Genomic DNA, 72,089 nt, shown 5'->3' on the forward strand with positions numbered 1-72,089 from the left:
ACAACGCCTGATGAAAACATGTCCATCTCAGACGGCTGTTTTCGTATTGTTTAGGAAATGAATTATACGAGGTTTTCGTGTACATTTTTTAGATAGTAATAGATTTCATTTTTTCTAAAAGATCTTATGTTGGCTTGTGGTCAAATTTTGAACAAATTTTAATTAAAATCGTTAAATTCAAATAATGTTTACAATGTTCAGTTCTGCGAATAGCGTTTACACGAAATTTCGTGTCCGTTAATTATATATCGTGTCAGGTGTTCCAGAAATTAATCATACGTTAATACATTATATTCTTATGCTTTACCGGGCCAAAAAAATAAAAAAAATAAAAAAAGATGCAGTTTTAAAACGTAGGTTGTTATGATTAATTTTTTTTTTTTTTTTATAAAGCACTGCCAAAAGGTTTCAAAGTTAAGAACAAACATACAACGACAGTACTTGACCTCACGAAGAAAATACTTAAATTTAAATCGAAACTCGTCGTACGTCTGTAGTTGTATACTTTTATTTCGGAACGCTTCGTAAGATTATACAATCAAACACACATCTTACATTTTAATACGCGTAATTAGTTAAATAAACGAGAACCGTTTTTGGCCAGCACGTGTGCTATAGCGTAAATACGCGTACTCGGGAGCAAGGAAATCTATCGAGTCGATGGTGGTGCATATGGCGTGACGACAACGGTATATTATTATTATTATTATTATTATTATAATTATTAGGTATTATACGCGCGACGGAGGAACACACAACGTCCCGTGAACGGCACAATGAAGCTATCAAGATCGTAGTCGATGCAAATGCGGTCGGGTGCGCGTTTAATTAGTTGACAGTGATGTATATTATGGTAGCTACCCGGTTGATAACGTGCGTTTATAGGTGTCTACGGCTGCGGTGGCGGCGCAGGCGTGTGTGGGCCGCCCGTATAGCCGCGACCGAACAACTGGTTACCAGTTTTCGAGAGAGAGAAAGAGAGAAGTTTGTTTGTTTTTTCTGTATACGCTTTTTTTTCTTGCGCATATTTAAATGTACGCACACACATGTATATATATTCACTTAATATCAATAAAACTCGCATGCGTTTACGGTCCAACAACCCTAAAGAGCGGTAACAACCACTTATATATACATATATATATTATATGATTATCGACGGCTAATTAGAGAGGAGAATAACTGGGTGCAGCTACTATATATGATAATACACTTCGTTGCTCCAGCTCCCGTCGCTTGTTTACTCCTTAACAACGACGCATGGTTAGGTTTTCGTTTCGTTTTCCTGATTTTTTTTTTTTCGACCCGTCCGTTTCCATGTAAATCCCGTCTACAGTACCTCATCGTCACGAATCACTGCCGCCGTTGATTCTCGAATCTCGTTTCTTCACGTCCGACGACCACTGCGTTCGTACGGTGCGCTCGAAGAGAGAGGGATAGATTATAATTTTTATACGCGTAATGGTGGTCACGTTGAACATTAACACGTGAATATTAACATAATCGAGTGACGAAATTAGAATGAACGATATAATTAGACCCCGTTTTTCAATACAACGAAACTATGTGATTAAAAATAAAAACAATTATAATAGTTTTACAAAACAGAGAAGCGGGAAGGACAGGATTCTTACGTTTTTCTTCCTAATTCCTCTCAATTATAAAAATTTATTATAAATTATAAAGTTTAAATAACAAACTTATTTTCTTTTTCAATGCCACGTTTTCGGAATTCATGGTATTTTTATGGGTTTTCAAAATATATAAGTTATTCGAATTGGTCACTCTAAGTTGAAAGAAAAAAAAAATTACATTACTTAAACGAAACAATAATGATATTCGCTCACCATAAGTAAAAAAGCATAAAGATATTGAATCTAATTATTATTTTCTCAATGAATTGCTTTTTAATTTGAGTTGTTTTTCTACGTCCAATAAATGTTTTATTTGCTCATTTAGAAATCGTTGCACGTACATGATTGCGTTCTAAAAAACTCGTGGTTATTTAGAATCGATTCTTCTCTTGTTGCACATAGAAACCATTTATTTTCCTTAATAACTAAAAATTCTAAAATGGACTTATTCCACAGTTGTACTAAAGCAAATTTCGTAAAATTAAATACTAAATAGTAGTTCAACATATGTTTGTCAAAGAATAATGAATAGCCAATTACCAGTCGGACTTCTGTGAAAAGTACACCACGTTCATAATATTATTATCAAATAACGATAACAGGTAGGTACTTATCGGTTAGTACATCTTAATTGTTTTTATATCCTCTTTGAGTTATTGAAGTTAATTGAGTTGAATGTATAAAAATTATAATTAATATCATATTTTTAAAAATGAAAAACACTTTTCAGGCGTTCGTAGCGATAATTCGCATGGACGTCATTTGCCTATCGTCGTTGAATACGTTGAAAATAGAACGATAAAAAAATTTTCATGCTCTCTTAGTCAAAGCATACTCGTGGTATGTATACATTGAACGTATATTAAACACTGTAAAAAATTATCGATTAACAATCTTATAAACAACTAAAATTTGAACCTAGCCGAAGTGTGATAGACCGTATAAATGTGGTTGGATAAAATATATTATTAATAAATACAACCAAGTAGGCGCAGTTAGTGGAGAATGATAACATGTAATTGTACAACAATTATGTTAGCTAATAAGCATTGTTATTGAAACCTTATTTCTAATAAATTAAAGAAAAAAATTGTACAATTGGTTAAGGTACAAATGAATATTATTGTACAATAACAATAAACACACAAACAATAAAATAATTAGTGCTCGTTATTTTTAGTTTAATGAATAATAACATTATGATTACATAACTATTTAAGTTAGTAAAGAATATTTGTTCATTTCGAATTGTTGTTTGTGATTAACAGTCGGTCACCAAGTTGATTCAATTATTTATTTTGAACCAACGTAAAAATGAACAATATAAAATTCATAAAGGATTGAATTCAACTATAGGCGTGTCCAACGGTAGGCCTGAAAAATCAATGTCTATCCTAATTTTATACCCAAAATATGTATTTTTAAATTAAAAATAAGAACTAGATTTATTTTTATTTTTAACACACTGAACATTGATTGTGAAATTTAAACATATCGGTGTAGCTACCAGTAAGGTCAATGTGTCGATTATATGTATGTTATTCTCTAAACAATTAATTAATTTAAAATTAATAGAATAAGTAATCCAGAAATGTTGTGAAAAAAATTTAACATGCATTTAAATTGAATTAAAGTTACAATTACAGACCTATAATGTTCGGATGAATGTTCTATTGATTTTTGTGTAAAATCTGAAATTATAACTCCAAATAACAATATTTATTTACTTATCAAACTATAAAAAAAATCCTATGAATGTTAATAATATATTAATTGAATATTTTATTACTTTAACAAATAGTTTCAAAACTAATGTTACTACGAATCAACAAAATGCAAGTCGTATATTTTACAGCGTTACACTGAGTGAAATGAATAGAAGATTAAAAAAAAAAATCAGAATTTGTTTCTGAATGTTTATCTTTTTGACAATACACTATAACCGAATTCCGTAGGCCTATATTGGTTTTAATAAAATTGTATCAATTAATTTTAGATTTTAAGTTGAGATTTTAACTTTTTCCCGTAGTGCGATGGAGAACTACAGAATCTGATTCAGGGATAATTTGATCACATAAATGTGTTCAGCACAGTTGTGTTTTTTTTTTTATCATAATAATGCTAAATATTTATTAGTATGTAATTATTCATCGAGACTGATGAAATTTGAGAATACATGTAGTATGGATCGATAATCTTTCATTTATTTTTACTTGTCATTGGGAGCACCAAAGTAGATCGAGGTGATTTTACAATGATATCGGAACGGTTAAAGGATCTATGCGTGTAGAATATATTACTTTATCGTCTGCGTATTTTGAAAATAATGTTTCAAAATGAGTGAATAGATCCGTGAAGTATAAATTGTACGATGCAGGAGATAAAACTGTACTTTAGGGTACGTCAGATATTATTGGTGAGTTATTAGATATTTCTGAGTTTGACCTGACGGCAAAATAACGTCTAATCAAACAAGAATTTAAAAGACGATAGTATGATATAGGTAAGAGGTTTTTAAATGTATATAAGGGTCCGGGATGTTACACTTTATCAAATTCTAGTGAAACATTTAAAAATACAGCCAAGGTGTATTGTTTTTTTTATTTTTGAGGGGAAAAAACATAATAGCACGTCGAAAGTGTATAGAAAAAAATATATAAATAAATAAATAAAGATAATAATAATCAAAATCGTTTAATGGTATTAGTAATAGAAGTAAAATAATTAACGTGGTCGTCTGCCGGGTTTCGATCGGAGACTAGAAAAAATCGGTCGTGTTGTATATTAATCGAAGCCAATTAGAAGAATCGTATGCAGGTTATAGTATTCAGTGGACACGGAACATTTTTGAATAGCGTCGAGCTCGTTTGTCCAGCCAATTAGGACTGTTTGAAACGAGTTTACACAAAATCCTCGGCACAAGTGCGCCCGGCGTCCGCACGTGAAAAAAAAACACGAGCCGAGCAGCTGCGAGAAGTGAGTCGCGGGTACATTACAAAACATACTTATTGCTAGACGCAGTCTGCGAAAGCGGAAAAACGAATATCGAACGGAACATTAAAAGCCGATATTTGAAATGTGCAAACGGACCCCGTGGTGACGTACAAGCTCGTTTCGTACTACGAGTACTAATCGGTACACATTGACTGTACTCGCGATTCATCGATTCGAATATTTCAGTCATTCTACGCAGTGGCGTGGATCCAGGATTCATTGAACGGGCTGTTTTAAAATTTAATCGACCAGTACTCATGTACGGCAAATTATATTGTAAGTTTGCAATTCAGTGAAACATCATCAAATAGAGTCTAATATCCATAACACCCCTAAATACGCCCCTGATTCTACGTGTTCCTCGAAGTTATAGCTGGTCGTTGCGCATATAGTAGGCCAATTTACGTGATCCGTGGATTTTAGTGGTTTTTGAATCGTTGAAATATACTCGCACGCACGTGCAACGTGCACTGCATGAGACGCGGATCCAAACAAATAACGCTTACACGACGCAATGATGTATGCCCGTTAAAACAATGAGTTTTTTTTCCGCATGGAGACGCTAAATAATACGGATACAGAAATGGTCCAACTAATTAAAATTCCGAGGTGGACATTTTTTTTCTCCTCTCCCTGGTCGCCTTCCAATCGATTGTATCTATTTTAATGTGGGTATTTTTTTAATTTGTTTTTTAAATATTTTTCGTTTTTATTTTATTGCGTACAAACAATTCGAACGGGTCAGGCTGTGAATTCACCGAGTGTCCCGGCTAAGAATCCGAAAGAATTCTTCTCTCCTAAATTATGAAAAAAAAAACGAAAACTAGTACATCAAAAACTGTGTCATCGTTTGATACCATCAATCGTTTTTATCGATACATTAATTTAACTGTTTGAGGTGTGTTTTCGAAGAGAGAAAAAATCTTTTTTTACCGTCATCATATGTCATGCTCGAACAAATCATAATACAATCGAATATTTGATCGACATCGTATGTTGAAAGTGTTTATACCACGCGTACACAATACGCGTTACGTCACCGCGCAGGTGGTATACATTACAATTGCGTTGAAAACTTTCTTTCTGAGTTCGAAATCGAGTTAATCGTTTAAATAAAGTTAAGCCGTCGGTCCGAGAAACTAATCGCACTCCACGCCATCATAATATATCCATGGTACGTAATTATCGGCTGTTTACGTTACGTGTATCGAACTTGATGAAATCATTTTAAATATTTTTCCACGTGGATCATTTATGAATAAGACTTAAGTGGTATATCGACAGTCTCTTGGACTCTGGGGTTACGAAAATACTCGGTCATGCGTTTTTCTCGTCATTGAAGCGTATTTAGAACGCTCCGGCTGCAGCAGAAGTCCAGTGAAAAATGTGTGAATTCATAAAAATGCATACGGTCGAATGTGAAAATTGGTTTGTTGCAATGATTTAATCTGTATTGCGTGTCGGGTGGCTTTAGTTTGCGAAGTGGATGTACATTTAAGATGCTCGGCATGAACGCGTAAGATCGGTCTAACAGTCGAGAAATGATTCGATGTCTTACGAAATCGTCGGTTAAAGGCCAGTAATGTTGTCTTATTACGATCTCACGAATAAAAAAGGTAAAAAAACCCAAGCGAAACCGGAGTCAAAAATAAATTACCGAACATTTTAGTGTCTCGGTTAAGATCGTGAACACAGGGTGTTCAACTATTTGACGTGCAGGACTCGCGTGTCACGCGTATACACGCGCACTCGCACGACCTGGATGCAAGGGTAAATTACGAAAAGGAATAAAAAAAAAAAAATAGATAAATAAATATTCGAAAACAGCGCGACAAACACGATATTCCAGTTTAGATCGCGCCGTGCAGATCGCGTCCGCGAACAGACCTCCGGAGCGCGGGACGTGTTACACTCACGACCTCCGCCGGCCGGTGCAGAGCTTGTGGTGGCATATTTATAGCGTCGCGCACAATCGTCTCCGTCGGCCATTGTTCCCGCCCGCCCGCTAAAAAAACGGAAAGAAAAAAAAGAATAATAAATAAATAAATAAACAAGAAGAAAAAACAGTCATAATAATAAAAAACGCGGCACGGACGGTTTATAATATCGTTGCGCGGTCGCAAGCCCGGTCGGGAGGGCATTCAAACGTCTGATCGCGGCGCCGTTGTGCGCACACCGTTCGCCGCCGTACCTAATATCCTCTTCGTGCGCATGCGAGTACGATACGTGTACCTCTACGCGATTGTTTTTCCATCGTAGGGCGAGTGAAAAAATAACTTGGTCTGCTCTGCGGCCGAGTGCTGCTAATCATTGCGTCTCATAACCGGATCGATAACAATAATAACAATAATCCACGTGCGGAAACGAAAGGTGGGCCCGATGGGGATAGGTGGATCGACCCCTCCCCCTTGGGATTCAGATTTTTTGAAATTTACTATACCGCTGGCCCAACAACACCTATCTGCAAATTTTTTCTAATTATCATAGGATAAATGTTACGCGTCAAATCATTTATTGTTAAAGTGTATTAACATCGTTAAAATATAAACATTATTATACATTTATAAATATAATTCAAGGGTAGGCTTTATTTTTGTCCCCTCCCCTCTATTGAACATTATATTTAACCACCACTGTGGTGAACGTTGCAATAACATTATTGCCGAGACACCGCGATTACTTGTAAAACCGATGTGTAACTGCGGATGACAGTGAAGATGGAACGGGGAGAGCTCAATGGTTATTGGTAGGTTCGAGTAGTTATGAAATTGAGTGTTGCACATTGCAAACGAACCATTTTTTTTTTTTTAATTACTTAATCCAAAATTATACGGTTTGTGACTTGTGATTTACGCAGTATTAGGCGAATTTATTCGTAGATCAAAACTGGGTCAGCAAACAATTTATCTTTATCAATTTAAAATATTTTCGATACGTTTTACGTTAGCTAGTAAGTAAGACGTTTGAATAAAAACATTAACATATTTTTTTGTTATGTAAAATTGTATTACAAAAGATAAAAAAATGACGAACCATAACGAGGTCTTTGGTCATATACGTGACAATACGTTTGTCATCGAATAACATGTTTAAAATCAAGTACTTATCACTTTAATTTCTTTATAGGTATTTTGCGGTGGTCGTTCGAGACGGATTATTGCAGAAGATATTTTGCATCATGTCGAAATTTATACTTGATTTCGTGCGTTACGTAAATTAATTCTTACTAATTTTATCCTTTTAAGTTTTGTTTTATGATATGAAATCGTACGAAGTCGTATAACACGTACGTGGAGGAAAACTGCTGCCGAATCGATCGTGACGATTGTCGTTCACGTAAGGATTCACAAACGATTCGGTTTTTTTCCGATCCAAAGCGGTTACGAACATGCATCACATATTATTTTATTATTGTTTTACACCGTTCCCGCCGTACGTATACAATAATAGCATACGCGTTACCACGGTCACCGAAATTTATGTGCACGTCTTCGGTTCGGGATGTCTCGCGTTCCCTTTTGGCTTCAACTTTCGTGAAATCGTCGAGGAAAAAACGGTCGCGCGACGATCATCCAATTAGCCCGTTTCGGCGACAGCTGGTCGTGTCGGCGACGGGTTGTAATCCAATTAATAGGGCGATATGATGTACGTGCAACAACAATACGCCGCCGGCAAAATGACCCGGTACTGCAGTACGTAATATCTCGTAAACACAGCGATGGCGTGACTTTATTAGTTTACGTTAAACGACAGCGGAGGATATAGTATATTATGTAATCGTATACATTGTATCGCGCACGCACGGGGTAGTAGGGACTGCTTTACGATGTTTACCGGTTTCAAATACGCACGGATAACGTAGAGAGAGAGAGAGAGAGAGAGAGAAAGAGAAAGGGACTGAGAGGGTGAGGATGACGGATAAATATGGGGTGTAACGACAATTCCAGGGGAAAAATATGACTAGATCCGCGAGTGTATTATTTATTAACAATAATGGCGTTCTCCTCCGCGAAGCACGAGATAATAGCAATAATATAATATACCAGACCGTAGAATAATTTTTAGATTTATAGAGTGTGTACGACTACGCGACACCGACGACGAGGACGAGAGTCGCGGCAGCTGCTCCTCGCGCGGTTCGGCTGCTCGTTTGTTCCTGCCCGTTTGTCTCCCCGCGGCCATTGTTTGCACCCGACCGAATCAATGAGCCTTGAACTTGCGCAATCAGTTAAACGGCGATGACCGTTTAGGAAGTTTTCTATACACTGTACGTACTTAGCGTTGTGCGTGTCTGTTTTTTTTTTTTATTTTAATTACCCGCGCTTTCGTTTCCGTACGTATACAGCAGCCGGTCCTCCATTTATAAACCATAATGTACGCGCACGCCTGTTGCTCTCCCCACGAATGCACAAAAAAAAAAAAAAACATTCAATTGAACTCGAGAAACGATCACGTGATGCAGGGTTAGTATTAAAGTACCCCCTTTGGCGGAAAAATAATTAAGGGTACTCCCGAATAAAATACAATCAAGACGTATACATTTAACATTGTGCTAAACTGTTTGTGTTACGTGGAATTTACAATTTTTTAATTCTCTTTTCATTACTTTTCTGTTTTATATTTGAAGTATGCAGTTTTTCAAATATAAAACAGAAAAGTGCAGGTACATCCACCGAACTGTAGCCCACTTAATTCCAAATCTTATCATGACGTTTCGTCATGGTCATGATTCGATAAGTGATAAAGTATTAAAATATATAATTGAACACTGGTTTTCATCGTAGTTTTTACATTTAAAACGTTCAACAAATATTCATTAAACCTGGTTAATTTAAATTTTGAATAGTTTGTCCACGTCTCACGAACAGTTTATTATAAAATTAATAGTCCCACAGGCATCTGATCCATGTAATTTCAATGTTTTATAAAAATAACATTACTTTATAGTTGTTATCCATACTCTTAAATATCAAAAAATTCTTAATTTTGCTGTTACCGCTGAAAACCGTTAATGTTATTGACTTCTATTCATGCCTACATACGTACGTCGACCTGATACGTTTTATATTCCAAATTACCAATTAAATGAGTAGTACAAATATTTATTACATATCTAGCGTTAGATATAATAATTTAATAAGATATACATCTTATTGCTTATATTTTTAATTCATTATGAAAACTTAAAAATATAAGCGATTAAGAGGTAATGTGTTGTGATCGATCACCTACAAGTCAAGAAACTGAAGCTTAAGAAATTCCGTTTAGAACCAGGAAGGTGATGTAGTAAGCGCATCAGAAAGTTAAATATTTATGAGTAGAGATAGCATTTTGATTTTGTTGATAAAAGCAAATATTTTAGAACATGTATAATTGTTATATCCCAAAAACTTTAAAAAGATTTAAATGTTTAGATTATTTTAAGTTTAGAGACACGAAAAATGTATTGATATTGATAACAGTTATGCTGTACCGTACCATTACTTTTAAAGTACTCTGAAATTCATATAAACGACAAAATACGTGTAAGTCTCCGCAGTATTAGATAGTTATAGATACAAATAGGTATATACTAATATATATATGTATTTATATAATCACGACAAAGTGTCAACTTATTGAAATACAAGATTCGTGAAATCATGAGAAATTGTAAAGTTGTAAAGCATCTTACACGTGATTGTGTCAGTCATTGTCAAAAATAAGTTTCAATTTTCAAAACATTACGACTGGTTTTTGCCAATTTTCACTAGAAACTAAACGATCACTTCACTTTCGTTATTCGCATTACATATTTTCCGACGTCACGATACTACATTACTGACTTCACACGGTCCTAAAGTCAACACCGATCACTATTAAACTTAAAAAGCTCGTTTTTTAACTTGTAAACTTAAAAACAACTCCGATTGACGATCCGGTGTATCGCTTGAGACGCTAAATACGAATTCTCGTTATTCAATCGCTATGAGTGCATCACGTCTCGTAGAATATTTTCATACGTCGTGCAAGAGCAACCTCAAACCGTAGTACGATTCGCAGCACTTAAATAATTAAAGATGTTATACAATATTTAATTATTAAATAAATATTATTTTAATTATAAAACACCTGTAAGTAGTGTGAATTTTAACGTTCCAATTTTACAGGTGGTTAGAAAACTGTCCGGAATCCGTGTTCGGCACCATCAAGTGCAGTTACACGGCGGTTAACCGTACATTGATTTCGCCTGCACCGCGTCTGTTCTGATCGCCAATAATTCATCGGATAGCGAAACATGCAGTGGCGTACGAAGACTCGCTATCGCCCCTGGCAAACCTAGAAAAAAACGCTTTTTATCAAGTAAAAAAAATTTGACGTGACAGAATATATTTTAACCTTTAATACTACTGTTTTTTTTTTTTTTTTTTTTTAAGAATACAATTTATATCTATAAGGTACTATTGCAGTGTAAGTTTTGAAAATTTACTATTTTCGCTTTAAAAGTGACGAATTCGTTGATATCTTTTCCCGTACGAATTCCCTCGTGGTATTCCCGCGATTTCATCGTTGAACGTACGATCAGAAGACAAAATCTACGCATTTCAAAAAAGTGTAATGGAAAATGTTCATTTCGAAGGTGAAACAAAAAAATATGAATCGTTCAATAATTTCACGCCGACCCCGGGGCACAGTTCGCCGTGCCCTAGCCCGGGAAAACGGTCGGGAAAACAAAACGGTCCAACGAGTGCTGCCATCTGGCAGCGCGTGACGACGGCAACGATGCGGTGACATCGATAGTGGTACACGACGAGGCTTTGCGCATGGGTACGGGATACCGCTCAAACATAATTTTTACAGACATCTGGTACTTTTGAAGTGATAATAATTTGTGTACGTTATTGCTGCAAACAGCCGCGAACAAAATGTACATCGTTTAACAGGCAAGGAGCATCTCTTTAATACGGACGTATTGAATATAATGTAAAGTCGAGTAAATTGTATCCACAGTCTTTGAGAAATAAAAAAAAAAAAAAAAAGACCGCGTGATTCCGATTCAATTTCATTGTGAATGCATTGAAAAAAAAATAAAAATATTTCGTACTATTATTTCTATTTATAGAATACGGATAGTACTATTTGAGTAATAAAAAATGTATGCCCTAAATTAAAATAAAACATCAGATATATTGAAAAATGTCTCATTAAAATAGCAATAACTTGAGTTATAAAAATATTTATAAATTTCCAGTTACGTATCCGAACTCGACAGGATGTAGACATAATATTTAGAAATAAAATATTCGATTTTTCATTTCGAAATCGGGCAATAAAGACTACATAATTGTAATTTGTGGACCACTGTGAGCCGGTCGGTAGGGGGAATGGACACACGTCGAGCGTTGGTCGAGTTGCGCGGCCGAACTATAACTGTACTTACCGGTGCATTATGTGAAATTCATGAGCTCACGGTTAGGCACGTCAATCGCTGCCACTCTCACACGTGTCCATTTTCCACGCGATCCTTTGCTCCGTACACCATATGACTTCATCTCTTACCTGTGGTAGGAGGGTAGACCGCTACCGGTATTCTCCGGTCACTTGGATTTTTTTACCGCTATGGATTTCGTCAAAAGTATCACACACACACACACACACAAACACACACATGTACACCAGGAGTGGTCAACTTTAATAGACTTGCAAATCTCTGAATTTTTCTAGGCTGTCGCGATCGACCGAAAAATAAATAAAAATATTATACGTACAATGTACCTGTGGGGCTGTATACGATAGTTAAACGATATCAATGTATAATTTTCGTTTTTCATAGTTATTGATTGATTATTATTAATTAATAGTTATTAATTGCCTTTTTCTAAATCTAATTTTTTGTATTCGTGGGATTTACAAAGATAAATATTTCATTTGTTTTCTGAAAAAAAAAATTCGAAAATTCAAGAAAACGCGAAAGGATGTTGCAATCGACCGGTTGGCTACTCCTGATGTATATGATCGTTTTTAAAAATTATTTCTTCCGGATAATAAAGGAAGCATTGTTATTGATCACGTTATTTTTGTTAGAAAATTATTGTTTTGAGTGTTCCGAGATCGGAGAATACGGTGTTTTGTTGCACGCGTTTACCCGATAGCAATTCCAACGCGCTGTAGACGTACAGGAGCATAACAGACGATTTCAAAAGGCTTCGTCCGATCACGAAACTTCGGTAATGGTCAGCCGCTGGTTAACGATCCATGCAAGACGACCTAGTTGGGACGGTGATGATTTTGTTTTTCAACAGATGCATCACGTATTGTAAGTTGTTTAGACGGCGTAGACGGATTGGGCGTAAAGGAAACAACAGTATGGCTATTCATCCCCGGCCACCATGGTCTCTTGAGCTCACAGTGTGTGACATATAGCTTAATACATAATCAAACTACGCCGTGAGTCGAACTTATGTATTTAAAGGTTCACTTCTGTTTATTATTGATACTTCAAGTTTCAAAATCAAATAAAAACGTTACAATCAATGATTATAGCGAAATATAACGATATAAGCGATAATAATTTTTCCTCATAACAATCCATTGGGAATATCATCACGGCTATATTTTATGACGGCAATAGTAATATTCGAAAAGCAACCCTTGTTATACAGTATGTTTGTAAATTCTTTTATCTTTTCGCAATCCAAGATCAATAATAGATAAAAAACAATTAAGAATAGTATATATTTCACTTGTTCAATTAGTTATTGTTTATGGCGTTGAGAGTTGAGAATGCGAATATGATATTCATCTAAGAAAACTAAAAATAACTGTAAATAAAATAATTAAATTTGTCTCAAACTTAGCTAGTTATACAAGCACTGATGATATTTATAAAGAACCAAGTATGTTCAGTTTTTATAAGTTATTTAAAAAATGTTTATTTTTATTTGTATATGAACATAAAAATGTTATACCTTTATGTGAACAAGATTTCAATGTTATAAATTTGTTGGTTTAAAAAGCTTATTAAATACCACTATAATTTTGTGTAATGATTTAAACAATAATATTAACTTCTTTAAAAATGATGATTATTTTAAATACTGCATATTAAAACTAATCTAATTTCTAAAGCTTTAAATATTTTAATTACTATTTTAATTTTACTTACAATCTGTTATTATTATTTTTATTATTTTCCTAAAAAAATGTCTTTCTACTTGTTCTTTTTGTTTTTAGTCTTCTACTGAGTATGTTAATATATATATATATATGTATATCAGTTAAATTTAAGATGATTTTTATTTAATGTACAACTATTTTGAGAACTCATCACCTTCAATACAAGCATTAGCTTAAAGATGATGTGCAGACAAAAATTATTAATGCATAAAATCTAATAGAATGTTTTAACCGTTAGCAAAATAAATAAATCAACTAAACTCCGAGCTGCAGCTGCTAAACAAGAATAAACGGACTGTAATACACATGAATTGAATTGCATATACAAATATGTGTAGTGTTTGAGGTGGTAGTTATAATTAATTCAATTTCCGTACTCATAAAATTGTGTATTGAACACAATAGAACGTGTGTATCTATATTATTTCAATATGAGGTATGCTAGTGTATAGATTTTGATATTTAGAATAATATAATTGACGATGCGTTTGTAAAATACATGGCGATAAATTAACTATACACAATATACAGGAGCTGTTAAAGAATAAAAAGTTTTAAAAAAAGTGATAGTTAAAATAATTAACTGTACGTGTAGAAGTCTAGGAAAAAATGTTGTATATTTTTTTTTTAACTGCAGTATATTTAACTCGTATATTTATATGTATATATTACAACAATATCGAATTAATTGGTCAGCTACGAGAAGTCTGTGTACGGTGACTGATAAAATATTAAAATTTGTTATTTATGTATGTGTGTGTGTGTGCGTGTGTGATGTCAGCCGCCACACATTAAAAAAATATAAAATAATGAACTACACCGCTATATCCTTCACGCAGATATATAAAATATATACACGTCACATTTATACTTGTACACACAAACGATATCCTTGCTGTACACTCCTTTTTAAGGATACTCGTTGTAGAAAACCAGTGTTGAGAGAGATTTCACATAGACGAGCCGCCGAGGACTATTATTGTTATCGTCGTCTCTCGGACCACGGTACATTATTTATATATATATATATATTTATTTATTATATTAAATTCTCGTAATTTAGTCGACGTACGTCTTATTTAATCGAGATCGACCGGACACTATACGTGGTCGTAATTTAATTCACTTGAGTGCGTGTGTGCGTATGTAGGTGTGTGTGTGTGTGTGTGTGTGTGTGTGTGTGTGTGTGTGTGTGTGTTTATATTATTCCGTTAACGTCGTTGCCACCGCACGGTCATTTAGAAAGTATCGATCGCTGAAGCCGCCGCATACGCATTTGTACAGAACACGACGATTAATGTATATAACAATGTGTAAGTACGCTTATGTGTGAGTGTATGTGTAATTGCACTCTATAAAACGCGTATAGTATCGGTCGTTCACGGGATATTTTTTTCTCTTTCATTCCTGCTCGAAGGATATACATGCGATTGATGGTAGGTATTGTATGCGTATTTTCTATTGTACACCAGAAAACCGTATCCCGCATTTACACTAGTGTTTTTTTTAAAATAAATGATAACAACAACGGATTTCGATCATGTTCGCAGATTTACACATCGATCAACACCGATCGTCGTTTCTGTTAGCTCTACGGGTCAATCGATGAACATCAATATTCATGTTACCACCATTATCATCATCATCATCATCAACATTACAAATGTAAAACGAGCCGAAACCTACGCGTCGTGCTCGTAAAAATCCGCGAAGTCCGTTTAATCACAACCGCGTTCCCATAGGGACAGTATTCCGTTGCTCCAGGTAAATATATTGTAATAACTGATGGACGTGATCCGCATCGGGCTGAAAGGATTTATTTATTAGATATTTATCGTCCATAAAATATTATCTGTGTATTATTATATCCGTAGTACGCTAACGAACCAGATGCGCGACGGTATACGACGATACCCGCCTGTTGATAACTTGACTTCACACGGCTCCGAACGCGCGGATAACCGAGATGACACACTCCGTACTGTTTATACGTTAATATTTTCCGTAATCGGTTCATCAATGGCGTTATCGAACGACGTCCACATGCGCGCCCACAGGGAAGGGCCAAAGGGACCATTACCCCTACTGGGAATTTTTGTTTCAAAACTAGTGTTAATACAATGTCACGTATATTAATTATAACATAATTTTATTGAGACCAATTTATAAAGTATAATAAAATTTATTACACTTTTAGATAATCTAAAATCTGTAATCTTGAAAGTATCTATTAGTTTACAACGTTTACGCATGGACTGCGTGTCGTTTAAGACTACAAAAACTTTCCCGAGTACTGATTTCTACGGTATTTGATTTTGTTCTCATCTATTTTTAGATACATGTTGTTTTGACCCTTATAATTTTAATCTTGCCCCGCGTGGGATTTTATCCTGCGAGCGCGCTTTTTTCTTCCGATTTCGCGTCTCGTCTTTGGCTGCAAATCTTTTAAACCAATATTTAACCGCATGCATCGTTCGCCGAGATTTTGACGCGACAGCCAGCGGTGTTATTAACATGCACTCGACTAAAACGCGATTAACAGTTTTGTGTCGACTAAAAACAAAATGTTACATAGTAATAATATTATTTCTGACCCCCTTTTTTTTATGTCATCCTCGCCACCCTGTTCCGTACAGCCACCCCAACGGTGAACGCGCGTGGTCGTTAAATGCATCATTAATGGTCGTAACCACTCCGGTGTCTCTTCCACTACGCACACGGGACGAAAAGAAGAAGAAAAAAAATAAGGTTTTTTTTTTTCTACGACAGTTTAACATGGTTTCTTGTCAGAGTTATTTATGAACGCTCTATTTTTAAACTTCCGTAACAATAAATTAACATACGTTTTGTTGAAATTTTATTTTGTTCAACGTTTGGAACGATCGCACGTCCGCGTATGTACCCTCATATCCTTCGGTATTCTGTTCACCATTTTTTTTCTCTCCTAATTAAACGAATATTCCCGCAGACACCACACACCGGGTACAATATAATAACAGTACGATATCATTTGACATCGCGTACACTAATAATACGAACGCGTTCGCGCGGCAACAATTAATACGCACGACGCCGTTTGTCGCGATTAAAAAAACGCACGAACGTACGACGGACTCGAGCCAACCGCAAACATATGGGGAAACGAATAAAAATCGTACACCGCATTCACAGTTGTTGTACAGGCAGAAGTCGTATGAAAATAAAAATAAAATGGTTCCGCTTATGCTATGTAATCGAATCAACACGCCACAGCCGTGTTCCTTTAACCTAGGATGACCATATGTAAAAAAACAAAAAACAATACATTTTTTTGCAATGGGTAACAAAAAATTATTGATTGGCATCAAAACAACAAACTTACGTAAAAATAAAACTTATAATTTCAAAATTAACGTTCTAGTGTTGTGAATGTTAATAATATTAATTACATCAAATATAATAAATGATATATTATTATTATCGACGATCGACATAATACTTACACTAAAAATAAATATCATAACATGACTGGATTTCATAGATAAAAATATCTAAAGCAGTGTATTATTGATGGCTATCAATTAATCGCTAAAATCACTTTTTAATGAAAAAATAGTGAAAAACAGAATTAAAACTGGACAGTATCGGGAAACAGTATTAAATGCGTCCTGTTTAATTCCGATCGAAAAAATATGACAACAATCTGAAAAACCGGACATATAGTCACCCTATCCTAACCTAACCTTGTATTCACCACCCAAAAGTTTAAATAATTTATTACAAGTTTGGTAAGAAAAAAAAATAAATAAAAAGAAAGAGTGAGCGACGGACGACATTGTTCGTGATCTGTCAGGTGAAAACGTTACGGATCAAACGTTAAAACGGCATAACGGTTCGTACAAAATTTTTTTCTTGAACGGTTCAACTACAAAGCAACTGTACAGCAGTACCTACCGATTATTCCGATCGATTATTTAAACAGTACTTTTGGCGGCTTCGTATCGATACTTATCGTGAATATTATTTAAGAAACCCTCGTGTTTACAAATATTTAAATTGAAACGCAAATAATACGGAAAGGTATTTGTTGCAAATGCTTTAGATTTATTTTTTGTTTATATATATAGTGTTTTATTTAACACGGCGTGGTTAATTTAACTGTAGTAAATTATGTGCGATTACTGGAATAATTATACATCGAAGAATTTAATTTTAAATGCTTAGATATTTACAGATATATTTTTTTTTAACCTTTACGAAAAAATGCACCGTTCTGTGATCAATATCGATACGAAAACAGATCGATCGTGTTTCTAATAGCTTTTATAATAGCATTAGTTGTCGGCATATTATACCATAATATTGAATAACGGGACGAGACAGGGAAATGTGTGGAATAAACATTTTGATGTTTGAAGCGAGCTGCGAACGTTGCGAATCTGGTAATTTTCGTAATTTTCGCCACTTGCAATGATTTATTTTGTTTTCGACGGTTAAATCGTCGACGATTAATACCGATAATTCGATTAACGAATACATTGCACGATTATAGTTCGGTTATTATGGTAAATCTACAGATCAAACGGTCGTTTGGGACCGGATGATAAAAAGTACCGAGCAGATGACGACGGCTACGTCTGATTCGACGTTGCGTAATGAAAATGATATTTTTTTTACAAATGTTTTTGAACATCAAACGTGAACGGAACAATTTATTGTCGCAAGGAATCGTCGCTGCTCGATATACAGCAGAGAAACAATAAGTGACGTTTTAATTATGGTCATTATGCACACGGATGAATAATAATATACACACCTATATCATACTCCGAGCGTTTTTATGTCACCGCAGAACATTCATTAATACTTAAATTGTACCTAATTGTCGCGGGATGACTAAATGCCTGCACTTGTGTAAAGTGTAAATATTATTTATGAGACAAAAGAAAGTGATAATAACATACAAATTATGTGTTTTGCGCTCATTTTCGTATTATGTTTTAAGACGCATTACATTCAATAATGTGTCGTTAACAGCGTATGCCTTATGACTATATTTATATCTATGTATAGAGTATAAAATGTTTTACAGTTCGAAATATTATAATTTGACTGTTATTAGGACAAACGAATGTATTATTTTAGTTATTACCGACGTTCAATATATAATATATATTACGAGTATGTATGTGTGGATAGAGAAATAATATGCCGTTGATTGGACTGTATCGGGTTTGGGTGAATAAACAGGACGAAAATTCTAGAATAATAATAACACGATAACTCATTATACCACAACCGGTAGAATAACAAACCGATTTTTTCGAGATTAAGTCGAGGGGGAAGAAACCTATAAACTGTTATCTGATCGAAAACATATATTCCGAGTGCGCTGTTCATAATAAAAACAATCATGTCGCGAGTAAACGTAATGGTACAACAAATAATAATGTGATACATATTTTATACCACATATGTATAAATTATACTCCATATATTTGTGCGCGATCGAGTACGACTACCCACGTATACATATCTCGATATTACACCACTCGTTTCCGGTTTTGAACTCGTCAAAAACTGACTATCGTCGAACACTACGCATGAAGTACTTCCAACACGATACTAATTTATTATTATCGTACGTACTTTGCATCACGATTAGTATTTTAAATCAAATCTTTCGTTTTTCAATTGAACGTCACGTTTATTATCTTTCTCTTTTCGCGCCCGGCTTTGGCATATATATTATTCGGTATTTGAATCGGAAAAATGAAAATGATGCATTTCTTTCGAGCTCAGGAAAATTCCACGGCATAATTTGACTCGTACCGCGGTATCAACTATTCGAACCTTTATCATTTCTTCCCATGTTTGAAATTTTACACGTTTAAAACAATAAACAACAAATGTAATATATATATATCGATGGAGTATACCTACCATCGATAGCGATATGTCCTTTGCTGAAGTTCATAAATAAAAAATAATACTCTTGACTAATTATAAATTAAAATTATGCTTGTTGTGAAAGATATTCAAAACATGTGTCAAAAAGGATGTCTTCTTTTTCGGTCCAAATGAAAATGCAGGGGTTCTATTAAAATTTAAAATCGTGGGAGAAGATATCTTTTGCGTCAACCCTCGATCCGGATACACTGATTGTCTTGTTTATGTATACATATGAAATATATGTAATGTATATATTATATATTGTAATATATATATTACGTTGCGGTGCGTTTTTTAGATCGAGTGCGGCCTGCGGGGGACGGTAAAAAAAACGGAAGAAAACTACACAAAACATTTTGGCAGTTTATTCTCGAGGGCGATTTATCGCATGGTCGTTTTCCCTTTAATTCACGACCGAGTCGTTAACACTACACACAGTGCCGTCAGCCATGAATTTTCGCCGCACTAACCGACGTGTCCCAGGGTCATATTTCTTTCACCCCAAGCTTTTCCCCGCGAGAGTGGCAACGAAAATAATAAAACAAATCGATGACATTCGTTGTTGAGAACGTTGTACGCGTCGGTCCGAGACGCGAGCACCTCTATCAAAAACTATTATTATGCACAGCTGCCTACCAGCAGTATCCGACCGGGGTGGACGACTGTTCCGCGCCCGTATCTCAGCTTTCTACCACCGAAATAGTATCTCCGCGCGTTCGTTCACTGTAAAAGTTCGTGCGCAATACGATCGTATACTTAACGTTTTTTTTATTTTCTGATACACCCACGTTTTTATAGAATCCCTTGCAACACACGATAGATTCAAATCGTAAGTGTGGCTTTACCATGACTTCCATGTGAAATATTAAAATTGCAAAATAAAAAAATAATGAACGACAAACCGTTACGAAAATATCAATTACATATTAAACGGGTGCGCTAATCAAAACGGTTCTGTTACAAGTCATCGCGTACAGTATTTACAATATCAGTATTGAAATATAAATATTACATTTGAACTGTTGTTCAGGCCTACTGATGTGCCATGGGTAAATGCCCAACAAGTAGGTAAATATTTTGGGTATTTACCGGGTATTTGTCCATTATAATATTTACCTACCAAAAATGTGGGTAAATATTTTTTTTTTAATCTGGTCAAACTGTATATTTCTATTTTTACTACTGATAGGTATCGATATCATATAACTGATACTACAACCATTGATTATAGAATAGATCTATTCTATAATCAATGTTACAATTTATACTACTACTAATTGATAAATACAAGTTCTTTTGTCAAATGTTATTTAGTTTAGTAATAGTTTTTTTTAGTCATGGGTCGGGTAAAAGATCCCGTGTGGAAGCATTACCATCTTGGTGAAGACAATAAAAGTGTATTATGTAATTACTATGATAAAATATTCAAATTTGCCAAAGTGATTAAATTAACAAAAACTTCATAAATATAATTTATGTACTCTAATCATCGGTCATAGAAAAACATGGAAAAGTCAGGAAACAATCATAAAAAAATATTGTGATATCCATGGATTGGTTTTAGCATTAAAAATAAATTTGTCCAATTTAATGGGTAAATACCGTATGAATGCCTGGTATTTACCTGAAATTATATTTACCGGGTATTTGCCCATCACTATTCTGGCCCACTGAAATTCCGTCGTCATAGACGTACACAAAATGGTATAGCTGCGCACGCCCGAAATCGCAATGCCGTACACGTACATTGTGGGTTTCTCGTGGTTTTTGAATCTCGCTGACAAATATACCGTTGCGCCAACAGCGTCTGATTTCGAGTGGGGTTAATTGGGGTCAGCCCTCCGGAATAACGTTTCGGTGTTCGTTTCCAAACGAAAAAACGTACGCGGTAGACATTGTTTCAATCGGTATTTATTTTTTTTTTTTTTCGACGCGTACACACCGCATGCCACAGTTAGCACCTCCGCTAGACGATTTCTACGTAAACGGAACGGCGCAAACGAACGCGGCGAAAATGTGTGTTGAACGAACCCTGGTGATTACGTATTTTGCGTTTGAAAAAACGCGTCGAAAAGGAACAAATAGAATACAAACGTAATGAACGCAATACGAAGAATGAACACATTGGCGAGTGTTCGATGGGTTACTGTTCACAACGCACTGCTGCCGTACATTTCTCGTAGACACCGATCGTTTTGTCGTCGTGTAAATCGAAAATCCCCAATCCCGTCGCGTATACGGAGACGTTGTTGCAAATGTCCACAACGGGACGGTTATTGTATCAAGAAACCATCATGAATCTGCATAAGACCCGTTCCGGGGGAAGCGTACGTACGTAAATGTAAACGATTTAAATATCGCTTAAACGCATGTACGGCCGGTGGCGCGCGTGCGCGCGCGCGCGCCGTACACGTATTGCGTGTGCGACGGAAATTTCTTTAATTTGTAATGGGCGGCGGTCCGGAATGCGCGTCAGCGATTCCAGCAGCCAATTAGGTATCGGTCCGAAACTCGAAATACGGCTACCGCAGCGGTCGCAGTTTTTCCCCTCTCCTCGCCGGCCGCGTACTGAAAAAACCTGCACCGACAACCGGTGGTCTCCGCTCGGGCACCGCAACAGTCGTCCGCCGTCGTCGTCGTCGGTACACGATTTTCAACTTATTGCGTTTAATTGGACTTGTGTTCGGCTTACCGCCCCTTCTTTTTCTCTCTCTCTATACTTGTATATCGTTTGCGCGAGTACATGATATACAATACACATCCATCTCACTCCATCACTCTCTCTCTCTCTCTTTCTCTCGTTTTTATTTCCGTCGGTCTTTACCTGTTTCTCCGGAGAGCAGTTTAAGTTATGCGTACAACAATAATAATAACAATAACGAGAAGAGAAAAAAAAAAACTAAACGTAAAAAATAAAAATATCGAATACATGTACGCACACACACACACACACACACACACATGTACATCGTTCATTTGTCCGACCAGCCTGTTAAATTAATTTTTATTCCTTTCGCAGCGATCACCGCGACCCGTATCGACGTTTTATTCTTCTAGCAGTTACCACAGTGCTTATACACGCAAGCGACCAATAAAACAGTGCAGCGCAATAGGAGTGTACGTTTTACTAATTGTACGTAATAATCGTTTGCTGCTCGGCTCTTCGGTCGCACACGGAATTCCGTCGTGCAAACGAATGAACAAACGCGCAGGAATAATAATTCCACCAACGATATCAACCTGGCGGTAATGATACCTGTGTACAAATATACCGGGTGCAAACCCGAATCCGTGTGAGCACGCGATCCGTGTCGGACGGGCCTGTAGTGGCGTTAATGTTTTTGTCTAATAATAATATAATTTTCAACGTTGCAGGGCATACGTTAAACGCTAATAATACGATAACGCTTATTACGTTAAATGTTCGGAATGAAAACACTGCGATACGCATTCGTGTTCGCAGGAGGCGAACGAAACGAATCTAAATAACGTTGTGAATTGTTATTGTGGACGGCTGTCAGCGAAAACGCCTCCATCGTTTCCATCGCATGTGATTTCGATTAAACGGGCGTATAGTAATACCGTCGACTCTAACCTGATATTATGTATGATTACAGAGGACGTTATTCGATTATATTACTATTACTATTATCGTGTTCGATCACGAACGACGGATGTGCGCCGACGGGGTGCGAACATCTGTAAATGTTTTAAGTACGGACCCGTTCGACCCGATAACATTATTAACGTAATTGTTACCGTTACCGTGTTTACGAGATTTTTTTTGCTGCGATTTCACCGAGGGCACTACGCCACGACGGCGAGGTCTCCGGAAAAGCCTAAACGAAAACATAACGCGAACCTATACAAGATTATCTTTACGCGGAATGACGTTCGTAATTCGCTTTCGATTGACGCGCCACAATAAAACGCGAACGTTTTATGTAAATTTATATACGTTTTCTTCGCTTTGTGCGTTATATTGTGATTTAATGGACGCGCCACTGTACGATTTATAGTTTTTACGTGTATAACGCGTAATAAGCTTCACTTTAAGATCACCATTGCGTTGACAAATAATTTAACACAATCATGTAATACAATCGTGTTGTCACGACGTAGTTTTACTTTCGGCCGTTCAAATAATTATTATTTTTGTTTTCGTAAACATTTTATAGTATTTAATTATCGTAGTCAAGTCCTTCGGACCGATCGATAAAGGTTAATTTTTCATTTAAGAATGCGCTTCTTTTGCACTTTTTATCCTATACGAAATCTGCATTGTGTTGTGCGCTGCGCTTCGGCAACGCGGAGTGAGTTATTTTGCCGAAAGCATTTCGGTCGATGGTTAAGTAAAAATACAATCGAAATACGAGTTTCATGTGATCGAATCGTTTTCCAGTCGAATATTTTATCAATACGCTTTGTGGCCGAATTGGTTTTTTGGTCGAAAAAAAAAAAATCATTAGATTTTCAATTTTACTTTACCTAAAAGTCTTATACATATAACCTGTATGTAGTAGGTACTTACAGTGTTTATCGAATGTTTAGTATAAGTTGGTATATTTATAAAGTTAATAATTTTTAGCTTTGATTTTTCATATTTTCATATGAATATTGAAATTGTTCCTAGCACCCGTGGAAGAACGTTATTAAATATAAATAATTTCATATATAAAAAAAAGAAGATATGGTACTTAAAACTGACGGCAATAATTATTTAAAAATATTCATTTTTTTTTACCAAAATATAATTTCTATTACATAACATTTGGATCACTTGAATTTTCGATGTTATATTTTTCGATCGAAAAATGTGTTCAAACGGATGACAATTCGATCATTAGACTTTCGCCCACTAAATTTTCGACGAGAACACTTCCACCATCAGCAATGCGCTCTTATATCTCAGTCTAGCCGGAAGATAACTACACTGAACGTTTTTAAAATAATTCAAATGTATAATTATCACTAAATACATTTTACTTCCTACCTACGATTCTAATATAATAGTAAAGGTCTCTATTGAACTGTTACAATCACTCCTCGTTATAATCATCTTTATATTCGTTACTACATATAAAGAAATTTTAAATTTTCGGTTTGCAAATATTTTCGAAACTAAAAATATTGCTTACCGCACAGCCGTGTTAGTAATGCATCCAAATCTTGTCCACGATGCCAAATGTAATCTTATGTTAGCTGTTAGCATGCGCGTGTAATAAAATATGTTATAGTGTTGTACACACGCCGCGCACTACGATTACAATAATGATGTATAATACGGTATTATACGAAGTTCACAATACTTGCGCACATATATATATATATATATATAGTATTAAACGTATAAATGTATATATATATATATTATATATGTATATTGTGTATCAGCAGTTATTTTTGTCCGAACGAGTTTGACGTTTTTACGACATTTCTCCGTTACGTATATATTTATTATACGAATGGATATTAAAAATGTGTGGATAAATAACGGATGGGTTCACGTTGAAAAATAAAGAGAATAATTGCTCAGATTCGCGTAAACGCACTCGTCTCACGAATCGTGTGAAAATCACGACGGTGACGCGACAACAAGAGACGGCGACGACGGTGTTGGCGCGGAGTAATCGAACAGAAACGTCGTTTAACAACTGCGCGCACAAGACGTTTTTTTTCATTTGTTATCCACCGAAAATGACTTTTTTATTTCCTCCACGCGAATGATTTACGCGCGGGCAATAATAATAATAATATAATATATAATTTTTACGATTTAATCGTATTGTACTCGGCAGTTATTAGGATTCTTTTTTAACGATTGTTCCGCGCGCAGTTAACGACGGCAGGAACAATAACAATATGGGCTTACAAATAAAACATAATACGTAAACGCATTCATATCTGTGTACAAAAATACGTATTGCATTATCGCCGCTGCCGAACGAGGTACATTATAATAATAATAATAATAATAATAATAATATATGTGTATCGTCTTGTGCACTAGCATATATATATATATATACACACACGGAAGGTAAGCGCACCCTTCGGTGTGTACAAAGGAGAAGAAAAAATATGATAAATAACCCGACGGTGTACCTACACAACGTACGGATTTTCATAAGGGTACATAAATGTATAGGTGACGCGCGCGCGAGCGCGAGGGGTACACTTAATATTTTGAGTGTAACTAAATATAAAACCGTGTTAAGAGTCTCTCACGGGGGATCGGCTTTCACGAATACAATTTCATTGTGACCGCCGTCATTGACGAGGCGAACTCGGCCTTTTTATCCGACGGCATTCCTCTTGGCGTCCATTCATGCGCGTGGAGAAGAGGACGTGTTCTTCTCGCGGACTGAATGAAATCATATATCATCGCGTAATAATACGGGATAAAAAAAAAAAAAAAAATTAATGACGCCGCCGCCGACGCGTTTGTCGTCACCTCGTGCTTGGAAACCGCACCAATATCAACATTGGCCAGCGCGCGCGCACACCTGTTGCCGAACGGTGCACGCGATTTGTACGCAATAAAATATATGAAAACGTCAAGTTGAGTGGAAATATTTTCATACGTTATTCGTAACACATTCTCACGGGTCGAACGCGTATTTTGCGCGCGTTGTGTTGCGTTATTGTATAATATAGCTGTGTGAATCGATCCGTCGAACGGACGCGAGAGAGACCGAGCGGGTAAGAGTTCTTTTTACCGGCGCACGCTATTGGGAATAGCTGTACCGACCAACTGCAGGCCGCAGCGGTAATTAGTCAAGTTATTTGTGACCGTAACGTTATCGAAACGATATCGAATGCCTAACCTGCCGTACGCAATAAAAATAATAACCGTAATGGTGTGTGCGACGACTAATAATAATAAGCTTCAATAAAAAATATGTGTACGTATGTACGGTACGCAGAAAATACTTGTACACGTACACGGTCGTAATAATAACAATAATAATAATACGAGTAATGATAATAGTTTATTACGTGTACGTATATTGTGTGTGCAGTCGACGACGAGTGCGGAATACCTGGTCGGATATTATACACGATAATACATGCATATTATGCACAGCGCGGGCCGATATCCAATTATGAGCGCGACGGGTTTGCAGATAAACATTGTCGCGTGTGCCTGTCCAAACGTTTCCTCGGAGCTTCCGTTGCGCGGAGAGACACTCGACGTGCGCGCGCGCGCATAACCTAACCGACCTATAAAACACGCGTGCCATATTACGATACATTGTTATTCGTCTCAGGTTGACGGTTTTCAATGTGCTCGTGTAATTATTAACCGTTAATTTTCGTCGACAACCATGTTAATAGCGCACACTGCCGATTCGGTGTCTGAACGATAATATCGTAATCCGTCGAAGGGTCGTTTTAGTAATGCTATAGATATGAACTAGTGAAATGTAAGCGCAAGAGGAACGATCGAGTTGGTTATACATCAGAATAACAGCAGCGCACTATCAAACGATCAGTTTCACCGTTTACGGTCCATGCGATTAAAAATCCATCCCCTTATGCGATGAATCGATTTAATATTTTTATTTGATTTCAAATAACACGGCGTCATAATCGTATAAATCGTGGGGGGAGGGGTTGATTTGGCAACTCAAGACTCCGATGAGTTCTACACACTGGAGATTTACTACAACTGAGGAAAATTTAATTTTGTTATTCCACAATTATCGGAAAATGTTTGTAAAACTAGGTACTGGTCATGTTTTGGTTTTGTTACATGCTACCGATATGTCTTAAAATCTTTAGTGAGGTCTTTGGTAAATTTCAGCCATACATAAGTCCACGTATAATACACATGTCTGATATTGCAGATGATAACTGTTTTTTCTGGTAAATACAGAAAATTTTGTTAGAATCTATACCCGGAGATCTAGTGCTTGAAAACAATCATTACTACGTTGAATGTGTTTATCTTTTTGAATTTTGATTTCACTAAGTTTAATACCTCATCGAATCGGTCGGAAATATGAATATGGTCTATGGTATAATAATATAACTATAGTAATAGAGCTATAGCAAGCACACCGGTATTGAGTTATCGTATGTGTATTTGCGACGATCAGTGTTCCGGGATGATCATTCTTAAATACAATATTTTAATTTTTATAACGATTAGGTATTGCGACATGTACGTTTCCAATTCCCTCCACCCCTTTCAACAGCCATATTAAAAATATCTAAACTTCTCATGCAATAATTTTCGCCATTATTAAAAGCATGCTTGGATTATGCATAATGTTAGAGATACCCGTTTGTAGGTGGGCTGGAACAACGTCTCTCCGGCTACCATTAACACACCAGTAACGAATGCGGTCTAGTCGAGATCTAATTTTTTTCCTTCCACAATCAATCCGTGAAAGCATATTAAACGTCATGACGACCGCCGCGCACAACGATTCATACTAACCATTCGATGTTATTTTTACTTCAATGTTACTCATAAACCGCTGCGCACATGCATTGCAATTCCTACAAAACATTCACTGATAATATTATAATACCGAATTACCTATCTCTCCTAGTGGCGGCAAGTCATCCGAAAACTGATAAGCGTCATATGAGCGTGACTTCAGTCGTAACATTTTACAGTCGTGTTGTACAATGTACATAATATGTAATATAAACACTTAAACATGCTTAACCGTTTAAACGTGTCTAAAGGCTTTTTACTGTCACAACACACGGTATATACGAGTCGTTTCGTCTAAACTACAACGGTTCCCAAACTCTTTACATTTAAATCTCCTTTAAAATAAAAAAATTATCTCTCCTCACCATTGATCACGTATACTTGTATACGAGGGTGGTCCAAACAAATTGATTAAAAAAATTCAAAATTAATACCTCCCTACCTAATTGTGTAAGTGATGAGAAAAAAAATATTTCTGCTGACATTTTTACTCGATTGCTCAACCCTTTCCGCGATAGAGTTAAATTATGGCCCGAAGGGATTTTATCTGTTATATTTTAATTGTTTTAAAAACTAAAAAATTTTAAATCGTAAGTTATAGAAAAACATACTTTTTACAAATTACAATTAATCCATTATTTCATATGAAACAAAAAACAGTTTAAAAAATATATGAAGACTGTGATTTATTAAAACATTAAAACTATTTTTACTCTACATTTGATAGATATTATCGACTAAATGATGGTTATATTTTTCTAAAGTGTTGGAAAACTTGAAAAATTAGTTTTATGTTATTTTATGTTTTTAAATTATTTAATATTGTAGTAAAAACTAAAATGTGTGGATAAAAACTTTCGAGAGTAATAAGTATTGCTATTGGACTTCATTTTTTGTCGTTTTTTTATTAAATTCTTTCGTGAATCTGATATTTTCTTCCGCTGTGTCGTTAAATAAATATTTTAATGAAATTGGTATAGTTTAATATATTATACATACATATACATAACCAATGTCCTCACACAAATATATTAAAAGATACAGGACACGAGTTAAAATAATTATTTGACCCATTATTAATTAAATATTCAAATACTATGTAATAATATAGCGTTTTATTTTACTCGTTTAAAAAAGTGGTGATCTAAAAATAAATGTATGCAATAATCAAGCCCGGATTAAGACATTTAGAGGCCCAGGGACCAAAATTTTGACGAGGCCCCAGTACGAAAAAAAAAATAATGTATATGTAATATAATATATAATGTATATCATATTTATGTACCTACCTATTATAATATATATATATATAGGTACATAGCAATAAATAATGAATAATGTATCATTTTATTTTATAAATTGTAATTTATAACAATTTTTTTTTCTTGCTTTTGTTTGACAAAATTCTTTAATAATTTTTTCATTATTAATTGTTTAAAGAATGTCATTTTCAGATGCCAATATCATAAGTGCAGTCAAATTGTCTTGGTTTAATGTTGATCTGTATTTGTTCTTGACTTTATTAAGTTTTGAAAAAGCTCTTTCGGCTGAATTGTTTGTACTTGGTATGGTTAAATACATTTTATGTGCAATATATAAATTGGGAAAAACATAAATTAATTAATTTTCATTAAGCCATTTCCAAAGATATATACTAAAATTTTCATAATCTTTAGTTGATGGTATGCATAAGAAAAAATACTCTTGAAATTGTTTTATTTCATTTTTTATGTAAACATTACATCTTTCTTGTAGGTCAATATAAAGTTATCAATACTTTGTTTAATATCATTATTTTCATAAATAGTGCCAAAAAATGGAATACACAACTTTGTAACAAATAAAAAATTGTCTGAAACAAATTTATAAATTTCAATTCGTTTGTCTAATTCAGAACAAAATGTATCAATGATTATGTTATGAGTTTCAATTCGAAACTTATTACTACGTTGCAACTCAGTATTATTTAAACCACAAAAATTTACGTTTTTTTTTTATGTTCTTCTTCCATCATCATGGTAAAGACTATTAATTTCTGGACCAAGTTCAATAACTTTATTTTCATAAATTTCACTACTGCTTCTTAAATTTAAAATGTAATTTTTCAATGATTTTAGTAAATTCAAAGCAATCAACGGGTCACAAAAACTGTCTTGTAGATTTATAGATGTCTCATTAGACCTATTCAATATATCATTCCACAAAAAAGATAAATATACAGTTTCTTTTTTTTTAATTTGTTTTAAAATCAATTTAGCATTCCTTTTTGAGTCTCTATTTTCATTAATATTTTCACTGATACATTTTAAAGCTTTTATTATTTTTATATAATTATGAGTAAGTGCTTGACAAGAATCAGAGTGACAGGACCATCTAGTTTGACTAAGGGATTTCAGTACAAGTAATCGTTCTTTCAAATTTTTATATAAATTATTGGTCAGAATGTCCCATCTATGAGTAGATCCACTAAAAAAATTGAATGTACATTGTAGAAATCCAAAAAAACTGACTACTTCTATACAACAATCAACACTATAAACACCAACAAGATTCAGGAAGTGATCAGTGCAAGGCATATAAACAGCCAAATTGCATTTATTTTTTACATAAGTTAGTAATCCTTCATATTTTCCACTCATGTTGGAGGCATTGTCATATGACACTATATTCACTATATTAAGTTTAACTTTTTCAAGAAATTCTTCTAAAACAACAAATATTGATTCACCTTTATGGCTTTTGATAGAACTTAAATTAACTAATCTTTCATGAAAACGTGTTAATGTACAGTACCGAATTACAATAGCTATTTGATCTATTTTAGATTGGTCTGAAGTGGATCGATGATAAAAGAAAAACATTTTGCTTCTTTTATTTGAGCTAATATCAAATTTATAACATTATTTTGTAATAAAATTATTATTACATTGCATATGGTCTTAGAAAGATACGAAGGATATCCTTTTCCTTTATTACCGTGCCCTTCTATGTGTGATTTTAAAAATGGATCGAATTTAGAAATAAATTCCAATATGCTAAGAAAATTTCCATTGTTAATAATACCAAATACTTCATTATCACCTCTTAATGATAAACCTCTAGATGTAAGAAATGTAATTACAGAAATTATACGAATTAAAACATCATTCCAGTATTTTGTCTCCATTGATAATTGTTCCAATATATATTTATTTATTGAATAATTAACATTTGAACGTAATAGCCATTTTGTAAATGCACTTCTATGATAAATACTGTTTTCATGTTGTATTAATTTCTCATATTTCTTCCAATTATCAAATCCTTTGCTAACAAAAGGACTATTTAAATGACTCGAAAAAAATGTACACATAAAACAATAAATTGATCCTTGTTTGATTGAGTACATTACCCACTTTCGATCACCAATTTCTCCATTGGGTAGAGTTCATTTAAACATGGAGGCCGAAAATAACCTTTTGTGATCTAAGTATACAAAAATAAAATAATTGTATTCATTATTGGTTAAATAAAACTCATTGAATATAAATAAAATACCATATAAACGCGCAGAATGTTTGAAATCATCATTCTTATTTTGAAAAAACTCGGGTCCTATCTGAATACAGTATTCTCTGAAATTGTCATTTATTTTTTCAGGCCAGTAGTATGGATCACTTATTTTATACTTGTTAAATACTATGACAGAAACCAGATCTGTAATATTTGTCGACTCAAGTTTTATACCTACAATAAAATAAGTTTATAAATCAACATATTTTATTAAAGTATTATCACTAATTTTACTTTGTTTTTTTAAAACTATTTCACTATGTACAGACACATCTTGAACTTGGTTATCAATACCTAAAATAAACACAAACACATAAATATAGTACAATTTAAAGCTAAATATGTTTTTTAAATGTATTACTTTGATAATTTTCAGTTAATAACAAAACATTTTGATTTGATTGATTAACATTACTTTGTTCATTTAAAACTGTTTTCCTATGTACAGACACACTTTAAACTTGGTTGTCAATACCTAAAATAAATGCAAAACAATATTAAATTTTGTGTTCCTACATTTAAAAATACATGAACATACATTATGCATTTACTACAGTAATGTCATTTTTAACTTTACATGCTATATAATTTCAGATATAAATGTAATAAATGCATTTACTACAGTAAATGCATATTTTATGTTCATGTATTTTTTATTTGTCATTTTTAACTTAAAATGTATGGCCAAGTTGGTAAAATTATTTTTTTAAAAGTGAATGTAAATTAATATTATGACACTGCAAATTATATAATAAGTTATAGTAACAGTACCATAGTAAGTTAATGTAAGACATCATCAATAATTCTCAAAACTAATATACAATTTAAATCTCTGTGTTTATGATAAGCAATATTTTTTTCTTTCTGACATAAACAAATGCAATTTATATTTTCGTAATATTATTGTATATTTGTTTAATACATTAAATTGTATTATGATTATTCAGACAAATATACAAAATAAAAATATTTACCTAGTTTTAAAACATAATTACTCATTAATCCTCTTTACTTATTCGATTTAATTTGCTATTTTTCTTTTCTTTTTCGTTTTGAAGAACCACTTTCAAAATATCTTTACATTTTTAAAATATGAAAAGAGAATAAAAAAATCAAAAAATTAAGCCATTAAACATTAAACAAAAGTTAAAACGAATAAACGATAACAGATAACAACAAATTTGGTATTTACGTGTTGTATAAAAATAGCTTTTGCTCGTTCAATTGATAGATGGGCCTCGGCAAGCGATTACTGATGTATGTAGGTATGCGGGTAGGTATTATACACATTATACATTTTAGTACCTTATGTATATTATTTATATTATTATAAATTATTATAAGAGTTTATTTGACATAATTGATATTTAATAATGTCGTCGGCAATAATAATTTATCATCAATTTATTTTTAGGTAAATTATGTTATGTTATACCTTAAAATGAATAAAGTAATAGGTAAATTTGAGGCCCCTAAATAAATTCCAACTATCGAGGCCCGGGGCCGAGGTCCCCCCCTGGACCCCTCTTAATCCGGGCTTGGCAATAATTGCAATAATTATTGTGCTCCACTGGTCAAAAACCACGTGACCTACGTTATGTTGGAATTTTGAAAACGAACCCGTTACGTAACATACAGTGCACGAATATTTTCATATATTATATATATTCTATTGTTTACTTAATTCTTATATACAATTATTTTAAAATTAACTGTGTGATTTTACTTTTCTCTCCTCCCTTTTTTTCTCTATTAGCATAAAAACATTTAAACTTCATTGTATTTCACTAACTAATAAGTACTCTTACTCTACGACACGACGTTTTTCCTCAGTGTAAATTAACTTCTAGTAATATTTCTTTTGTTTTCTTGTACTAGATTTAAATAAATAAAAAAAAAAAAAAAATTTAAAAAACAAACGTTTCTCAAGCGAAATTAACATTCATTCGACACGGAAAACGTCTTATAAATTTTTCCTCCTCGAGCGTTTCTATCCACGTGGAGAACGGTCACATTAAGGTGAAGCGCGTGAGTCTTGCGCAGATAATCACACTAATGTACGCAGTTTCACGAGAACACACTTTTTTACCCGTATCGGTTCGTGCCCCGTGTACAGGATAACGAGTAAATAGATCTTTTGCGCCGGAAACGGTCACGGGGATCCGTGTGCCAAGCCCAACGTGCGCACGAAAGGTGCAAAACTATCATGTCATCCGAACGCCTTGCAAAACACCTGTACCAGGTACGTACAGGCAGGGTTAGGAGAAATCAAGAGCCCTGGAGACGAATAAATCCACGCCTTTCTCACACGAGGTATTAAACTCGCCACTGACATCCAGTGTCTTCTTTTACAACGAGTATACCAAAAAGATAACATGATCGCAGTCACGGTTATTCCGCGGACTATATGAAAACAATTATTTACTGCCTATGGGTCTTTCTTGAAAATATTATTTGTCTACGTTTTGGATCGATATCGTAGTGTTCACTTTATTGTAGACTCCTTACGACTGAGTACGCTACAATTATTTGAGTAGGTTATTAGCACGATTCATGTTGGTGATCTATAAATAGCTCGACACCTTGACCAAGACGTAGTTAACTTAGGAAGGGTTTGGGCCTTTTTTGAAGCCCGCATCCTGCTTACAGCCCTAGCTGCCCCCTCCCCCTCTCGACGGACCTACGTACGAGTGTATTGTTGTGATTAACGAGGGTATACCAGCCGTACACGTTCTGATTGAAGTTTCGGTGATTGAGGCTACGAAAACCCGTGCGTGTAATGCGACTTGACTCGTTTGAGAAATCTTAAGAACGATTCAAGTTTTACTCGAAAACTGCACGAATTATACGAGCTCGAGTATACTTTCAAAATTTTACTGTGTACGGTGTACGGTTTTCTTTGTTCAAAATTTTCAAAAGTATCAAAAAAATCAAAGAAAATTTCAATAAAAGCTACGTGTTTTTCACGAAAAATCCCAAGTACTTAAGTTGATCGAACACCGTTAAAAATAACTTCTGTCGAATGCCAAAACGAACGCGTACTTGTAGCGTACCATTAATTTATTTTATTATATATTTGAATATAATATTTTCATCGTTCAAAAGGTAGTCGCCGGCCTTGTACAATTAACAGCAGATTTTGTTTTTTTTTCGAAGAAATGCTTACAAGCATCGCAGTGATGGTTTCATCTCTACTGGTCGAAGTGTCAATAATAAAGTACTGTAACGGTACATAAATTATTATGTGGTTCCATCGGTTTGTCATTGAGTTTTAAATCTCTCGTGGATAGAAATTTTTAAATTAATTAACCCTTGTAAATGTATACCGTGTCGCAACACGATAAATAATATCATTACGCGCGTTCAGGATTCATTTTTCTTATGACATTTAAACAACCGAATGTTTTTGTTTATTGTTGTTATTATTTTTTATTTGTTCGTTTTTAATAGGGTGCTCATCGTTTTTATGTTCCATCTATTATTTTAAGGGTCATCGTTTATATATTATTTTTATATAATATTTTTTTACCCATTATATTATTTGTAGATTGCTGGTTAAAACAAGTCATTCGAACAGTTACGGACGTGATGTACGGATCGAAATCGGTAATTTTTTCTATGCTTAATTTGGACGATAAAAAAAAATCAACATTTCATACAATCACCGTTTAGTTTAGTGTACATATCGAAGAACAATTCGGTTACACGCAGGATACAATATACCGTTTTCCAATCGTTGCTACTGTTTGTACAAGTGAGAATTATGTTTGTATACGTGTATCCGCGTTTATTAGCCATTAAACTGAAACGTAACAGAGTATTGTGACGAGCTTACCACCTGATTGCCGATAACGTTTATCGACAGGTCAGGTCGTAATATCTGTCCGCACTTAATTTACGATAGTGTACACTGGAGCAAGTGTAACACACCGTAGATCGTTAGTGAAAATGATTGTCGATTGATTTATTACCATAATTTCAACACACCGTCATCGTGCACGTGGTGTACGCGTACAATACTCGTATTTTACATCAATACATTATTTTTCACGCGCACCATATGGTTCATCATCTTTATACTCGTTGTTTAAACAACGGTCGACAGTTATCTTACTCCGAGCATTACACTTTTCAATCGGCTTTTAATTTTTCGTTCTACAGCCGTTGTGAAAAATCCAATAGAATCGAACACGTATAGTATTTTGTTACTAAATCTCGTTAGCAAAACGAAAATCTATACTATTATTTCAATTGTACAGTTCACGTTGTTTCCCATTCAAAATATTGTGTACTATATTGTATACAGCGTTTGCTGCGCGACAACATAACGATTCAAACGGAACAACGTTTTTAATTCGAAGTTTGAATAATCTGTGTGACTACCAATAAGGGTAGTATAAGGGTATTACACATACATATCGAATCGCATCGGTTGCACAGGTCTTTGTCGATTCCATGTTTACTTTTTATTCGTGGTCTCGTACCTATATATCGTTCGTGTTCGATGTTAAATATACACGGCCATGTCGTGTTCGTTCTTTTAGAGTACACAACTGACGTAAATTCACGTAGGCTTCGACTGTGTTGCACGTACACTCCGTGGAAATCATGGCGGAACATTGTGCTCATAGATTTGATATTGCTTGCAAGAAATCGTAGAACCAAAAATGTTACATAATGAAACGACAATATTGTATTTCTGTCGAATGAAAGAAATTAATAATATAATTACAATCTATACATATCAGTACAATAAGTAATTTTGTTTGGGTACATAATAACAGAAATAACAGATTCGGGAAAGTACTCAGTAGTGCCACCCGTCAGATTAAATTAGAAGGTGTCTGACCATTTTCGTTTAAGACGTCTCAAGGGGTTATCGGGGGTTGATGGAGATGATAAATACTTTAAAGAGAATTTTTGTGATGGATTAACTTAGAGATAATGAGAATTGGTTTTTTGCGAGAGCGTTGGTGTATTTAAGTCTTTGTGGAAATTAATGTTCGTGACGAACCAGGGAGCAGGTTAATGTATGTTTTTTTAGTGAACACTTTTATGATATTTACATGAAGCCATATTTGTGTACGTTATTTTGTTCCCTGTTTAAATATAAAAATAGTGCTGTCAACATTTCCACAATTATATTTCCGATTATTTTTATTAAAAATTGTATTCGTTAAGTAACAAGTTACTTTTAAAAAGCTGCTCAGTTCAAAGCAACTTCATTTTTTAACTCAAATCTAACTCGTTAGTGTCCTTGGTTATAAATTGAAACGGATGTATTGCGCAAAATTATTTTAAGTTTTCAAATAAATCCGATCGCGTATTGTACCACGAGGTACAACGTTTATGTAATATTTTCAGTCGTTAAATAAATAGATAAAATCGTTCCACTGCAGCGTAGTAATTATAATACATCAAATCGTGCTATAACTATGTATTATATTATAATGTTACACGTGCGTACGAATCTATTATGGACAAACGTGATCGTCGTGTACGAAGGGATTTATAGGCACAAATCAAATGTATAAAAGTTGTACAACATAATCAGTACGATAGTTTTAAGGATCTTCCATCAACTCTAGCTAAACAAGCGCGCGCGCCCTGTACAATTGTATATTGTTGATTAAAAAAGAAACACGTGGGTTGTCCCACATACCATTTAAAAGATCGGCACGAACCTTGCAGATCTACGTTATTGTATTATGTGAAAGTCCGAATCGGATTAAATTATAAAACGCAGAGTAAAGACGGAGAGCAAGTGCTTAAGTAACGATTTGTTCTCGGTTCGAAGGAAAAGCTTGTTTAAAAATATATAAACATACAGTGCGTACTTCAATTCTTGTATACGATTATATTATATTTTTTACATTAGTGCTTATTCCAAATTAGGCGTATACACGCCTGGAGAGCTGTCGGCTCTTAATAGGAATTCTGTTCGGCCTACGACAAGTTTTTATTATTATTAGTATTATTTTTTCTATCGGAAAATAGCGTTATATAAAACGAAAAGTCGTTTTGCACGCATTTACAGTTGACTGTGTGATATACGATTTATGTCGTATAATTGAATTAACGATTGTCTTTGTGTCGTAAATATACCTATACACAGACACTGTATACACAGACCTACATATTCAGTTGTATGGTTTATTATGGTACGTATTATGACGTCCATAAAACCGAATTATCAAAAATGGTCATAAATATTTTCGATTATAAATACTGGTACATACGTATTCGCACAGCTGATCAGGTCTATAAATTTATTACGACACGATATCATTCCTTAGACCTGGATCATCTCCGTGTGACGTTTGGCCGAGTTCTCGCCGTGTTCGTTTTGGATTAAAACACTTTAAAGATCCAATCACCAAAGATGGGATAATGATATTTATAAAATGTCATCTCCTACCCATTCGCTGACCGTTCAAACTCTATCTGCTAACTTTTTTAATACTTAAATAATTGTATATGAGTTAAGCCACGCATACATTGGACCCGAAACGGCCGAATCGAAGAGAAAAAAAATCAAAATGCCGATTTTATATGTAAGTGCATACACTTATACCGAACAGATAGCCTGAACTGAAATTCGAGTCGGTTAGAGTTTCAACCGTTCAAACATGTTTGAATTTTTCGGCAGAAAATTAGCGGTACTGTAGTTATTATCACGAGTCACGACATAATATGATTATTAAATAATTAAATTAAATTAAATATAAATTAAATTTTAATCATCTATTTAGCTATTAACTTATTTTAGCTTGGAACGAAAATTCGGGGATACTCCATTTAGTTATACCCGAAAAAATTCGGACCGAATATTTTTCGGTTCGATCGGTTAGGATTCAGGTCCAATGTATGCGCGGCTTTACATATGAAGCTTGTTCTTATTGTTTTAAATATAAATATTATATTAAAAATTATATTACAGTTAAGTCATTGTTAAAACTTTGAACGTTTATAAAACCATATAATATTCAACTCAATATTCTGATTTTCTAATAACCAAGTAAATTCGATTATGATAAACATTAATAAAGGTTAAGTTTTTAAGGCACGAACAAAATATTATTTAATCAAAATAAGTATATGTTTGACGGTTAGCTATTCAGTTTTTCCAGTTTTTCATTAATACTTGAAAATCTATTGAGGAAATTGAAAATATGACCTCATTAAAGTACCACCCGGGTCTAATTTCCGATCTTATAAGACGTTTGGTATAGATTTATTGTCCGAAAAATGTTCACTGAAAAGAGAAAAACAAATTACTGTAAAATCAATTTATTCCCAACGATATCATATAATTCGAGTATATAGGGATATATAATTAAATATTCTAACTGCAATATTATTATACATAATTTAAAATTTAAATAGAAAAAAACCAATTTCGTCTTTATTATTAATTTTGTATTATATATTTTCTTACATAATTGTATATATTTAAATATATATTAATTTATATATTAATATAAATATAATATAATTAACATAAGTATTATATTTAATCCTTATTATATTTATTTCGTAATAGAAAAAATGTAGAAAAATTTGAAATATAATCTTGTCGTTTTACTTTTACCATAAATATGCAATATTTTTGACAGAGAGATGTATATTGGTAAAATTATGTAGTTTAAACGAAAAATGTCAATAACACAGTAATGGTAAAACCAAAATGTTAATTTAATAATTATATTGTAATTCATAATTATTCATTTATAGCGCAATCCTGTTTCGCTAATATGTTTAAGATATTAAATATATATGACGAATAATGTCTTACATTTCCCATAAATTAAAAAAGTGATTTTAAAAACGAATTAGTATATTTTCAGGTTGAATAATTGTTTTGGTTAAATGTTCAAATATCAAAAGTGTAACGATATAGTTTAACATTTCCTATTATATGCGTCATATCGATGTTGTTGATTCTAATTCCTGCGTTTTAGTATCTGCATAAATAAAAACGTTTCAACAAATGGACAATAATATCAGCACATATGAATTATGTAAATATATGAATAGAAACGGACGAATCGACTCGAAGAAAAAATTAAACGTATCGATCCGTTTCTGCTACTTTCATATTGCCATGTTGCTTACGGTTCGACTTGGCAGTCGTGTGCGGTAGTATCGAACCATTTTACAACGACGTCAATTAGATTCTGATTATGATAACTTGATAATAAAATGCAACACATAACTGAACGCGCGGTCGTTTTTAAATTATAAAACACGTCTCGCCAATCACCCTTATAGCATCGAGAAAACCGAACGAACTTACACTGGACTAGAATCGACGACGGTACTGTAATGATGTGCGCTTAGGCCATCATATCTTTTTAAAATTTAAAATGTATAATGAAACAATTATAATAATCGATAGCCAATAAATATAAAAATAAATTGTAAGTATTAAAGAACAAAATATAACGATATGACACACACACATATACACGTTTACGCTTCACAGTCACAAACATTAAATATAAGAAGGCCGGTCATCGAAGGTCCAGGGCTTTTTTTTCTTTCTTCCTGTCACGGTCGTTCAGAAACACAATTGTAAAAATTAAATTAAATGTTCATCATAATAAATTCAAATATAAATATTGATGTGCGTATAAAAGTTTTAAAATAAAGTTAGTAGTGAATTAGAGAAGGAGTTTGTATTTTTTTTATTACAAAATAGTAGCCGACTACCTCACGTCCTACACTTATAATACAAGGTACAATCTCAACAGAAGATTGCTACAAGGATCGGAGAGGTAATATATTAATTTATAATCATAATTAGGTAACTAACACAGAGACGCATAATTATTCCCGGTAATCTTTTAATATTCTTCATTTAAAATTCATTACGGTACGATAATTTATCGAATTCGATATGACTGTTTTACAAAACCGTCTAAAAATCAATTCACATTCGCGTTCATCACGTGTTATTTCGTAATACGTACAGCGATTATGGTTTTACATAAAAAATATATTGTATATTAATCGATCGTAACGTGAAAACGCGAACGGACGGTAAACGTTGAACGGCTGGGGAAGGACGTGCGTCCCTACCGCGCGCGCGTAAAGCGCCGCCGGATCGATTCGGAAACAAATATCGCAAAACGACAAGGCGCGGTGACGACGGTGCCGGTGCGCTCTTGTTCCGTGCACGCGCGCGGAAATGAAAGAAGAAACGCGTGGATGGGGTAAAGGCGGTAACATTTCATTTGTTAACAACGTCGTTATACCTCGCGTCGTTCCAACGCGAATGGAAAAGGATCGTTTTTGTAGTCATGCACGTAAATGTTTTCCACCCACCCGCGCGCCCGCGATCCCTCCGTCGACGGAGGGATCCGCAGAACACGATATAATAATAATAATAATAATAATAACAACAACAATAACTCGGAACGCGTTGAAACATAATGATGTAATCACGGCCGCGCGTGCACAGAACGCGACGCGGACGACCGTTGGCCAGACGAGCGGGTGCGGAACAGGAAGCGTACGGGAGTGGTGGGCGAGAAGGGAAAGGACCGGGTGGGCGGCGGTCGCGTCGTACACGCCCGTTATCAGAAAATGAGCCTTTCCACCGCCGCCGCCCAATTGTAGTGGCACGCAGACAGTTCGGGAAATTGGAATAAGAAAAGTCGGGCGTAAATGAAAGATAGTCGTACGCGCGCGCCCCCTCACGCACTGCCACCACCGCCGCCGTCGGTTCTTTCGCAATATTATACGTGGAAAATATCCGTTCTACCGAAAACACTAATTTCCCTTTTCAAAAATTGCCTCGACCCAACCCTTGTTTATCGTCGTCCCGTAGCGCGCGCCGCCACTCGCGTGTTCCGGCTCTACCGCGACCGAGTGTCCTGCAAAACCCTATTTTAAATTTACGACAGCGCGTACTCGTACGAACATCACGTATCTGTTGTACTGGCGGTGACTGAAATACCGTTGTGCCGTGTCGCCGCGTGATTCGCTGTTGGTGACGCCGTCGCTTTACGTTAACCGCTCCTGTAAACCGAAAATACATATCGTACCGCGTTTTTGATATTTTTTTTCGTGTACTCGTGCGTACCACCCCTCAGCAAAACGACGACTGTAATTCGATGAACGGCATAAATCTGCGTACGCGCGTATGGAGGAACAGTTGAACAGTTTTACGATACGCCCCTTGCGGTAAACATTACACGCGGACTGGTAATTTGTTTTTGTCTACGTTTCTGGGAGAAGAGGGATTCTAGGCCAAAACAGCGAATTGATAATTGCGAAAATAAAAATAGCAAATTCTAAATTAAGCGAACATGGACAATAGCGAAACTCCATTTTTTTATACAGGGTCCCGCGAAAAACCTCCCGTATTTTGATGTAATTTCTATTTTGAATAATTTAAATTGTAATATAGTACTTGGATAAGTTTCAAAACTTATAAAACTATAAAACTATAACCTATTTTATTAATAATTAGTTTATTTAATAATATAATTAATATTCTTTAGCAGGAAGCCGCCCTACTATATGGAAATTTATAGATGTAATGAAGAAAATTCAAAATTTAGAAGAATTTAAACGAGAATAGTGTAATGCTGGAGAAAATCTGAGATAAAAAAAAGTACAAGAATTGTGCTAAAAGATTCATTAGTTAATTACAAATTATAATAGGTACTTATGATAATAAGAACTTTGTAAATGGTATGACATATAATTTTTCACTTAATGTCTAATTGTTTTTTCAAAATTATTATCAATAAATGCTTAATCGTATATTTTCACTCTTTTTAAAAATGCATTGTTCTTATTTCCGCCAATATTTAATTCGTAATTTTACATTCGCGGTTATTGTTTCGCTATTTTGGCCGGATACTGTTTCTGGGGATGGGCTAAAGGGTTTTTACATTTTTCTATTCCCCATCAAACGTTCAATTTTGTACAATGCGACTGGCTTGTAATGTTATTCCAACCATATTTTATACACGTCGTGCCAACGCGTTTGAACATTGATAACATTTCGATTTCCATTCGCAGGTAAAAGTCTTACGGACAAACGTGCTGTGTGCACTCGTACGCGCCCCGTCTCGGGTTCACCCTTGTGCGCGGTAGATATCAGTTCATGACTGTGAAAAACGTACACCCGCAACCCGGTCTTTCAGTGTTGGCCAAGGAGCTATAACGTATTGTGCGATGCAGTGTGCGAAATCGGTGAACAAGTAATCGGTTGCACTCGAGTTTCGAACGATCCGGCGAAACAGTTAAAAGCCCGCAGCATCTTCGAGTAAAGTCCTCGATGCGCACGCGGAAAGGTGTGTGTTTGTGTGCACGTGTTGTCTCATAAATCTCAAGTACAACTGTACATAATATATAATTTATAACATATATTGTACACTTATGTGATGTAACCGTCACGCATGGCGGTGGCAAAATTATTTTCTACCGTACACCGAGGAGAGACTTTTATGTACAAACCATTGTTATTCGTGTACCTATAGAAATGGTTTTTTTTTTTATTTATATACATTATATTATTCACTGTACTACTAGCTACTAGTATATATATAAAAAAAAAGAAATAAGCGACTCTGATCGTGCGCATTTCCACAATCACGAAATTCTAATTTTAAAACCGTGCAAACTTGCAACAATAACATATGCATTATTATCATACGTATAATACTCCGTATACATTTGAAGCGATAAAAGCGGGCGAGAAGTCTCGTAGGAATTTTTTTTTTTTTGCAAAACATAACTTTTTTTTACATGATTCGAGTTAGCATGCGGCGAAAAAGTAATGCGTGTTCACTTCGCCCATGCGATTTTGCGAATACCAATCGAGTATTATTAGACGAAATGCAATGTAAATATTTTAACAGACTGTCAACGGTAAATATAATGTGTGTGTGTACACGTATGAGTGCGTTTTTCTGCATAAAATACTTAATGTTATAACCATTTGCGTTTGGAAACAAATCGTAATAATAAGAACTTTTACAATGGTGAAATCGAATGCTGACATTGTGCAGGACTTTTTCCAACCGATGTACTGCATCGGCTTCCGTTTGTCCGCTTTTGCTCCCTCTTTTCACTTGATGGTGGTCGTATCAGCTGCAATCTTATGCTAGTGGTGGTATAAACGTATTAGCTTCCAATCAACAAAATTTTCCTTCCATTTACAGGTTGAGGACTAGCTACAGCGAAAGAAAATTCTCCTAAGGTATGGTTAAAAATGTTGTTGGCCTGTAAAATAAAATAAATCTAAAAAAAGTGAACTGAATGAATAGGTGCTATAAAAGTTGTGGTTCGAATTTTAAGAAAACATTTTTTACATACTCCGCTTTGGCCATTTTGCCTCGTTTAAATTGACCAATATATTTCTAAATAACTTAACAAATGTTTCGCTAATTTTTAGTTTTTTTTTTCTAGTACTCCTGCTACGGAGCTTTACATACGTATTTGCCCGTACCTGATTCGAAGTGAACATGAAATTGAGCATTACATTTTGCGTGGAAAGATTCGCAGTTGTTCGTGGTACGATCTCCTATACTTGATATATCAGCCCATAATGTTCGGAGGGAGGTGTGAGTCATCTAAATGATTGGCATAAATGTAGTCAAAAAAATTCAGTGAGTTTCAATGTGAATCACAATTCGTTATTGAAATGGGATGCAATCAGCAGCCAATACGGTATTATTCTTTCCAACACCTGATAAAATCAAATTTTGAAGGAGTCGAAGTTAGCTAACCTAGCTATCGGACCTCCAATATAGCCGCTAAAAATAAGTAAAAAAAAAAAAAATACGATACAGATACCTCCTAACGACTCCAATGTTGTTAACGACTTGTAATTGTCCAAATAGGCATATTTCCATTTCAGGATTTTAGATATACTGATAAATGTACACAATCTTAAGGGCATTCATTTGAAAACATGATATTGACCTCTTAATCACACGTTATATATAATATGTTTTCAATTAAATAAAAAAAACTATGTAAATATATATTTCTGTTTCTTCGATAGTTATGTGAAATTTTATTAAATTTTTTTCCGAATTACCCTGTAGAACAAGAATGACCAACCCGCAGCCCGCGTCATAATCACACATTTACAAAAAAAAAAAAAAAAAAATTATTTTTGTCTCAATAAAATATTCTGGAATACCCGCACAACGCGAAAGCCGTATTATTAACAAAATAATCGCAAAAAACTGATTCATCAACAAAATCTTTATTTCTAAGTATTGTTGATGAACCATGTTATTCTAGTAGTCATAAAAACATCGAAATATATTCGATCATTGCGTTTCCACATCAATGGTTTAAAGATTTCTTGAGTCTTGAGTCTGTTTATTTCAAACAATTAACACACCAAAACTTATTTTATACTAATATTTATCCTGTTTAAAATGTTTACTCCAATTTTTTTTTTGTATATATAAATACAAATATAATTTTATATGTGGTCCGCAAGATCATTTCAGTTGGCAATCCTTGCATTGCAGAAGGCTGATTGGAATTATTTCGCCGATAACCTTTGAGATGCGATGTGCTCGACGCTTGTACGCTACAGAAAGCCATGGAAACAGCTCAGAAATCAATGACGGTAACGCGATCTCGTCCACAAACTTATACGTTAGGTACATGCGCGACGAAAACTGTACACGGGCTGTAATGGAGGGACGGCGCGAGTATTAATATTCAGTCTGCGACCGGCCGCCGCCGCCGCCACCGAGACAGAAGTGGTAGCAACGGGTAGGGGATGGTGAAAGGTGGAGGGCGGGCAGGAGATGCCCATGAGAAGACGACAAGAAAGTTACCATATGACAGCACATGGCTAATTGGATCGATAAATCGTTGGTACGATGTATAACGAAGATTGCGATCTTTAGCACACAACGACCGCATCACCGCGCTCGTATCGGTTAGAGTTTTATTGTTTCGCGATTGCAGCCGTAAGTATACACATGTATGAAACGTATGCACAAACTATTTCTTTCTCCGTTTTATTTATTGTATTGTTTTTTACATTTATTTTATTTATTTTTTTTACTATTCGCTCTCCGAACGGTTCCGGGCCGGGTAATACGACGATGACGCTCACGTTACACATGGATAGACGAACGGTGAAATTTTTTAAAATAAGGACGAGAATAAATATACGACTCCTTTAGTCAGGACGTGCGTACTGTTGAAATCGATAATTAATGCGGACGTCACCGTAACTGTAAGAGAGGATAACCGAATGAAAAAATGCGTTTTCGGACAACTCGACATTCGTCTCGAGAGATACAATAATTATCCGAACACGTGATTAATGATGATATGACGCATTGGCTTGAGAAATAGTTGTTCCACGACAATTGTTTATCGTTTCGGATTACTCTTGGTGATACGCCGAGTAAGAAAATGTTCTAAAGGAACTGAAATATGCCGTCCATGACGTGCGTATACTCATTGGTACATTTTCCGGAGGCCGGAAAAACGTAGACATTTGTAAAATCGTGTTAAATCTAATTTGAAACCGTACTTACGTTTTTTAGCTGTTCTCAACATGCGGTCTGTTATCATCGTAGTCGAGATATTCACGAAAAAACGGATCATCGAAATAGTCAATATAGTTTTCACCCCGTAAGACGGATGATCCGCTGTGGATTCGGGAAATGATTGCACACGGGTGCAACTAGAGCCCAAATATTAGGGGTACTGAAATTGCTGAAAATAAAATTAAACGATATTCAACTGTATAGACTATATAGATCCGGAAAAAAAAACAGAGGTACTGAATTCGAACTCAGGGGTGCTAAAAACTCTATTGCAGCCATGGTTCGCGGAAGATTACGAACCATACGGGGGTGGAACTAGAGGGTTGTATTCGGGGATTCATTCCCAGACGTAAAATTTTAGAGGGTGTAATATTTGAAATTATTAACAACTGATTTAATATTTTTAACTTAGTTAAATACCGATATTAGGTAAAAACTCGATAAGTATGATTGTTGGAAAAAAAATATCTCGAGAAGAGTATTTGATTGTTAGTCTATATAGGGCGTAATTTTAATATATTCCCCGGGCGTAAAAATTCCTAGTTCTGGAATCGCATCGTTCGCTCGTTCACCGTAAAACGAGCGACTTGAAATGCGACGTGAGCCCGTGTTATCGTTGTATATTGGTATTTTTCCCGTTTTCGTCGAATCGTGCACGCGGCCGCGTTATCGTCGAACGGTCGGGACCGCGCGGAAAACCACCTCCGTCGTGTTCGCATTCCGCCGGCCGGGTAATTAGCCATTATTATGTTAACGGCTCAGCGCGCGGCCGATTACCGATCTGAAAAACGAGCCGGGCCGTTATTATTACCGCGTGCACATGCACGGCTCGACGGCGAACGCGAACGGCCAGAGGGAAAAAATAAAATAAAAAACAATGTACATACGTGTTGTGGCTAATAATCGCGTTTTTCTCTGGTCCGCGTGCAACACGGACCGTGGAATCTCTCCTTGAAAACGGTAAAGGACGACAATAATGGTAATCGGAACGCGACGGCGGCGATGGCCCGAGGACTAGGAGAACGCGCGTGAATTACATAGCGCTCGCGTACTCACGTCAGTTTCATCTAGGCCCAAGCAAAAATAGTGCACTAGACAAAATCAAATTTTACCGCTTCTAAAAAAAAAAAAATCAAGCTCATATTTTAACTTAGCCACTTCCCCTATTTTTTATGTGATATATCTGCGTTAAAAAAATTAAATTTTTTATTTTATGTACAAAATAATACGTAAAAAGACTTGAGAATGATTTCTATAGTTATCACCACAAAACCCATCACTATCGCGACTGTCGGAAATCGCAGAAGTGATTGTGTGGTTATTTATATTTTTGGAATGGTTAAAAATGCCCAGCGTAGCCCGTAACATAAAGTAATACAATAACTTTAAACATTATTATTTTATTACATTGGTAAGCGGTTTTCATGAATAAATGAATTTAAATATTTTTCTTATAAAGCACCGATAGAACTAAAAAAAAAGTACTAATCAATTTTGAAAATACCACCCCTACTAAAGTTTGGTAATCATATCTACTTTTTATAATATTATATTCTTGATAAAAACTAGAACGATAAGGATTCAACAAACTCAAAACGTTGTATCGTAATATTAGAGTATTAAATTTATCTTGGAAGGCGGTCGATTGTTACAAACAGGACAATTATTGCTTTTCTAGTTGTTCGCAGAGAAACGCGACCAGTGCTCGAGATGGAAAATTTTCTGAACCAGAACTCTTTTTTTTTTTTTAAAACATACTATAGGATTTGGGGCTTTAACATACCATAATTATAATTTCCCCTTCCTGAAATACTAAGCCTTTTTTAATACATAAATTGTACCTACTATTTATACTGTTTTAGTTAAGATTATATTTTGGTAAATTATTTTTTTTCATCTCTGATGCTATGTGAAGTGCTATATCCAAAGATATTTTATTAGAGTGTAAAATGTTTCCTATATTCATACCATTTAAAACTTGTTAATCTATTATCTATTTAATTTGGTAAATCAACAAAAGGTCTTCGAGTTTTTACAATTTTATAAATAATTCTAAACACTTTTTCGGTAGTCATGAACTTTGATTTCAATACTTTCAATAATTTGATTCCGAAACTTTTTTCTATTTGTTTTTATTTTAATTATTTATGTAATTCTAATGCTTTAAGAAAAGCATCATATTTTTTGTGTTCAAATATTTTTTCTTTCAAACTAGACATTTAGGTTTCTTTTGACTTTCCATTCGAAATTATAGAACAAGGTTTGGAAAAGCAAAGAGTTATGTCAACAACAGATAATCCTAAATTCGTTATATTTTTACAAATCAAACAACTTAATGCTTTATTTTTAATTTTTCAAATTCACATACGTATTGTGTAAATAAAGCTAAATTACACTATCGGCGGACGGCGATTATCGTATATATATCAATAAATATACTTATGCATGTTTGACGTTTATTAAATATTTTACAATTATGCAAAATGTTTAAATTTTACCAAAATATGGTTTGTACAGTAAAAATTTGTTCGAACCGAAACGGTACCTAAACGTATTTTTTTTTACGAACCGGAATGCTAAAAAAATGTTTGTTGTGAACCTATTCATTTCGAGCCCTGAACGAGAACAAAAGTAATTTGTCCACGGCAAAAAGATAAGTTCAACGCGTCGTTCAGAACGTTACGCGGACCGCACAGCCGTGTCTTGCCGCCGACGCGTGGGACCATGAGCGGTAAAATCGTTTACGCGTAACGTCGTGAGAAAATCGGCGAGTGCGACTTCTCCACTGGAGAATATGCATGGGCATATATGTATTGTACATACGCACACATAATTTGTTGGGCATAATTTCTTCCGAAACGCCGAGTTTTCGCATCCAGTCGACGCACGTTATTATTACTATACTCTGTCACCGCCGTAGGGAAAAAAAAACAGTGTTTATTGTTGTCGTCGCGCGGGAACCTTAACAATCGCTGCGCATACACTTACGGGCGAGCTCGAGTGCGTCTTCTCGGGGCCGCCGATCGAAACGATTGTCCGGCCGAGCCGTGACAGTTGCGCGCGTACGATGATTTACAGCCCCCTCGGCCGACAGCCCAACGATATTTATTGATTTTTAATAGTGCCGCTTTTTAACGCGTCCTGCCGCCGCCGCCGCAGCGGCCGACACGGCATATTTTAAACGCGTACGGAACACGTCTACGGCACAATGAGCGGGTGAGAGACGGAAAAGCATATACAGCGCGCGCGCATTGTGTAGACGGACCCGTCCGCGGGCTCTTTTCGTTTGGACGCACAACGTCTGGGCACACCCGGCCGCAGTAGTATCGTTTCACATTGTCGCGGGTCACTGTTATGGAAATACTTTGATATCGTCAATGGGATCTGCGTCGAAAAATAATACGCACTCTCACTGCTGTTTCGGCCGGCCACTGAAGTCTGATACTCCCCCCCCCCCCGCAGACCGTCCCGAGGCTGTCCTTAACCCTTTCTAGTCGCTCCTTAGTCTTTTAGAACTTAGAACTTTTAACCAGTAACTGTCTTCTTTGAACTTTTTGTGCAGGGCTGCGTCAGAGTTCGGCACTCCACCATTTCCCCGGAGAAAAGGACACGAAGTTGTAGTTAAACAAACACCGGTATTGTTATTAACACTAGGTTATGGAACGGGGATGTAAAGTTAAACACGATTATTTCTGCGCCATAACATTTTCATCGTCATGGACGCAAATGTGTTTTTTGTCATCGATTTACCCGTCGTGTACGTTCAACGTGCGCGCACGGGAAAAGACACTTTCCGGGTCTCCGCGTAAACAATTTCGGCGGCAACGGTTGAGTTGACAACAAATTTGCAACGGTGATGCTGAATTATATTTGGTTTTTTTTCATTTTTTTCGTTTAAAACCGTCATGAGATCGCGGTAAAATAAGTGCAGACGTTACGTTTCCGATCCCGTGAAAATGCGTTCGGGAACGCGCCAAATGCATAAACGCTGGGAGTAACCGCATTGGTTCCCATTTGGCTGAATTGGTTCCCTTATGAAAAAGATATTTCATTAGGTATAGCCGAATTAGTTTCCGTTTATGTACAGGTAAAATAGTGATAATTTTAATTTTTAACAAAATTTACCTACACTATTAAAAATTAAAATCCTGCGGGCCAGTGCATAGAGAGCAAAAAACAAAATTCTAAAAGCTATATATATGACAAATAGACACAATTATTAAATCGATAAGATAGAGTATAGAAATATAATAGACTATATATTACTAGAGACTAGCAAATTACAATCAAACAGGAAAGAAATAATAAATGCTTGGAAAATTTTATAACTAAGTACATTAATATGAAAATTACGAAAATTAAATATTTATAGAAAGTTAAGTTCAAATTTGCAAATCAGTGGTTTGAAATTGTATTTATTATATATTATTATTTGTATTTCGTTCACCTAAGTGATGACTAGTTGACTTCCAAATAAACGATTTAAAATTGTATAGATTTATCATTTTTTTTTTAACACACATAAACGCACATTGTTAACTAAGCCTACTTAAAAGTTAACAGTCCTAAGCCTGTAAAATTGATTAGGAAAATGTGCGCATTTCGGCTATACTTAATGAAATACCTTTTTCAGATGAGAACCAATTTGGCATGTGGGGTTGGACCTCGGGAACCAATTCGGTACCAGCCCAAACGCTACCCCCAACGAAGAAGGACTCTCGCCCACCCCGGTTTCCGGGTATACATACGTGGAACGACAAATCAAGTAGCAAACACACCGGGTCTAATTGCGTCCGTGTTCGATAATACCATAATAATAGGTTACGCCTACGAGGTACGCCACGGGAAGGTGTGAGATTGTGCACGCCTGCACTGACAAATGCGGTCGTATTAAAATATTATAATATACATAATGATAATATACAACTATACATAATACCGTTTAGATGCTCAACTCGTATTGATATGATCGCCCGCAGGAAATTGTGCCCGCGCCGCCGTTTCGTATTCTTTCCAAAGCGAACAACGTCGCGCGCGCGTTTGATTTATAATTTAATTCGAAACTAATTATACGAAAACGGTCTCGTGAACGCCTTTTTTTCCTCCATCCGTTTCGCCGTTGCTCGTTCGTACTTGTACTTATGTAATGATTTCTGTTTCTCTATTTATTTATTTAATTTATTTTTTATTAACTTGGTTAAAACGCGTTCCCCGCAAGACAAATGTGTTCTCGTACCTCCCGGTTAGAATTGTAATTACGTTCACGCCGTCTTACGGTTGCGCTTGCGTACATCTGGACAACACATCGTGTAAACGGCGGCGCCCGCAGCCATTACAACACATAACAGCCGAGTCCTTCGTTTGTACGGGAGCAAAACGCGTACGATAGTCATTCGCGTCCGTAACACTGAAACAGGTATCTGTTTCGTCTGACCGAACCGACATTATATCGCAAGCTCGAAAGCGCTGACTAGGTTTGGTTTATTAACGTTCGAAATGCAGCCAAAGCTCAATGTTGTAGTGGTACCAAAACGTTATCGTAAAGTACTCTATATGATTAAGATAGATTCAGTTTCAAAGCTTTATGGAGAATGCGAAATAGTGGTTAGGTTAGCGAGCAGAGAGAACCAGAGCGTACGAAAGGTGACGTGACAAGCAAACGAGTAGGCATTTTGAAGTTTAAGAGAACGAGATTGGTTCAGAAAGTCGACTACACGTAGCTACGTTAGAATAATAAGAATAAAAGAGTTTGGCTGATTGTTGGCGAGGCTGGTCATTTTATCGTGCATACATTTTTCGAGTAATTGGCAAATTTCACTATTATAAAAGACCCCTGACGTCTTATTCTTATTATCACCGTTTGGGAAGAAAATGGTCACGACGTAATACGTTTAATTAAAATAATTTTAACACACCAGACCAGAGGTGCGTTACCCCAGCACCCGCACTTTCGAAATCATGAATTGTAATCAAGCAGTATTATGTACTTTATTTTGTACAATTTTGTACAACCAAAATTAAATTTTGTACAACCCCCGAACCTCCCCGAAATTCAATTTCATTTTATGGGTGCTGGGGTAACGTTACACCAGCACCCGGATCAACTAATTTTAACAAATTTCAACTTTAAACCGTACAGTATTATGTATTTTATTTTGTACAATTTTGTACAATCCCCGAACCTCCCCAAAATTCAATTTCATTTTACGGGTGCTGCGGTAACGTTACACCAGCACCCGGATCAACTATTTTTCATAAAAGTTAACAATAAACCGAACAGTATTATGTACTTTATTTTGTAAAATTTTGTACAACTAAAATTAAATTTTGTACAACCCCCGAACTTCCCCGAAATTCAATTTCATTTTAAGGGTGTTATCGCGTTTCTTTTATCAATATTGTATCTAAGATACTTTTATCGAATATACGAGATTTATATATTAATATCATATTACATTTTTATATTTTTTAATGAATGATTTATTTTCTGATAAGAATAACAAAAAAAAAAAAAAAAAAAAATCGGAGAGTATCTACATTATATGCAGATACATCGGTACATATGTCTTGTTTCTACTAAATACAGTTGACATAAGAATGTTAACGCCGATTAGGTATTAGATACTAGGATTAAGCTGTAGGTAACTTTTTTAATACGTGTAAAAAATAAACAAGGTTCAAAGACCGCATGTTAAATATTTTTTTGAATATACATTTTATTTTAATTTAAATTACAGAATCGTCATTTATAATACTTTTAGTGATTAATAATAAAGAACGGTATAGTGAATTTTGGTTGTACAAAATTGTACAAAATAAAGTACATAATACTGTACAGTTTAAAGTTGAAATTTGTGAAAATTAGTTGATCCGGGTGCTGGTGTAACGTTACCGCAGCACCCTTAAAATGAAATTGAATTTCGGGGAGGTTGGGGGGTTGTACAAAATTTAATTTTGGTTGTACAAAATTGTAAAAAATAAAGTACATAATACTGCTTGATTACAATTCATGATTTCGAAAGTGCGGGTGCTGGGGTAACGCACCTCCAGACTAGGCCGAAAAACTGTTATCAAAGGCGTGGTGATAATTATTATCTTAGGTGTAAATGTGATGCGATTGTATAACGTATATAGTATGTGTAAGTAAACATTATAACTATGAGTCTAGGGGTGCACGGGAAATGTATGTCCACCCACACAGATTTCGATTTCTGACATTATTGAGTAATAAATCATCCACGCATTTCCTCGAAAATTTCTATTTTTATTTCATGCAGTTGCGTAGCCAGGATTTTTCTTCGGGGTACGCTGATCAATTTTTACACAGCGGTAGTTTAGTTTTTCACGACTGATGCACAATATTATATGCATTAAATACCTACTACCACAGATAGATAGCTGTTAAGTGTTAATACGAAAATTTTTAAATATTCATACTTTTTTAGCGATTTTCATAGACCATTAATATAATTTTCTTAATATTTCGGGGGATGGACCTGTACCCACATCAGCCCTTCCTCTTGACTATGCCACTGATTTCGTGTATAAACAAAAAACCGTTCTCGCGTTGGCAGTATAAAGCGTACCTGTTATTAGCGACGCTTGTACGAGGTAAAAAACACTAGAACGACGGAATATATTATTGGTAGGTTTTTGACGGGAAAAGAAATAATGTAACAAAAGTAAAATTTAAATCGACTAGACCTCATGCTGTAACTATTACATGCGTCAATTGCGAGCGATAAGGTTTCTAGGTGTAAACACGTGTTGTAATATCTAGGACCTCGTTGATTTAATTAAGCTCAATATTAAAATTTAATTATTTCGTGCACTATTACTATATTGAACCGTTTTACTTACGATAGATCATTGAAAGTAATAGGTTACTTTCAGCAGCAATATCTGTCGGCTACTACGCACAGCAAAATATTGGAAATTAATCCGTTCGTTAATCCTTAGTTTTCCGAATACTATCATGTTTTCGATTAGATTCCATGAACGTTTATATAACTATTGGCTTATTGCATTTATGTATGATGTTATATACGTAATACACGCGTACATTTATATACTCTTATATATAAATCGAATATTATAATATTCTAATATAGAAAGGGTGGCGAACCATTTTTTTGGTTCAAGTGCCAAATTTTCCCAATTAAGAATTTGAAAATCGTTCACCTGCTCAAAGAAAATTATATTTTTTAAGAATGAAAATAAAATTACAGATTTATTACATTATTTTTATTGAATTTTAGTCAATCTTAGTGAAACACAAGGAGCAATCATTTCATTGGTCAAACAATATATTTCCTTCGATTTAATTTAATTCGTTATGGCTTTCCCAAACATAAGTTGACGAAAAATATGAAAGCATAAGGAATATTGTAATTTTTAAAATACATAAAATATTAATATTAATATAAATAAAGTAAAAAAAAAAATAATAAAAATAATATACAAAAATATATTATTTGATTCTTTGAATTTTTTATAACCAACATTTTCTAAATAGTATAATTTTTTTTTTTGTGCACAAGTTTTAATAATTTAAATTTTTTGCTCGTGCTATTAAAATTTGGTCCACGTGCCATAGATTAGCCACCCCTGTATTATAATATATTTACTGATTTATTGTTATTTAATTTTCAGAGTACTCAATCATTGGTACTAAAAAAAAAAAAATGTTTCAAATATATTACGATTGGATTGTGAAACAGTGTGTTATTTAATTTGTGATGTAGTGTTCAACAGAAAAAACTTAGTTTGATGATAAATTGAGAGTCCACTGTTTGCAGGATTGCCATCGTTTCATCATTGGAATAATAAAACATTTTATCAAAATAATCGAAATCGTTCGCTACCAACATTTTTTAGACACCGTTTAAAAGTGGAAAAGATTTATATAGGTAGACATAAAGACCGGTGGCTACTCACATCGTATCTGATTTACAATTTGAATAAAAACTGCAGCATATGCATTTCCAAATGAATGTCGTGGCACGAGAAGTAATAAAACGAATAGAAAAAAAAAGTGTAATTTTTATAAAACGATTATCGCCTCGCTCCGATCAATCGGTATAATAATAATAATAATAATTATAATAATATGTAAACGAGTATACACATACGTTAACAGTTGTGACTGCGGTTGCACGCGTGCATATATATTTATAATAGTATAATATAATTCCAGCAGGCTCGTTAAGATAGATCAATTACGGATAAATCGATGGCGGTCGCCGATAAACCGACCACGTTTGTGAATGCGCGGCGGCCCGGACGAAATACGATTTATTAGTTAGTCAATATACATACTGTCAATACAATATACGCTTGTCGATTTCACGCGTTGCGCACACATCATGCAGTTTGCGCGTACAATATTCAAGTTTGCCGACGGACGAAAAAACATTCGAAAACAAATTTTGTTTTATATTCAATACGAAACAGGTCAGGCATAAATGATTTGAAATTATGACAAAGAAATTATAATGAAATTTAAAACGTGTCTTTTTGGTAAAATTCAAATTAAAATAGAATCCGTATTTCGATCGAATGAATTGTTTTACGATAGGTACGATAAATGCACACAATGTAATAAAGTGCAAAATCTAACGAAAATAAAACCTTTTTTTGAACGGGCACTTGCAGAAACGGAAGACTGGATAAATCCTAATAATTCCAATGTACACACACACACATCTAATTTTCCAAAAATAACAGCACTCCGATGTTACTATCTATGTATTCATCTATTTATCTCTACTCTAAAGACACATTTGTTTTTAGATCTTCGACGGGTCAACATGGCTTTTACCTAAAAAAATAATTCTACCTCTCCTCTATTCCTATATCGTAAATTTATCTCTACAGAATCGGCAAAAAAAAAATCGGTTGTTGTGATGGATTTCATCGGTAGGGTTGTCACCACATTGATTTCAGCGTAAATTTATGTGGTTTGGAATTTCACTCTTTTTATAATGGATTTACATGATATTTGGTAGGACGATGTTTTTATATTTTTATTCTATCGTCAAATTCAATCTAATTTTCTTAACAATTTTAGGAAGACCAGTTTTTCAATTAATGACGCGTACATGATTATTAAATGTTTAAATCTTATCAGTCAGTAGATTTCGTACTACCTTTTTTTTCTTTCAGAAAACCCATTTTTCCCCATCAGGTATCTGGACGAATCGACTATTATTGCCTTGGCAGATGATTTATTTTGTATAACCCGTCCGTATCGTAATAATGGGGGATCCGTGCCACCCTGTATACGAAATAAATAAATAATTAAACGAAATACTCGTAGTGTGTATAAGACTCGCGGCGTGTTCGTTCATTTCATCTCATTATATTCTCCAGCCACTCGTGTCTTATCTGTTGGTAGCGATCAGGAATTGATAATTGCGTTCTCCGATGCTGCTGCTGCTGCCGCTGTTGTTACTGCTACTTAACCACACTAGGAGACGAACTGCGTCAGGATCGTGTAAAACGCGATCGATTGATCAGATCTCAGTTGAAAAGCGTTAATCACGCGCTGCTCATTATCATATATTATTGTAGTAGAATAAAATATACGCATACGTGACAAAATCGGGTGTTGTACGCCTTTAAGTATTTGATCCGTGTAATCCGACGACTTAACTACGTAATGTATAAACGTACAGACAAAATAACAATAAGAAATATATCGGCACCTCGCAGATATAAAATATAACTACAAGTTTAGTTCGAGTTTCATGAGATATCGTTACGTTCGTATTACTTCCATTCAAATCAAACGTTACTATTAAATATTAAAATAGGTAAATATTTTTACGAATAAACAGTGGAACGTCAACAATTTCCATAACGTGAAATTCGAATAATTCTTATCTTATAAGTCTTATGTCTTGTATTATTAATTTTGTATGGAAACAACATATGTAAATCGTGTGTAGATGATCAAATTATAACGTATGCAGATGAAATTTATCTTCTTTTTTCTTGCATTTCATGAAAGAATATTCATCCCAAAGTGACTCTTGGAGTAAATAGTATTTTTAAAGAACTAAATTATTATAATCTGTTTTTAAAATTAAGAAAAAGTGTATTCGTTGATTTTTTTATCTATTATACATGCATACCTAACGAGTCGCATTTTAATGTATGTAACTGCTGAAAAATAAATAGAGTAACAAGTGTAAAAGATTTAGATATAATAATTGATTGGAATCCTCAGTGAAATTAAAAAATACTGATTAAAATAAAATTATTACAATTTTTTTTTTTTTACATAAAATATTTAAATATTAATAAATATCGATAACGTGGTTAGGAAATTACAATCTATTACTTTCAAACTCTTCAAAATAAATACATTTTTATATTTTATAAAACATACTGTTCGGTTCTTCTATGTGGTTAATTAGTTTGGGTTGGTTGTTCTGATAATGTCATAGAACCACTTGTAACTCAACAAAATCATGCAATAAGTATCTGCTAAATAAAAAGGATTAAAAAGGCTGGAATTCATTAAATTATAAAGAATTTAGAGTTCTAACAATCTGGTATTTATACAAGCAGTTCTTCATAATTCATCAAGTAGCTAAAATTACATTCAAACAGAACAATAAACGTGAAAACAAAGCATATGACATACGTGTTACCTGCACAAATCAAAGGATAGGAGATAATTTCTTAGATTATTTAGGCACAACAAATTTTTACACTATGCCGTTTTGTATGAAAAATATATTTTTAATAGTATAAGTGAAAGTTATAAAAATATACATTTTAAGAAGAAAACTATTGTAAACCAGTTGTTAACATAACTTTGATCGTTTACCATTATTATTCATTATAAGACGTAAGAATGGTACATTTTGTTAATTAGTTACAAGAAATTATATTATATTATTGTTATTACTATTACTATTGTTATAATATTTTATTATTACCTGTATTATTAGTGCAGTAAAAACTCATTTACTTCACCACAAGCTATGCTTAATGGAGTGAAATAACAATATATTGTTACGTTTTTGTAAATGATTTAAATCGGAATATTCACCTGGGAGCTATCGCAGTCTTTTAATGGTGAATAGATTTTTACAATAATACAATTTAATTATGTATACGTACGCACTCATCGGAAATCACCACCTATTCGCACAGTAGCCGTTGCATGTCGAGTGATGTTTAATCTCGAGTGTAATCAAAGTGTTACAGCTCAGACACTGCGACGAGTGGGGTGTGTGTATGTGAATGTATGAGAGAGAGAAGAATAAATTGAATAAACATGACTGTATAAAAATTTAATAAAATGTTCTAGTATATTTGCATTTTGTCGATATCCGATGTCAAAACGTGTTTTGGTGAGGTACAACGACAATCCAACATAACACAACACTATTTATATGAGAATAAGATAATGTGTAAAAATATTATGTACATAATACGGATTATTAATGTTGGAATATGATAAAATTATTTCTAATAACATATTATGCTCTAGTAATTTCATCCTATGTGGGTTAGGTTAAGATGATGCGTAACACATCGTATACATATTTTAGGGATAAAAATTATGTTGATCAATATCAAATTCGGAATTATACATTCAGGTGGTGTACCTTAGTACATTCGTGTAGTAAACCTCAGTTATTATTGATTTAAAAATTCCTTGGAATTAGATTGGATTTATTTATTATCAATTGTAAGAATGATTGTTGTATTCAAATGTTGGCGAGTTGGCTTGCTTCTTAAAAATGCAATTACCTATATAATCAATACTGTTTTTACTATGGAATATTTGAAATCGAACATCTACATAGCCGATAAGATATTATAATAATCTAAAAACCTAATTCCATATTTAATCAACATTGATATTGAAAAACTTAAAAATGACAACTAAAAGTAGACACTTCGAGTTATTTTTTTTTCGATATAAAATTAAATTATACAGTTGCAACTGTATAAATTAATAATAATTTTTCCGTCGTGAAAATTTAATTTAACTGATAATGGAAGCTTTAAAGATTGAATATTTTAGATAAATCATTATTGTTCTCGAGAAAAGAATTAATTTAAATATAATTATATGTTCGCGACTGTTCACAAAATATTCTTAAATAATAAAATGAAAAGTAAAATAGCAAACACTCGATGCTTACACTTTGACCAAATTTCTGTTATTTATCTGATATGCTGTATATGGTATATGTTATGGTATTTTGTACAGTTATTTTTTTAATGTATCGAAATATTTACAGGAAGGACCAACTTCAAAACCTCAAGTTTGAAAAAGAGGGTGGTTAGCTTGACGTACAATATAGTTTGAAAGTTGAAATTGTGTATCTTCCAATAATTAAACATAATTTAAAGTATTGAAATCGATCATATTTAATAATGAAGTAATGAGGAGGAAAAACCCAGTGTATTTGGAAATATATTAATTATGTGGGTAGTACCCACTGGGTACGTATGTGATCACTGCTGATACTGATCAGTGATCATTACCTACATCAAATTCATGTAGGTAATATGCGATAATCATAGCAAAGGTAATATGTATTGCACATTTAATTTATAAATTGTAATAACCTTTAAAATTTAAAGATATGAGTTATAATACTTGACACTTGATCTAATTAACTTTGAACAATCGCAGAAAAAAAGACATTTCATAAGTCGCAGTTGATTTGTTATTTGATCAAAATCGATCAAATTACGAAGCATAACGAACGTAAATTATTGTAAATGCAGCTAGAACAAAGTCATTTTATGCATAAAAAAATTAATTTAATTAAAAATCCGAAATCCGGGATGAATTATTATAGTGTTTTAGATATAAAGGAACGATGGTAAATATTTATCAAGATTATACTTTCATACATCTAGGCGCACGTGCGCATTCTTATTATTTAAATTTGTACGACGCGAATGCGTGATTTCTTCGGGGACCATCTGCGGTGGCAGTTTTTAATTAACACGAAGGAAATATTCGTGTCCTTAAAAACAACACACACGCACATTCGAGATACATACGTCGACGACCGGTGCAGCGTTTTATAACATTATCTTGGACGATTGCACGGCCGTCCGTTGATTACTTCATCATCCCCCTTCGTACGTAAATACACGATTATATTTATACACCATTTATTTATTTATTTACATACATGTTGGTTCCAAATGGATAATATGCGGTACTCGTAGATTTAATTAACCCGGGAGACGCTCATAATAAATACTCCACCGGGCATTATACGCATCGTAGGTACACGGTGTATACGTACTACACACGTAGGTACGTTACAGAGACAAACGCGCGAGCGCGGAAATACGACACGAGTTTGTGATAGCCATGCTAATTTACTCACGACTTATTCAATTTCAGTTAGTATAATGTTGTCCACACTCAAGCACGTGCACGCACAAGCTCGGTCTGCCTGCTCGCAAAAGAAGAACGTCGTGGACTGCTGTAGAGAAAAACGAATAAATTCTATGTACACGTATGCGCCATCGTCGTATTTAGCACAGGGGGAAATTCCCGCGAAAACAGGTGCGATTTAGTAGTAGGAACGGTCTTGTATGTTTATCAAACTCATTTAAAATGATTCAAAACTTATTCCAACCGTATCCTCGAGAACCGAACGAAATTCGAAGCTCATAGTCGATCGTCGTCATTCGTAATACGTCAATAACGTTCATCGGCCTCATACGGATAGTTTTGCGATTGGCCAGTACGTAAGTTTCCGAAGAGAATGTTTAGACTTGAGTGGTCCAACCCGCAGCTATCGAAGCTTTTCCTTTTGGTCGTTCCTTCCACAGGGGACTTGAATTGAAAAATTGGCCATGATAATATTATAACAAAATCGTGTAATATGGTCGCGTGTACTTTTTACGTTTTATACGGTAAAACGCAAGAGTACATGCCGTGAGTGACGTCCAAAACCATTATTTAATAAACCTGGCTATGTACGTATGTAGGTATAGTGTTTGTATAGCAGCCACAGCGAATCCGACGTCTCGTGGTGAGAGATCGCGGAATTCGATCGTATCGCCACCTAATAGCAGTTAGGCGCGCAATTATCGACTGCGGGTTTTATGGTATAAATGTACAAATATATTTGTTTTTCTGTTGGCGGCCCACAGTGTTTTTTACGAAAGTGTAACTGTAAATGGTTGGACCACCAGAGTCAAAAATTTGAACAACACGTCGTTGCTGCTAGAACAAGATATGATTCGTGTAATATTGCGCTGCAGAGTGCTTTGAAAACGCTCGTCTCGTCTACATCTTAAAACGATTTGGGTTACGCGGAAGGGACCGTGTCGTCGGAACGATAACAACAGTACGCGTATCGTCGGCGTTGCCGTGTGAATCGCGCGACCGAAAAAGCGTCTTGTTGACTGGAAGAATTTCCTAAAAACCACAATAACGGTCGGTGTTAGTCGATGGGATCGCTTTGGGCGTGAAGAGTTAGGTTAGGTGCATTTCACGGCACCCAACCAGAACCGTGGGAACCGTTTACACTGTCGACCAGTGGCGGTTTTACGGGGAGGGATAGTTGGACACCCTCATGAGGCGTGTAAAAATTAAAAATATGAACGTGCAAACAGTTTACTAAAAATCGTTTTGGCGATAATTTTATGTCAAAACCGTTTACTGTTCAGAAAATTTTTTACTCTTATAAGGTTGACTGTTAAAAAAAAAATAAATAAATAAAAGTTAAAAAAATAGAGTTTGAATAAAAAATAATTTTTGTTTTAATTTTTTTATCGATACCTATATTTTTATAATATGTCATTGTGGTATAAAGCTTATAGCACTTAAAATTACTTCTCATGTATCAAGTGATAGGAAAAAATAAATGGGATATGTATGCAAATGGTTAGCATATGCAAAATATTTTCGCCGACCCCCCTCCTTTGTGGCTCCTCAAAAACCACCACTTCTGCCAATCACTGCCGACCAACGAAGACACAATTACGTCTGTTATATATAACATATATGTCCGACCGTGGGGCAGCATTGTGTTCATTAAAAAGGCCGAAAGGGTTGAAAAATAAATGGTATTCGCGCGTGCCCTCGTGATACGCGTTACATTGTCCGATGACCGTGATGACGCGTCTATCTCATCTAACCTATTCGCAAGCTCTTTTTCGCCTTCGCATTCGCGAGTTCAAACCGATACGTGTATTATGAACGCGACCGAAGATCAACCACAGATAACAATAAAGACGGTAAAAGAAATGCGCAACGCTGACTTTTCATGACTGCGATGTCCACTCGGCCGCGACACACAATGCAATATTTATATGCGGCATGTTCGATGGTGCACTTGACCTTATCCGCGATGCCAAAAACACGATGACGTACGTTTTTCACCGGCTATTGTCTATCGCAGCGATTCTTAATCGGGAGGTCACCAATTTTTAGGGTCGCATCAAGTGAAAAAAAATTATTTCAAATAAACAACAGCAAAAGAGTTATTAAATGAAAAAAAAAATTGAAATTTATATCATTTTTATTTATTTTTTCTGTTAATTAACGCCAATTGGCTTTAATAATACAATTTTTTTTGTAAAATGTCACACAAATAAATACAATAATAACATTTTGTAAAATTTTCAATGCTTACATTACAAAAGGGTCGTTAGATATCTTGATGACATTATAAGGGGTCGCAAAATCAAAAAGGTTGAGAACCGCTGGTCTATCACATAGGTTCTTAACCGGGGTGCCATTGGACCCCTTAGGGGGCCGTAGATAGTTACTCAGGGGTCCAAAGGGTTGGTTGTGATATTTGATTCCATTCGCTACTTCCTATCTCTGCGAGTCTGGATTTTCTACAATTTCTACAATGGTCACAATAAAAACTAAAGAAATCGATTCGACATCAAGGACGATATGCGCGTTGCTCTGTCCAATACGGTCCTAGATTTCAAGGCAATATTGCAATTAAAATAACAGCAAACGTCACATTAAAACTTGTTTTTAAATAAAAGAAAAGTGATTATTCACAATAATTTAATATAGTACTAAGCATTAGATTTATCGTTAAAAAATAACTAAAATAAAAATTATATTTATTTACTTATATACATATATATTTTTTTTTCAAGGGGGTCCGTGATTATATTTTATGCTTTAAAGGGATCCATGGCCCAGAAAAGGTTAAGAATTTATTGTCTATTGAGAACACCGTTTGTCTCGCGAACGTGTTGCCTCAGACCCCCCTCCTGACCAAAAAAAATCTAAAAAAAAAAATTATGCAAATAATGAGCACATGATTCACATGAATTCGCAAGACCGATCTCGAAATTCGCACGACACTCGTTTCCCATTCAAAATCGAAAATCCATGAAAGGTGAGGGTGCTAGCACACATTCGTGCAAAAACGTCGTGTGTACCGATGGATAGCGCTGTTCACTTTTCCCAGTCCACGAGATCGAGCCCCGTGTACTCGTAATTATGATATTTCATACGGGCAAATTATCGGTCGAGTTCAAAAGAATTGAATTCTGTTTATTATGTTATACTTTGTTACTATATGTTTTTCAAACAAAAATATCATTAAACAAATTATAAAAGTAGTTATTCGTTTGATATATATTTAGAAAAAGGATTTGGTATTTAGTATTTTAGTATTCAAGTGGGATGAAGAATGTATTGATGAATTATTTAATAAATAGACTTGGTAATAAATACAATTTTGATAATGAAGAATTTTAAAATTTTTTGTTGAATAAAATTGATGGATTTTGTCGTACTGCGTATAAAAAACAGAAGGAATCGAATAATTGTACAAAAAAGTTAAAAAAAAATATTTCTGGCTATAATGATTTGATTTATGTCTAGTTAGCTATTTATACGTTATAATTTTTTAAATATACTTACGCGTTTTGTTAAGATTAGGCCCAACATTATAATAGGCATCCCCTAAAATACAGGTCTCCATATTCCTATGAGTATAGTGTACCAGAATGAAAAAGGTAATTGAAAAAATATTGTATTTTGCAATTTCCAATAATTTATTTAAGAATAAGGTTTATAAATCTTAAGTAATTTTTTCAAAACTTACAAAAATAATTATTTTTACAGTTTTCTTTTTTTTCTCTTTTTTTTTTTTTAATTGTGTTAAGATAATATGCAATCTGTACAATTTAATGGCACAATAAGCATATGTGTACAATGTAAAGATAAAAAAGAACAACAATCAACACAAATATATTTTTTATTTTTTTTTAATATATTTTTTAATTCTTATAAATATATATTTTTTTTAATATATCATATTATAGACTTAATAGTATTGGTAAAGGGTTAAAAGTTCTTACCTGGTGGAACTGATAACCTGGTTCTTATCTGTTTGATGTAAGCCTGCATATACTATCTCCAATAACTGGCAAATCCGCTATTTCAAAAGTTGACAAATCGACTACTGATCAGCGGTATTGCAAAAATATTTCACTGACAAATTAAAATCACTTAAACTTGAAAATTTAAAGTTATAATGAAACTTTTGAAGAGAATTTTATGTGTTCAATAAATAGATTGTCAAAATAACCCGAATGAACAAGAAGATCTGGTCACGCGATTGCAGTTAGTAGAGACAATGGTCGCCCTAATGATACTTGAAAAAGGTAATACTAACATTTTTATAAGTTTTAATTTTACAGTTTTTAATAATGATATTTTTACTAATATTAATTATTATTTCAGGTGGTACATTTGTTCTGAAAATGTTTACAATTTTTGAATGTAATACATTATGTCGAATGTATTTGTTGTGTTGTGCTTTTGACTTGGTACAGATAAAAAACCCGTTAACAAGTAAACAAGGAAATTCTGAGATATATGTTGTTTGTCGAGGTTTTAAGGGATTGCAATGCGTAGAACCTTTGATAAATAAATTTTTCTCAACTTCTAATCGTAGTAAGTTTTGTTAAATATTAATTTATTAAATTATTATATAATTATAATCTATAACAATTATGTTTTATAATTTTAGCTCTGTCTGATAACTGTTTGTTTTCGTTGAACGAGTTGCCAAAGGATTTCTTGTCATCCGTATATAAGTGTTCCAAATATTTTAGTGAATTGCAAATGCAAGTTATAGAGAATAACATAAAATGGTTTTATCAGAAAACTGAAAATGATATTAAATCATTAACAGAATTACAGTTTTGTGTCGCTAATACATATATCAATAGATTTCAAATAAAACCAATTGACTCTTCTCAGGAAATTGTTGGACTAAATAAACTTAGGGTATGATTTTAGGGTTTATTTTTTTTTTTTTAGTTAACTTTAATTGATATATTACCTATTGTGCATAGTCTTTTAGTTAAATCTCAAAATTTCAAAATAAATATTTTATTTTAATTGAAACATTTAAAAATTAAATTATGATTAACACAAAATTATTTATTATTGAATAGGCCATTCAGTTCGATCTATCGAAAGTTTCGACAACGAAGACAGATATGAATTGTTCATTTACCGAAAAAATGCGTCGAGCAGAATACCGAGAATTAGATGAAGCTAAATTACTTCAAGAATAAGTGAATAGTTATAAGTTAACTCCATGGAAGTATGATAAAGATATTTCGTGATTTACCGCGAAGGTCAGTAGAATTATAAAACTTATATATATATATATTTAAATATACAAGTAATATAATTATATAATTTATATAATTTTTTTTATTATTTATTTTATTTATTTACTTATTTAAAACTAAATGATAATTTGTTATTTTGTTTTTTTTGTATAGGATGCCAAAATTTACTTGTTGAGTTTGAATATGCAACAGGGTAAACATGTTTCTATAATTCGTAACTCAAAGTTTTGTGCCAATGAACTTATTGATTACAACTATCGAGCAAGATCATTGTTCGTTGTTCCAATAGATGACGCTATTAAACGTAGAGAGTAAGTTTTTAATTTTTGAACCTATGTAAATAAAATTATATTTCAACTTAATAATAAGTATAAATATAATAATAGCATATTATTTTATGTATTATTTTTAATATTAATATTTAATTTTTTCTATCTTATGTGTTACAGATATTTTTGGCATAAAATTCCAAAACAAACGGTGTATGGTCAATTGATTGTTTGTGATGTAACATCGATTTATGCCAATGATTGTTTAAACAATAACAGAAAGCAGCTTGACTTCCTGAGTTTAATTTTAGAATCATTAAAGAAACTTAAAGCATCTGACAGTTTTTTGTTAATTGGATATCCATTACTTTCTCAAGTTAATGTTGGTGTTTTCTATGTGCTTGTTAATATAATTTATGAACTAGAATTTTTAAATTACTATTCCCATTTTTCATTGTAATTGTATTTAATTTTCAATTTCTTTCAGACTGGAGTGATCAAACCTGTTGAAATGGGTCATGCTTTTGTGTTTTGTTCAAAACATAATGGCAAAAGTATAGATAATTTAATGTCCGTTTTGTCAAATGTAAAAGAACATATCAAGGATCTTAATATTACAGAAATTGTTGAAGATCAAGGCCAATCCTTACTTTTCTTTTTTCCGATCGATAAACTTATGTGTAAGTTTTTATTTTTTATTTTGGATAAAACTAATTTATTGAACATGTCTTATTATTTTAATCTATAACTTAAATGTGATTTTATGTTTCAGATGAATCCATTTATAAAGTCATTGTTGCTGTTAATTGTTTGGTTATCATCAATGACGTGAAAAAAACTATTTCTTCTTATTTGCAACAAAATTGACCATGAATGTTGTTTTTGATTATTTTTTTTTATTTTTATTTTTATTAATTTTTTGTTATTTTTTTTTTTTTGTTGTTGTTTTTGAAGTTGATATCCTATTTATTTTATTAATTATTATTGTTCCATTTTTATAAATTTCAGCTTTTTCAAATTTATACTTTTTATTGTAATTAATTCTTTTGATAATAGATTTATATTGTTAAAGATTGAAATTATTACTTTATGTATAAGCTATTTTTTTTATATATATCATTTTTTGTTATTTATTTTTTGATACATTTTTAAATTTTTTTGTCAATTTTCTATACATTTTATTTGCTACTTATTTTTTTAATGTTGAGTGATTATAATGTCATGTACTACAATAACTTTTTTGTAAACCTGTTACTATTTATTTTGTTAAATATAACATATACATATTCAGTGGCGTAGTTTGGATAATTTTTTTTTTGGAGGGGGTGTTTTTTTTTAATAATTGAAATAGTAAAATAGTTTAATGATTGTTTTCACCAGTGTAATAGATAACGCAAATTCCATATGATGATATAGTGTACGTAAATATTATCTGTCTGAGTGAAGTGTAAATTAATTTAAGCAGATAAAAAATGCCATAAGTGTGAATCAATCATGATATGTCATATGATAAGAAGTGTTCACTATTTAAGATAAAGTTTAATATTAATTTATTAATGTATGTTAATATGACAATATGGCATAACAAAATACATTTTACTACCACCAAATTATTGTATACCTATATTATGAACATTATATTTTTTACTTAAATACGGGCGATGGGGTGTGTTTAAACACCCAAAAAATTCCCTGGCTAAGCCACTAACGGTAGTAGTTACTACTCAAATACATAATATTATATGCAGAAGAGCACGTTTCAGATATTATAATATTTTTGTTAGGGATGATAAAAATTACATGATAAAAATAGGGTATTTACACCATAATAGAAATAAAATGTATTGTATTACAATTGGTTTATAAAATTGATAAAAAAAACTAGAGGAGGATTTTGAAAGCTAAAGGGTTAAGCTCGTCCTAGTTTCGTTTATGATATAAATTTAACCCTAAGAGTAATTTTCTACTTTATGAGACATACTCCGCAGCGAATAGTTTCCGTAGTACATTTTAAGGAGTTCTAAATAATTTTACCGTTTTTATTCAGCAAAAATAAAAATATAAATTTTATTACATAGTTTTAAAAATTTATATTTTATTAAACTTTGGTTTTGTTGAAACTTTATATTTCGAACGAAAACAAAACGATTACCAACATATTATATCGCACTACAACAAATGATTTGAAATTAAAAAAGAGTAATGGACTGCGCTATGCATCACGTTACGTAATGATATCTAGAAAATTCATTCTCCGTTAATCGGCAAACGTAAATAAATGGATATTCTTGACAATCGAGCTAAATGTAATGGTGTGTCCGATGTATATAGCGATGCCGGCCATTTGGTGCAATAAAATTCACGATCACATTCAAGTTCACCGTGCTCGCAACAGTACACTAACAATACACCGTCCGTTTGCCGTCACGATCGACATCGCTCATCCGTGTGAAATCCATGATCCTACGCGCAAGTGTTGTCCTGCGTTTATATTATGCGCACGTTATCCACGATGGGTCTTAAACAGACCGCTCGATTTATTATGACTACGTCACCCGCAGTGGTCATACCGCTAGCGATTGCTAACGGACGTTTATATGTTTTCGCATAGACGGTTTGCGACGCACAAAATTGGTTGCATCTGAATATTCGTAAAAATGTATAATCTTGTAAATTAATTAATTATTGTTGTTGATAACAGATTGTAAAAATCTTTTAAACACATTAAAAACATTTGAAAAACCATAACCAAAAAACCATTGCTGCCTTCAGCTTTTATAATAAAAATAAATAAGGGTGCCTTAAAAGCTATATAAAAATAAAAACATACATAATTTTCATAATAATCAAATATAATAAATAAAATTAATAAATCACATGTGCCAAATACGGCACATAATAATTATCAAAATATGGTCTGTTTGACCCAATAAATGAAATAATAATAATTCAGTATAAATACAATGTATGATAAAATTGATAAATTAATATGTAATATGCTGGCCCTACAACAGCACAGTTAATATACTAAAATAATAATAAACGAGTTGGCCCACACGGCACACAATAAATAATAATAATTGTATATTAATAATTTGCCTACGACGGCACACCGTAATGTAATAATAATTAATACTACTAAAAATACAATAATAGCCTTCGGCGGCTAGGCCCTACGGCCTTTACACAAGTAAACGAAACAAATATGGTCAACCAATACTCACATGTGACTGTGATTGATGGCGGATTTTATCCCAACGCGACCGCACCAGCACTGTGACTTTACAAATGCCTACGACGGCACATCGCAGTGTGAGAAAGAATTAAGTCACTGAGCTTGGCACATGCGACCACCCAAGCACAGTCACCAACGAAGACGGAGGTTCTACAGCGCAGACGAAGACAATACGAATGAAAACCACGTTAATCACAATGGCTGTTGGTAAGTGACCACCCTAGAACACGGTGACTATAAATGAAGGTAATACTATTTGCGCAGAACGACACTTACCAGACAGCTGACACGAAAGACACGAAAACATAGAAAACGTGGTTTGACGAAAATGGCTGTAGACCAATAAACGAATACTTGAATATGACACAGTTGGTGTGCATACCACGACGAACACGAACAGAGAGCGAGACGGTGCCGACGACTTTCACCACAAAAGTTATGGTCGCCGGACACCACAATGAAGATCAAATGCCTCTGTGCCACCACACTAAACCAAAAAACACGAGAACTTACGAAACTTTATGGCACTGAAAACATGACTTTTACTTTTACTTAAACATAACCGGAAAAAACTTGAAAACGTGCAATGATAACAACGCGATTACGTATCCTGCCGGTCGCACACGGAGGCTTTTCGTCACCGCCGACGATGACTGCGGACACGTAACGTACCGCTACGCATCGCACGAAAATGATAACACAGAAACACAAAGATCATGCCATGTTGGCGGGAACATATATTACTACATACCTATGTATATAATTTATAATTTCTGTTCAATATTAGTTAGTTCTGTTTGCAGAACGCTGTTCAACACCTAGTGACATCAGCTGAAGCGCAAAGCCGATTTTTAACTGTTTTATTGTGTACGATTATTGTTATGAAACAGTTGAGCTTTTCAATAAACTTTTCTGAGAGATGTTGAAGGGGATGATTTATAAATGCGGTGAGAGGTAAGTGAACTGGTAGGCAGTTGGTGGGCCGGTTTAATTTATACGCTGCAGTCGCTGCGACCGTGATATTAATGTTCTTTTACGCGAACAGATTAACCGGGGGGAAAACGATGGTCGTTTGAGTCGTGTTGCAAAAAATTCGACGGTACAAGGCTAACTCGGTTGTTCCATGAACGATACTGTAGTCGATCACTAATCCAATTTCGACCGTACGTCAGTTGTGCCCTACAACTATTACGTTAAAAACTATTATATTTTTGGAGCGAATATAAACATATTATAGCAGCTATAACATGGATCCATGTCGGGTTTGTTGGTCGCACGCTACAAACCACACGATCGAAGTACCGCTTGATCGCACGCGTAGGGATGTCAATATCGACTAATGGTACGTTTAAAATATCGATATAAAAACTCATTATCATCAATCACGGTAAATATCGTAATTTTAGTACCGATAAGAATCAATATTTAAGTACACGACGAAAAAAAAAAAAATTATTTATCGAAAAAAACCGATAAAAAGTCGAAAACCACGTGGAAATATACAGGAGTCCCAGTTAAAGTATAAATCCTAGTGTCCACATGACGGAAGCGATGCAAGCTAGACGCAACGGGCGCACTACTCAAAAGTTGACGTCAAAAACAGAACGCCGCTGTTGGCAGGCCAAAGTATTTAGCTGAAATATCAATCTGCCACGTGCCAGAGGGCCAACGTTAAGCAATGCAAAGTAAGGGTGCTCGAACTACACATTTAATTTAAAATTATTAGTGTGGCTGTTTGGCAGTGGCATTCCCTGGTGGCACATAGGTGGCGCGGTATATTGCCGGCGACCAAAAATGCCGGATATTTACATGATGATGGTTTTGTGAAAGAAGAAAGACGCAGAGAACTTATTAATTATGAATAGACTGTATTGAAAAAGAAAAAACTTAAATTTACGTATTAATTTATGTATAAATAACGGGACGGAGGTCCTTAATTCTAAATAATTTGTGAGTTACATATACATATATATATATATAATTGAATAAAATAATAACATAAAAAAATAACTTCAGGATGGTCTGGCGCTGTCCGATATTGTAATGGGCGATGACGACGGCGATAGCGTAGCGGAGATGTCGTGGCGACGAGGGCGCATACGTCAAACAATAATAATAATAAAAATAGTACAATATGCGTTGGTTTTAAGTAACGCACATTCGAATTAAATAAAAAGTATAACGCGCCGTTGTAACAACGCACACGTGAATTATTCCGATGTGTAGAACGACACAAATACACTCGAAAAAAAGAAGTAAAAACACACCAAAATAAAGAACGTTCGTTGCTCCATGCTACCACACGCGCCGCTCCAATATCATGCACCTGCAATGATAACAGCGACACATGACACTCGCGTGCATGATAACGTGGAGAGAAAACCGATCGGTGCATCACGACACGGCCCGCTTCCATGTTACGGTGTGGAGGCAACAGTGGCAAATAAAAAAAAAATAAAAATATTGTTCAAGTATATAATACCACAATTATTGCCATATCGATGGTGAATATTTATCGAAGAGCTTTATCGATATATCGGACAAATATATCAACATTTTATACTTATCGTGGTGTATCCCCTACGCGCACGAGATCCTCATCGGTCGGCAAACAACATAACGGGAACATGGCTTATCAGTCGATCACCTAGTTGGGCATTTTTGGCTTAACGTGCTTCACGCTATTGATTTTTGACGACC

At 34.2% G+C, this 72,089-nt stretch overlaps 1 protein-coding gene and 1 pseudogene across 1 annotated transcript; one reads left to right on the forward strand and one right to left on the reverse strand.

Moving 5' to 3' along the window:
• Window positions 1-30,158: 30,158 nt before the first annotated feature.
• On the reverse strand, window positions 30,159-51,595 carry LOC112680476. The gene is made up of 7 exons (XM_025550573.1): window positions 51,538-51,595; window positions 31,951-32,010; window positions 31,715-31,890; window positions 31,556-31,629; window positions 31,116-31,484; window positions 30,535-31,044; window positions 30,159-30,345 (listed from the first exon to the last, which is right to left on the reverse strand). Exons 1-7 carry the CDS (start codon window positions 51,593-51,595, stop codon window positions 30,159-30,161), a joined length of 1,434 nt encoding a protein of 477 aa, XP_025406358.1.
• Window positions 51,596-60,662: 9,067 nt separating this feature from the next.
• On the forward strand, window positions 60,663-67,021 carry LOC112680483 (annotated as a pseudogene).
• Window positions 67,022-72,089: the final 5,068 nt, after the last annotated feature.

This window comes from Sipha flava, unplaced genomic scaffold, assembly GCF_003268045.1.
Source record: "Sipha flava isolate LNK unplaced genomic scaffold, YSA_version1 101_pilon_pilon, whole genome shotgun sequence".
Classification (NCBI taxonomy): Eukaryota; Metazoa; Arthropoda; class Insecta; order Hemiptera; family Aphididae; genus Sipha; species Sipha flava.

What these genes read in the sequence shown, in the direction of transcription:
- LOC112680476 (XM_025550573.1), bottom strand. Translation starts at nt 51,595, where the DNA reads ATGGCTGCGGGCGCCGCCGTTTACACGATGTGTTGTCCAGATGTACGC. An exon ending in AGATGTACGCAAGCGCAACC is followed by an intron (nt 32,011 to 51,537) that starts GTAAGACGGCGT and finishes TGTTTATTTTAG; the next exon opens with GTATTGATAACCAAGTTCAA. An exon ending in ATGATGATTTCAAACATTCT is followed by an intron (nt 31,630 to 31,714) that starts GCGCGTTTATAT and finishes TTGTATACTTAG; the next exon opens with ATCACAAAAGGTTATTTTCG.